General features: G+C 42.0%; 1 long non-coding RNA gene and 5 pseudogenes across 1 annotated transcript; 3 read left to right on the top strand and 3 right to left on the bottom strand.

Annotated features, from left to right (window-relative positions):
- Positions 1-4,645: 4,645 nt before the first annotated feature.
- LOC101699717 (olfactory receptor 2T1-like) lies at positions 4,646-5,597 on the bottom strand (annotated as a pseudogene).
- Positions 5,598-10,856: 5,259 nt separating this feature from the next.
- Positions 10,857-18,242, top strand: LOC147826840 (uncharacterized). The gene is made up of 2 exons (XR_015438745.1): positions 10,857-11,270; positions 16,532-18,242. It is a non-coding gene; the product is annotated as an uncharacterized LOC147826840 (long non-coding RNA).
- A 4,392-nt stretch (positions 18,243-22,634) lies between these two features.
- LOC106008335 (L-amino-acid oxidase BmooLAAO-I pseudogene) lies at positions 22,635-26,943 on the bottom strand (annotated as a pseudogene).
- A 13,224-nt stretch (positions 26,944-40,167) lies between these two features.
- Positions 40,168-41,093, bottom strand: LOC101699353 (olfactory receptor 14C36-like; annotated as a pseudogene).
- Positions 41,094-56,240: 15,147 nt separating this feature from the next.
- Positions 56,241-57,185, top strand: LOC101698994 (olfactory receptor 2M2-like; annotated as a pseudogene).
- Positions 57,186-68,403: 11,218 nt separating this feature from the next.
- Positions 68,404-69,376, top strand: LOC101698628 (olfactory receptor 2M4-like; annotated as a pseudogene).
- The last annotated feature ends 995 nt before the right edge of the window (positions 69,377-70,371 follow it).

Below are 70,371 nucleotides of genomic sequence, written 5' to 3'. Positions count from 1 at the left end.
CCTTCCTTCTCTCCCCCAAACCAATTTCTTACTAATATCTATTCTTCAGCAAAGGTAAAGACCTCAAGTACAAGGCAAGTCCAGTTTAAAAGCTCAAAATAGGAAAAAATTAACTATGCTGTAATGTACACATACATAGTAAAATTAATTTAAAAAGACAGAGGAGACCAGTTCACATTGGCTCTCACTGTGCCTTTCCATCCATTAGGCCTGGATGGGGGTGGCCATGTGCTCTGGAACTGAGCAGCACCCCGCAGAGCCCTGTATGCTGCTGGTCTCCAGAGGCCAGGGTGCAGGAACCATCAGTGCTGCCTTGCAGGTGGGTGCACAGGACCTGCACTGTGCTGCAGCTCCCCATGATTGAGGAGCAAAACAGAAGGGGATGGTGTCTAGGTTTAATGGGGCTGATAACTGGTGCTGCAGGTGAGAAAATGTAGTATCTTTTCCTCACCCAGACATCTGCATGAAAAAAAGAGGGATCAACAAAAGCATAACAAATTCAGCAATGCAGTTTTTGTGGCACTGGAGTCTTCAGAAATAAAACTCCGAAGATCCACGGAAAAATGTGTTTTCATAATGATCATGCAGGAGTCTCATTGGAAGATCCTGGGATGAATTATCCTGGTAATAACTTCAGGAGGGGAACTGGGCAAGGCTGGGTCCCTCATGGCCTGTTTGTGACATCTCTTTCTTTTGGTTGCAGGGCAGGGCCCTTCTGGGATGAGGGTCTTAGGACTCCTTTCAGAGAGAGGGTAGAGAAATCTTCCATGGGAGCTCTCAGGGAGGAAGGAGGAAGAAGGTAAGGGAGTGCCATTTCCTCTTTCTGTTTCTGCAGTATTCTCAATTTCTTTCAGCTTAAAATATTCAGGAAAATTATTCAGTACACCAAGGTCCCGTATTCTGGGGTGTCATATTCTGAGCCCTAAGAATTGGATTTAAAAACTTTCACATTCATGTACATAGTCATAATAGACTAAACTAGTCAAAGCAGTCAAAGGACACAATCAACTCTGTCAAACAAAATTGTCCTTATCAGTGAGTGTCTACAAAGCCATAGGAATCCATCTGTCATTGGATGGGGCTGTGACAGGAGACAGACTGGCAATGTGGAAAGGGGACTGGGAATGGAGGTAGATGGGGGGGAAATGGAAGTAAAAGCTATGAATATGGGATATGTACAGAAACTGAATCCCAATGGAGAATGTATACCTAATACAATAAATACAAAGAGAGACAATGGGGTCCTCAAGTTACCCTGCCCACAGAAGAGCTTCCTGTCACAAAAAAGCATTTCCAGATGTGACAAAAAAAAGTCACTGTCAGATGTGGTAGGTGGAATCAAAGAACCCCACACTGAGAAGGCAGTGTGAGTGCACACAGAGTGAGCTGCAGCCCAGCCTGGGGTGCTTATGTGTTCTTGGGGGTTTTGGGGTCTTAGGATCTGTTTTCTTATGTCTGTCACTATACCTATTAGTGGGCTGGTTCAGAATGGAAAGAGTTTGCATGTGTTTGAAGTTGGTACATAGTGTGTATATAGCACAGTATCCAAGAGTAGAAGTCTCTGGAATTTGGGAACCTGTAGTGTTAAAGGAAAAGCACAGCACCAGTTTATAAGCTTATTGTACCTTAAAGACCTGGGTATTTTTTTTTCTTTTTGAGTGATGAATATCCTGGGAGGGGAAAGTAGGCATGGTTAATCCTGGGTAAATTTGTTTCTTGTAGCTGCCATTTTCTTAAACTGCAATTGGAAGATTACCATTGTTTCTGTCTCTTTTCTTTCTATGTGTGTCTTCTATTCCACCTCACAGCTTTTAGGATTGTGATAAAAGAATAAAGAAATAATGACAGTACTGCAATACTGAAAATGAAGGCTCAGACCTGAAGATACTTTGTTTTGCATTGTTCTCCTTTCATTGCATGTACTCTTCCTTTTCTCCTTTTACACAGAATCAAACCTATGTGGCCTCTGTATTACAGCCTTTCCCACACCCTCACAGGGCTTCAGCACAAATTCTCCTCATGTTCTCTCCTGAGTCACTGATTTCTCCTCCAGCACCAGACCGTTCACACCAAACCCAAATAAACATGGCATCGTGTACAGGAGAAAGTGTAGATTAACTTCATGTCCCTTGCCTATATAACTTGGACTCTCCTGTTACTCAGAGAAAACTTCTCTTCACATGGCATCCTGCAATGGCTTTTCTAACAGTTGAAACTTCCAACTGTTGTACCACAGCACTCGAGGCCCTCTCTGGTCTGCTCCCTACAGGTTTTCAGACTCATATTCTCCATTCTTTATTTCTGGGAGATAAATGACTCTGTTCCACCTTGTGGACACACCATCTCTGTTCCACTACATGGGCACTGGGTGTATTTCCTGCCTGGACGGCTCCATCTCTGTTCTTCCTGTGCCCTCTTTTGCTCAAATGCAGTCTCCTGGGGACCTTCCTGAACAACATAGCTAGGCAGCCCTCCACCTATCTCCACCTTCCCACATCGTCATTGCATTTCCTATGTACACTACATGAGTTGTATCTTTAACCTTTTATTGAAGTATAAGTTCAAAATATTAAACATACAGAAATTTGAACCTGTTTATGTTAAGCTGAACTCTGGCTGGTTAATCAATGTGCATGGGAAGAAAGAGAAAAGTACCAGAACCCAGAAGCCTGTGCACACACCCATCCAGTGATGGATGGGTGGCAGCTATCTCAATTTGAGGATTTGAGAATACGAAGGTCACTGGTGGAGAAAATCCTTTTCTTGTGCCTGCTTTGGAGTTCATACTCCAAAATCTGAGCACTTCACCAGAAATGGGAGCCTCCTTATATAGGGATCTACTGGGTAGGTGAGCATCCACTGAAGCAGGTGGGCTGAGTTACAGAACATTCCTGAAACCCATACTGGTTGATCATGCTCAAAGGAGCAGAGGGATGGTGTTAAGGAAACATTCCTGGAAGGCACCAGCTAACAGATCATTCTTGAAAGGTCACGCACTTCAAAAAGTTGCAAAACATTTTTATACATTGGACAGGAGCACTGTAGCACAAACTGTTACATTTCTGGAACAAAATATTTTGTGGCAAAAAGTTATGGAGGCAAGGTAAGGGCAATGCAAGGTGCTGTCTTATTGTATACTATTGCTCTATCACTATGAGTATCTCATGATGTATTTATCCATTTCAACATTAGTGTGCACCAGTGGGCTTCTGGAAGCCCATAGAGTTTACCTGTTGCTGTTGTCTCTTGGTGGACATTATGGATATATCTATCAGGAGGTGACCCAACATGGATGTGCTGGGCACAAGATGTGGATATGCTCAGTTTGTCACTTCTACCACAGAGAACATTCTAGGAATATAAATTTTATTTGATTTGCTTTTTGGTTTTTGCACAGTCTTTCCTCCGCTGGAGTGTGAATTTCTTTAGGGTGGGGGCTTTTCTTGATCACTGAGTGAATAAGAAAATTATGTCTATAGGATAGAATGTTTTACTGGTAAAATTTTTAGTAATCTTGGCATCTACTGCACACAAGAACCCTGAAGTCTGTATTTGAGGTCCACTGTCCTTACCTGTGAAACAGAACTTGATGAGACTCATTTGTGCTGAGAGGGTTAGAGGACAAGGAACCTGACAGGGCAAATCCTTGATTAATTTTATAGAAAGATTGACCCACGTGGTGTTGGCCATGCCATGATGAAGTTTCTATAATGGTGTTTCCACGTAGCTCTTGAAAATTTCCTTGAAGCCACCACTTCCATTCTTTAGGAATTTCTTACATAACCAGGGCAAGGGTTGTATATGACTTGCCATCTGCTTTCTTTCCTCAAGTCCATGGTAACTGGGAATATTGAGATAAATATGAGCTGACCTGTTTCACTGTGGTGGGTCACAGTTCACCTTGAGCATAATTTAACAACTCTGAAAAGTGTTTCCATATCTTCTCAACCCACAGAGTTGTGTGTTTCTCCAGAGCTTGGGGAAGTTTCTCAGAGCACGTTCTCAAGACCTTTGCTCTGGGTGCTGTTTGTTTTTCATCCATTGGTTGTAACTTATCACACACGGAGTCTTCACTGTGTCACTGCAAAGAAACAGAAGTTAAATACTGATGTTTTACTGAAATAAGGACAATGTCTGACCTCAGCAAGGATGATCAGTATTTGAGCAAACTGTGTTCAGTGAACCTTCCAAGCTCCAGGTGATGAGAGCACAAAAACAGCTCACCAACTATGCTGAGATGCTGTCAGGGAAGATAGCCTTCCGGATCTCTTTATATGGCGAGCTGGGTTTATACACCAGCACCATTAGTCCTGTCTTCCCTCCAGCTACCCTTGATATTGTCCATGACATTTTAAGTTTTGAGTGACTTCTTATACCTACAAGAGGATAAAGTCCTGGGAAACATTTTCTCACTTGTGTTGTGGAAGCCACTGGATATTTATTTTGACTACATGTGAACAGGTTAGGAAAAGGGAAGATATCAGAAAGAAAGGAAGAGATGAAAGAAGAGGGGTTAAGAAGAAAGATTTTGTCAATGTTTGCTTTCCTGTCCACCCCAACTATTCCTTCTTGTTCTTCCTACAGTGTGACATCGCCATCCTGACTCATTGTCCCCATCCCTATGCCAATAAGACTGAGTCAACCCTCAGAAGGCTGCTCCAGACCCTTTCTGGAAAGACCTGATGCTCCCCAGCACCCTACTTAGTGCCTCAGCCATATCCCTGTTCCTCAGGCTGTAGATGAAGGGGTTCAGCATGGGTGTGAAGATGGTATAGAACACAGAGAAGACTTTATCCTGGGCTGGTGTGTGGTAAGAGAGTGGCAGCATGTAGGTGTACATGGTGGCCCAGTAGAACAGGGTCACAATAAGCATGTGGAATGAGCAGGTGGCAAAGACCTTCTTCCTGCCCTCCATGGAACTCATGTGGTGGACTGTGGTCAGGAAGCAGACATAGAAAATGATCACCACAGAGAACAGAATGAGAGGCATCAGCATAGAGCACACATACATTATACATCACTGTCTCATACAGGGCTGTGTCTGCACATGCCAGGTATAGCACAGCTGGCTTCTCACAGAAGAAGTGGTGAATCTCCCAGGGGCCACAGATGGGGAACCTCATGATGATGGGTATGAGGAGGAAGCCATCCAGAGAGTCCCCTAACCAGGAGCATGCTATGATCATCCAGCACACCCAGCACCCCATGAGAACCAGGTATGGCAGGGAGTGGCAGAAAGCCATGTAGAGGTCATAGGCCATGAGCCCCAAAAGGAAGAACTTGACCCCCACCAGGGTGAGGTAGAGGAATTGTGGAGCTGTGCACCCCACAAAAGAAATGGTTCTCCGGCCCAGCATCTTGGGCACCATGGTTGAGATGTACATCATGTCAATCAAGGAAAGGTGGCTGAGCAAGAAGTACATGGGTGTGTGGAGGTGTGAGTCTGTGTGGATCAGAAAGACCATCATCCCATTGGCCAGCAGTGTGGTGAGGAAGATGGCAGAGATGGTGGCAAACAGGAGATGTGCACTTTCCTTTCTGGTGAACAGCCCCAGGATGGTGAAGTGTGTAGAGGATATGTTGTGTCTTTCCATTGCCCCTACCATGGCATTGAAACAGCCTCAGATCTTCCACATGAAATGATGGATGATGTTCCCAGGGAAATAAAGTGACACTACAAATTCATTGTTAAGCATAAGGAGTCTAAAATGCAAAAGAAAATATTGAAACATACCCTATGCTCTAAAATTTATATGTAGCAATTTATATCATGTTAATTTTTACCAATTTTAAATAAAACATGATTAATAATTTAAAAATTTTAAAATATTTTGGAGAAGATGTCAGGAAATTCTACTGTACTACAATAATACTGGTAACAACAGTTTAGAGTATATACTATGCCATACAGCTGCTGAACATACCATGTTACAGTGTGAGTGTGTTGTGAACCTACTGCCTTAGGTGAATTTAAATTGACTTCATTATGAAATGTACCTTCATTGTGGACAGCATAACCACCATCTTTAAAACACTGTTGCTTCTGGTGACTTTTCTATGTTGTCAGTCACTAGTGTGAGTAGCCTTGGACTTGGGTCCAAAGGCCTTGGCTGCATTCTGTCAGGCCATCCAGATTGTGTGGGGTGAAATGAATTAGGAAATACAAACTATTCTTGTAAATTCAGATTGAAAGAATCATCAGTTAAAGATGAAATTACAATACAATGATTTTTGTTTATTTTTAAGAAAAAATTTAATTTTAGGATGATGAGGAATTATCATTTACATTATGATTAGCATAATTATTAGCAACCAGTATTAGCCTTTAGGAGTTATAGGAAATAGTTCAGGGTTATACATATTGAGATATTTTCCTAGTATTATTTTTGGGAATTAGAATTTTTTATAGCACTTATTAAGAGAAACTCAAATGACTGTTTCTCATATAATTTTAGGTTATGATAAAGAATAAAAATGCAAACTCTATATGAGAGTAAAGGATGATATTTCATGTTTTAAGGCTAAATATATACAAGGTACTTTACCAAACTTTGAGCTAAATTGACCAAGCTAATCTAATACCCCTCTAAATATTCTAAAGTTATGAGCACTTGAGTCAATTGCACAGAAAAAAAATAATACTATGGAACACAGTGGTGATGGCACTGTGAAGAGTTTACTCTGTGTCAGAGGTGTGCTAAGAAGTGATTTGTATCTGTTGACTTTTGGCCTCCACTCAGGATAAACTCAGGAACCAGGGAGCTAGGAAATCCTTCTTTGGCCAGAAAATGGGTGGGTCCTGTTGAGGTCAGGCTGTTAGTGGGGAAGTGTTGGGACCAGCAATGTTAGTTCACTCTGTGTTCTACCCACCCCCAGAACAACAGCTATACCTCGACTGCATCCACCACATAACATTTGCGAGCCCTGCGAATCTCTGAAAACTCTACCTGAGTATAATCATTAATTCAATTAGTGAAAATATTCATAAATGAGAACTCACACAACTTATTATAATCTGCACTGCTCTTTTTAAGAGTGTAAATAATGCTTACTGTTTTATTTCATTCTGCCTATTTCAGAATCCTTAGTGTCACATTTCATAAAGGTTCCTAATACTATGTGTAATTTCATCTCATTTACAATCTGTATCTCCTGCCTTATGACTATTATTATTTGCAATGTTGAAGATCAAATGGAAGACCTTGTGCCTGCTATGCATGTAGTCTAGTAAACCAAGCTTTAGAAGGAAAACCACTCCAAAGTTAGAGGAATGGCCTATATATCAGTCTTTCAACACTGTCTGCACTTCAGGTTTAACTTTTATCCCATCCTAAGTCCTCAAAAACAAGGAGCGTGAATGTGTGCTGTTACATTGTTAAATATGTTTCTAGGCTCTCTGTCCATACTCACACATAAGGTCTTTTACAATTTAAAAAAATTTAGGTGAAAGTAAGAGAAAATTTCATGACAATATTACAAGAGAACAGTAGTTGACATACTGTGCATCATTATCTTTAAAGTAGCTACTCAAAGTACAGGACATAGACCTAAAAGATACTCTCTCGCAAAAAGGAAACAGATAATAGCACAAAAGTTTCTTTTAAATGAACAAAGAGAAATTAGTAGTGTAAATGAAACAAATTATCATATATATTAAAATACTTTTCAGTCAGTTAAATGGCTAATTTAGGGAATTATTTGAATTTCTCCCTACTTTCTATGTACCTATCTTCTATTTTGCTTCTTATTTGTCTATATATTTTATTATCTCAGGCTGTCTGCCTTCTTCTCCAGCTAGTGAATGGATAGCTACTTCTGTTTTGCAGGTTACCGGCTTTGTCTTTTTCCTCATAAAAGGTCTAATTTGTCAGACAGGAAGCCCCCCACAATGTGAACTGCAATTCTAAATGAAATATCTGGTGCAGTGTGTTATCTGCTCTCACTATGAGGAGAAGAATAAGACGGACTGTTGCTGGGCACAGATTGTCACTGTGCTATGATGTGGTATGAAATAAATTCTAAGGAAGCATCCACACTGAATCTGTGCCTCCATACAGGACCTTTTTTCCTGGAGGGATGGAGTAGAAACAGAGTGCAGAGCCGGATGACCTGAGCTCCTCTCCGGCTCACCACAGGACCTAATTCTGTGACCCTGGAGTGTCTTCCCATTCTCTGAGCCTCATATCTGTATAGTAGGTTGAGCTAATAAAACATATAGGGCTTATGGAAGGATTAAATTAGAAATTTAGATTTATTGGTGAAAATATTTTATAGAGTACAATCCAGAATGCCAGTGATATACACATATTGCATTTTTCACCACTATTGATAAATGTGGGAGAATTACCAATCCCTCTTTTAAACAACCCAGATACTCAACTAAAATCTGAATTTGAGTGGTAAATACCACTTGATCTTCTGGTCTGTTAAGCCAGGGAATCTGAGCACATTTCAGTACTTAGAGTCTGTTTCTTTTTGTTCCAACATCCCTTGACTTGAAGGAAATGGTACTAGTCAAAATTTTCAGGAAAAAAAATAGCTCAAGTATAACTAAGCCTGCAAGAAATCTCCATGACTTCATGGGGCATTGGTATACTTGGCATGCTAATTATATCCAAAAAACAAAAGTTACTGGATAACATGGCACGACTATTGAATAAAATAATCTTTCACTAGTTTACTGTTTATTACATAACATCACACACTAACAGAAAGCCATGGATTCATTTCATGCTAACATCTGCAAGTATCCTCTCCTGGCCTTATAGGGTGTACGTTTGGTTGAGCACTCACTGTTACCAAATTCTGTCTCCCTTCTGGCAGCAATTTGAAGGAAGGATGGAATCCTGGAGCAGGTCTAAGATGATCAAGATACCCATCACTCATATTAAGTGAGAGTCAACTCTGTTTACAATTTGTTGCTGCTAGGTTACCACCGGTGAAGCTTCTGCCAAGCTAGAGAGCAGGACCCATGTTCCTGCATCACTGAGTCCTGCTGCTGGGAACTTCTATGCTGCCTTGGATCAAACCTACCCCATGCTCCTTCTCCTGTCTCTTCCAATCTCTGCAAAGCAGTTTTCTCCCCTTTTAATTCTCAGCTCTTCATACTATGAAGAAGATTACTGTTTGCCTTCTTTGAACCTTTGTTTTCAGCATGGACTTCTTTCCCTGATTTCCACACACACATATTGCACTTCCTGGGCACATCAGTATAACATGCCCAGAGGGGAACAATATCTGTTTTCTGTCTATACAAAAGTCACTAGTCTGTTCTGAGTCTGTCATTCATCCTCACTTCCTACCTGGTCTCCATCACACTCCAGGGTTCCTCTCCTCTAATCTGTCTATGAGGCTATTTAGGGAATTCCCTTTGTGATCCTGGTCCCTTCCTAAATTCCATCCCTATATATTTCTGTTGTGTCTCATTCGTTACACTTGACAAGGTCCAATTCCTTGGCATGGCTTACACTGCCTTCCATGATGCAGCCAATCCCCCCCTTCTGTTCTACCCTTCCTCGGATTGTAGGATATTCCAGCCCTGGAAACCTCAAGGCACCTCCTGCTTCATTTCTCCACTCATCCTTTCTAACACATCCTTCTGCTCAAGTTGCTCTCTTGTTTCAGTCAACTCTTCTTTCTAAATCCATTTGCTGGCTTCTTACATGTTCAATCTTCAGCCTCTTCCTCTTTATGCTTCACATTTAATCCAGTTCAGGAGAGAGCAATTTTACATTCTAAGTATCTTTTTAATCTATACACTTCTCTCTAACTGTGCAGCTACCACCATGGTCCACAATACTATCATCTGCAGTGTGGGCACTCACACCCACTCCTCACCATTTCTGTTCTTGTCTCCTTCAATATATTCTTCATTCTACAGCCACAATAATCTTTAAAAATGCAAATCTTCCCAATTCATTTCTTGCCCTGAAAGTCTTCAATTATTTTAAGTAGGTTAAAGAGTGAAATCTTTTGAAGCACTATGAGAAAGATTTGAATACTGAAAACAATAAAATATTGAAGAAAATAATTGTAGATGACACAAATAAACAAAAAGGTCTCTGTCTTCTTAAATTGGAAGAATCAGAATTGCTAAAATTCTTAACATGTCCATACTTCCCAACCATCTACAAATTCAATGCAGTTCTTTTCAAAATTTCAATATTATTTCTCATGAAAAACATTTTTAATTTTTTATGTAAACATAAAAACTTGCATGTATCCAAAGCAATCCTGAAGAAAAATAACAAGCCTCAAACCATTGTAATACCAGACTTCAATGTCTAGTATCAAGTGACAGTAGCACAAACAGCCTGTGAGTAGCATAAAATAGTTATATTCACTATTGAATTCTGGGGTTGCCTTGCAAGTTGTTGTTGACCTGTTGAGTCACTTGGATTGGATGACTGAGGAACACTGAGATTTTCATTTCTTAAAGGTAAAAGAAAAGAGACAGGAAGGGAGAACAAGTGTGAACAAGTGTGGAAAATGAGACTATGTCCTGCACACAGGGTGGGCCACAGCAAGAGAAAGAAGAGAATGGTCCTGAGGCCAATACTGCTCTTCTGGTGTCAGATCCAGTATCCTATGCAGGGCTTGGAAGCTCTTCTGCACATGGTTCCTGGCCACTGTGACAGGTCTCCTGGACTGACAGGTTGTCTTAGTTGCTTTGCTCACTGTTGAGACAGAATACCAGACACCCAAAATGAAAGGAGGAAATGTTTATTATAGCTGACAGATTATATTTTCAGTTCATAGTTCACTGGCTCCAAAGCACAGTAGCATGGCAGAGGGGCATCACAGAAGAGAAACAGTTCCTGGGTGTCAGAGGTCATCAAACTAGAAGGCAGCTGTGGGGGGCCTTGCCCCCCCGCTAGAACTCTTGAGTGCCTTTTATGGACATATCCGGGCCTGCTGCAAATCTACCCGGCAACAAGGAAGTAGCCCCAGTACCCTCCTCTTGCTCCTCCCCTCTAGCCCTACGGTATATATGTTGTAACAGCTTCTGCAATAAACGAGACTTGATCAGAAACCTGTCTTGTCTCCATCTCTCGTGTCCCCTGTCCCCTCTCATCCTCGCTCCCCCTCTAGGGTCTCCGTTGACTTACCCGCGGGCCGGGACAAGTGGCGCCCAACGTGGGGCCAGAGAACGGGGGATCCAGTGAAGGACGCTGCTCAGGGGCCCTAAGATTAAGATTGAGGAACAAAGAGCACACTCGACACGGGAGAGGCTTGCAATTGACGTGGACCTGCCGTCTTTTTGCACCTCGGTAAGTTGAGCAGCGATTATGGGACAGGGCATTAGTCAGCACGAATTGTTTGTGCAAGGTCTCAAGAAGACATTACAGGCACGAGGGGTAAAGGTTACAGTCAAACAGTTGTTAAGATTTTTTGATTATATTAAAGATCTCTGTCCCTGGTTCCCTGCTGAGGGAACCATTGACGAACAGAGATGGAAAAAGGTGGGGGAAGCTCTCCAGGATTATTATGCCACTTGCGGACCCGGGAAGGTCCCTATTGCGGCATTCTCATATTGGAATTTGATTAATGATATTATTTCTCATAAAGCGAGGGATCCACTGGTGGCGCAGGCTATACAGGCTGGGGAGGTAGCTCTCCGAGATGGTAAGGGGCTGACACCCGCCAGTGATTCTGACGCAGTCTCCCGGGCCAATATGGCGCCGGGGCCCAGGCCCGTTGAGACCACGACTTCTTTGTCAGACAAAGAAGAGGACTTGATGTCCTTTGACAGTGACGACGATCCCGCCCCCGACGGACATGACGTCCCTTCGGACCAACCCCAAACGGCCACGAACCCTGCCAAGCCCTGTAGGGCAGGGCCTCGCCGAACCCCTGCTTCCTTGCTTTCCGCCACCGCCTCTAGGACAGCCCCACCCTCGCGGAAGGTTCCGCCCCTATATCCCTCCCTTCAAGCCTATCGTGGCCCGCCTCCGCCCCCAGATCCGCCCCAAGAGGGCTCCGGGTCGGAGGAGCCCGCGGGGGGAGCATTGTGGGGCGACTCCGGATATCCCCCTCCTTATATCTCTTCAGGCCCCGACACTCCCACTCTGGCATGTCCTGTTGTTGATCCCCAAAAGGAACTCCGGGACAAAATAGAATTTCTAAAAGAACAGATAAGGTTAGAAAAGGAACACCAAGAACTTATTACCCAGCTTGAAGGCTTAAGAACAGGCAAAGCCCATAAAAATGTCCGTAGAGAAGACAAACTTAAGCCACGACCCCCCGTTAGAGGGGCGGCCCCTAGGGTGCCATCCGGGTCGGGAGTATCCCTGAAACTTAAAAATGCGGAAGCCTTTCCCGTAACTAAAACTACTGACACACAGAGACAGGCGTGAAGACACCACAGTGGTTTTGATTTTAAGGTCATTAAAAATTTTAAAACGGCTGCAGCTCAATATGGGGCCACTGCACCTTACACCATGGCTATTTTAGAATCGGTGGCAGAAAATTGGCTCACCCCAGTTGATTGGCAGACTCTGGCCCGCGCCACCCTTACAGGAGGTGATTATTTATTATGGAAATCTAAATATGTTAAAAATTGCCGAGAAACTGCTAGGCGCAATGCTCAGGCGGGGAATGGATGGGTGCTTGACATGCTCCTTGGGGAGGGGGCCTACGCCGCCAACGACCAACAAATACAATTTGATGCGGGGTTATATGCCCAGATTCAGACCGCCGCCACTAGGGCCTGGAAAAAGCTCCCCTCCAAAGGAGACGTGAGTGCCTCCCTCACTAACATTCGGCAGGGCCCAGACGAGCCATTTGCGGACTTTGTCCACCGCCTTCTCACGGCGGCAGGCCGGATTTTTGGGAGCGCGGAGACAGGGACAGATTTTGTTAAACAGCTTGCTTTTGAGAACGCCAATGCCGCCTGTCAGGCCGCTATCCGCCCCTATAAAAAGAAAACTGACCTTTCCGGCTACATTCGCCTTTGTTCTGAGATTGGGGCCGCCTACCAACAGGGCCTTGCCATGGCGGCCGCCATGCAAGGCTTCACAGTCAAACAATTTTTGCAACGCCACGTCGGCAATAAGTGTTTCCGGTGTGGGGCCACCGGCCATTTTGCTAGAGAATGCCCGACCACTAAAATGCAGGGCCCCAATGCTCCGCCCCCCGGGCCCTGCCCCCGATGTAATCGGGGGAGGCATTGGGCGAGTGAGTGCCGATCCAAAACTGATGCCCAGGGCCGACCCCTTCCCCCTCTTAAGGATTCGAATTCGGGAAACGGGAAAGGGGGCCAGCCCCAGGCCCCCAACTCCAAACAAATTTACGGGGCGCTCAATTTTGCTCCAATAAACAGCAATCCATTTCAGACCTCATCAGAGCCACAAAAGGAAGTGCCGGATTGGACCTCAGTGCCACCACCCACACAGTATTGACCCCAGAAATGGGAGTCCAGGCCCTCGCCACAGGAGTCTTTGGACCCTTACCTAGAGAGACTTTTGGCCTCGTAATAGGCAGAAGCAGTAGTACCATAAATGGGCTGTTGGTTTACCCAGGAGTGATAGATAATGACTACTCTGGGGAAATTAAAGTTATGGTTTCTTCTCCCAAAGTTATTAATACCATTCAATCAGGCCAAAGATTTGCTCAATTGCTACTCCTTCCCCTTCTCTCTACCTCTAATAAGGCTCTAAACAACGCCCGAGGCAGCCAGGGATTCGGCTCATCTGATGTTTACTGGTCAGAGATACTTTCAGCACAAAAGCCTCTCGTGACCTTGTGGTTAGATGGGAGACAATTTTCTGGGCTGGTTGACACTGGTGCCGATGTAACTATCATAAAGGGAGAGGATTGGCCTCAGGCATGGCCATTAAAAGACACCCTCACCCATCTCGGGGGTATAGGTCAGAGTGAAAATCCTAAACAAAGTGCCAAAGATCTGACCTGGAGAGACCAAGATGGTAATCAGGGCACCATTCAACCTTATATCATTTCAGGGTTACCTATTAATCTATGGGGAAGAGACTTACTATCACAAATGGGGATAATTATTTCCAGCCCCAATGAAATTGTCACTATGCAGATGTTTAAAAATGGGTACATTCCAGGAACGGGACTGGGGAAACACCCTACAAACCTTACTCACCCCATTGAGCCTGTCCCTCGGCCCCCTCGGGCAGGGCTAGGCCATTTTCCATAGGGGCCATTGACACTCCTGTGGCCCATGCTGAAAAGATTACCTGGCTCTCAGATGATCCAGTGTGGGTCGATCAGTGGCCCCTCTCTAAGGAGAAATTGTCAGCAGCTCAACAGTTGGTGCAGGAACAGCTTCATGCTGGCCATATTATTCCTAGCCACTCCCCTTGGAATACTCCCATTTTTGTCATTAAAAAACGGTCGGAAAAATGGAGACTCTTACAAGATCTTAGAGCAGTTAATAAAACCATGGTACTCATGGGAGCTTTACAACCTGGTCTCCCTTCGCCGGTAGCCATTCCCCTTGGGTATTACAAGATTATTATTGATTTAAAGGATTGCTTTTTCACCATTCCCTTACATCCTGCTGATCAAAAACGCTTCGCATTTAGCCTTCCAGCGACCAATTTCTGTACCCCAATGCAGCGCTTTCAGTGGCTGGTTCTGCCCCAAGGCATGGCCAATAGTCCCACCCTGTGCCAGTCATTTGTAGCCGCGGCACTCCAATCCACCCGAGACAATTGGCCTCAAATGTATATTATCCATTACATGGATGATATCCTTGTAGCGGGGCAATTAGGAAGTGAGGTTTTAGCTTGTTATGCTGACCTTCGACGGGCACTTGAATCTCATGGCCTCCAGATTGCCCCTGATAAGGTTCAACTAAAAGACCCTTATAACTACCTTGGATTTCAGATGAAGGGACGTCACATTTCCTCCCAAAAGCTTACCTTGCGGCTGGACGGTCTTAAGACTTTAAATGACTTCCAAAAATTGCTAGGAGACATTAATTGGCTTATGCCCTATTTAAAGCTCACTAAACATGACCTGAAGCCTCTCTATGATACCCTACAAGGTGATAACCACCCTACTTCACCTCGACAGCTCACTGCCGAGGGGCGCAAAGCCATCAGTACAGTGGAACAAGCCATTCAAAATCAAACAATTAATTTTATGGATTATAACTCTCCTTTACAGTATATCATCTGCAAAACCTCCCTCTCTCCCACTGCTGTCTTTTGGCAAACCGCTCCCCTTTTGTGGGTTCATCTCCCAGTTTCCCCTAAGCGGGTCTTTTACCCCTATTATGTTGCAGTTGCAGACCTAGTTATCTTGGGCAGAGACCATGGAAAGATGTACTTTGGAAAAGAACCTGATGTCATTATCCAACCCTACCCTAAGGACCAGGTCGATTGGCTTATACAAACCACCGATTCCTGCCCAATTGCTCTTGCTTCTTATTCAGGGTTATTGGACAACCACTATCCTCCCAGCAAACTTATTGACTTTGCCAACAGACATGACTTCATTTTCCCGAAGATCACTTCTTGCTTTCCTCTGCCAGAGGCTCTACCCGTTTTTACAGACGGTTCTTCCACTGGAATGGCTGCCTATGTGTGGGATGATAACATTGTCCAGTTCCAAACCGCCCACTCTTCGGCCCAGTTAACCGAGCTCCAGGCAGTCATAGCGGTCTTTACCGCATTTCCTGCCTGAGCTTTTAATCTCTTTACTGACAGTGCTTACATTGCCCAATCTGTTCCCTTATTAGAAACATGTGGACTGATCAAACTTGCCTCTCAGACTGGTGGTCTTTTCCTCCAATTACAAGATCTAATCAGAAAACGATCCAAATCCTTTTTCATTGGGCACCTTCGAGCCCACTCTAACCTACCCGGCCCACTTGCAGAGGGCAACCGCTTAGCAGACCTAGCCACAAGACCTCAGGCTTTTGCCTATTCAATAAATACTGATGCCCCCAGTCCGATTGACCAAGCACAGAAGGCACACCAATTCCATCATCTTAATGCTCACACGCTTCGCCTTATGTATAAGCTTACTAGAGAACAAGCTAGACAAATTGTTAAGGCCTGCCCTACGTGCACTCTGCACCTTCCTACACCTCATCTGGGAGTTAATCCTCGTGGCTTGATTCCAAATGCCCTATGGCAAATGGACATCACACATTACCCTAAATTTGGAAATCTTAAATATATACATGTCAACATTAATACATATAGTGGATTCATATTTGCCACCCTGCAATCTGGGGAAGCTACTAAACACGTCATTGCTCATCTCCTCACTGCCTTCTCAGTGCTTGGCTGCCCACAACAAATTAAAACAGATAATGGTCCTGGCTATATCAGCTCTGGCTTCTCCAAATTTTACAAACAATTTACAATAACACATATAACGGGAATCCCATATAATCCACAGGGACAAGGCATTATAGAAAGGGCTAATCTCACACTTAAAATTACTTTAGACAAAATAAAAAAGGGGGAATGGTATCCTACTAAGGGGTCTCCTAGAAATCTGATATCACATGCACTATTTATTCTTAACTTCTTAAATTTGGATGCCAAAGGTTTATCTGCAGCCAATCGTTTCTGGCAACCAGAGACGCAATGACAATTTGCCTCGGTGATGTGGAAAGACCCCCTGGACCACTCATGGCACGGGCCGGATCCTGTACTTATCTGGGGCTGAGGATCGGTGTGTATTTACTCCAAGGAAATGAAGTCAGCCAGGTGGCTCCCAGAACGCCTAGTAAAACAAGTTGATAGGTGTGCTGATGATGCCGATGACCTGACGTTGTCCAATCTTAACCAGTTAACAATGGCACCTACAATTACAATCTAATAATCATCAAGAGTATAGTATAATTCAATTTGGCTAGTTATATTTGGGTGCACCCTAATTTTACACACTGTCTTATATGTTTGTCTATTGTCTGTTGTTTGTGTTTGTACAGTTGAGCTCAATATGTTCCTTCCTCTTCAAAGGATATTCGCCTATTGTTAAATTGACTTATAGATAATATTATTAAACTAAAGACATGCTTTTCTTCCCAGGTTGTTAATTGATCAAAGTACCACTGAAATTTATTTTATGAAAGTGACGTGCATTGTTACCCACACGCAACAATCAAATTACAATTAACAGTTATAAAATAAAAAGATATATATTCTTAATTGTTTGTCAAAACGATTATAGATGGGAACTCCCTTTGATGAATATAGAAGTGGCCACCCAGAAAATGATTATTCTGGTCTTAATTCATTAAAGGGACCCCCTAGTAAATTTTATATTATATAATCTTATGGGAGACATATCACAATGAATATTATCTAAATATGTTATAAATTGATTGTATTGGTTGTCCTTGATATTTAAGCACTAAATATGTTGTTACAAAACGTTCATATTGGTTAAGTTCTGAATATGTTATTGTAGCATGTCCACATTGGTTATCTTCAAAAGCTTAATCAGGGTAGCTTAACTCTCTTATTCACAGTCTAGCCTTAAATGAACATTGCTGTTTTTATGCCAACAAATCTGGGATCGTCAGGGGAAAAATTCGCGAACTTCAGGAAGATTTAAACAGATGACGACAAAAATTCACTCAAAATCCCCTCTGGACTGGCCTCAATGGTTTCCTCCCTTATCTCCTCCCTTTGCTGGGACCCTTATTGGGTCTACTCTTGCTCATTTCTTTAGGGCCCGTACTTTATAACAAAATCATGGCCTTTCTTAGAGCCCAGATAGAGGCAATAAAAACAGCGCCCATACAGGTCTACTATAATAGATTGGCAATGGCTGACCAGGACGAATGTCGGACCATCGATTAGGTCCTTGCCGTGGCGAAGTGTTCTCGCCCCACCTGGTGAGTGGGCTGGCAAGCCAATGATGGGCAACTGAGCAAGCGTGCCATGCAATGAGAGAGCCCTCGTGTGCCGCCTAAGACAGGTGCCAGAGCCTTGATTCTCTGGTTAACCGATGACGGGTAAGGTGCACGGTGCAGACACGTGTGTTGCTCTGACCCAAGACAGGCTCAGCCCCCGCAGGCTTGGCTCTCCTGACGCCTTTCTAAAATTATAATTTTAAAGGGAGGACCTGTGGGGGGCCTTGCCCCCCCGCTAGAACTCTTGAGTGCCTTTTATGGACATATCCGGGCCTGCTGCAAATCTACCCGGCAACAAGGAAGTAGCCCCAGTACCCTCCTCTTGCTCCTCCCCTCTAGCCCTACGGTATATATGTTGTAACAGCTTCTGCAATAAACGAGACTTGATCAGAAACCTGTCTTGTCTCCATCTCTCGTGTCCCCTGTCCCCTCTCATCCTCGCTCCCCCTCTAGGGTCTCCGTTGACTTACCCGCGGGCCGGGACAGGCAGCTAGTGGTAAACAGCAAGTGACAAGCAACCACAGCAGCCTTCTTCCTGTCCCTTATATTCTATCCAGGCTATATATCCTTAGGGTGGGGATCACTCCTACCCAAGAGAGCCTTCCCATATTCCACTCCCAGAAATATCTTGAACCAATCAACTGTGCCAAACTAATTTAGTATTCACTCACTCTTGATTCCAGCATCACACACTTATTCCCAGCCACCTAGATCCAGCCACCTCTGAAAGTCCCACCTATAACTGTTTGAGGCTTTGGGTGGACATCGAGACAGAAGCCATAAAACAGATCATGCCCAGATGCCCAGCTGTTTTGCCATGCTGTAATCTTCTGCCTTACATTGGCCCATCATAATTCAAGAGAGAGAGAGCCCAGAAGTAAGCCCTCACCCAAGATCAACTGAACTCTCACAATGTTCCATAAATACAGAGTAGAGAATGGTATTGAACACCTTTCTATTCACAAGTAGAAGAATGAAGTAGGATGCTTATCTGATGCCACATACAAAAATCACCTCAGAAACTTCATCACTTAAAACCTTGTTCTGTGTAACTGTGAGAAGAGAACATAGGGGCATTGGAGAGAATGGGCATCCTCTCATTAAGCTGGATGAAAACTTCGTGGATGTGACTCCTAATCTCAGATAATAAAGCAAACAAACAAACATTCACACAAGAGTTCATTAAACTATTTTTTTCCTGAGAAAGAAAAAACTGTATAGAGTGAAGAAACAACTTGCAGACTGGGAGGAAGTATTTGCAGTCCATATACTGATATGTGACTAATGTGGAAATATTTAAGGAATTGAAAGAATTCAATATGGAGAACACAAATAATCCAGTCCAAGAGGACAGAGCACCTACATAGACAGTTCTCAGAAGAAGATGTAAATTGGCACTTAGATACATGGGAAACATTCTCATCACTACCAGTCATCAGGAAATGTAAACTAAACCTGCAAGGAGACATCACCTGACATCTGTTAAGATGGCTACTGTCAAAAAGATGAAAGATGACAGTGTGGGTGAGGTGTAGAGTAAAATCGCCCTTGGGCCGCATTCACAGGTTTGCATATTAGCACCACCATCAAGGGAAACAGTGTGGAGGTCCCTCAAAAGAGTAACTATAGAGTTACCATATAATGGAGGAATCTCCTCCCTTGTATCTAAGGACGAGAATTAGTCTGCTGAAGGAATATCAGCTTTCTCTTCATGGATGCATTTTTAACATAGCTAAAATATGGAAGCAACCTAGTTTTCTTCTTCAGATATGGGGTAAAGAATGTGTCCTGCCTCTGATGCCAGAACCACAACCCCTGAGCTGGCCACAAAGGCTGTGAGGTATAAAAATCCACACTGCCGAGGCACTAAGGGGCTATAAAGGGTGATGAGCTCCAGAAGTTACAGCAGAAGGGAACAACAGAGAGGGCCTCTCTGAGGCTCGTCCTCAATGAAAATTGGAGCCTACTGGGAAAGTGAAGAAAACCTCTTCAATAAATGTACACTGGACCACCATGGCTGATAAGTCAGTGGGATCAACACCTCCCATAGAAACCTGGGCGCACTTCAGGGGAAGGACAGATAGATCCTGCAGTAGAATCTTGCAGAGTTCAATCTTTTAAGAGGTCAGGGAGGTTAACTTGGGCCTTGCAGCCAGAAATCAGCCTGAATCTAAGTGAACTACAGCTGATTTGCTAAGACTAATAGACTTAGATCTGCTCACTGTTGCCCACGTTGTCTACCAGGACAACAGAGACATACCCTGAAGGAGGCCCTTTTTTCATATATATATATATATTTTTTTCTCTTTTTTCTTCTAATTTTTTCCTCTCCATTCTTTTTCTGCATTTCTCTCCCTCTTTGTTCCTGTCCTATTTTGGATTTTTCTCTCTCTTCCTTTCTCTCAACTGTCATTAATCTTATAGGAAGATGAATAAAGTTTCTAGCATCCCTATGGTGGTTACTTTGTTCTATTCTCATCAATGTTCCTTTGCTCTTTCTCTTCCTCTTGCCTTCAAAAGTCTCCCCAAATTTGCATGATCTTCCTGTGTCCTCTAGCCTCACTTCTAACCTTTTCCTCTCCTATCTCTTTATCCATCCCTGCCTAACCTTTTCTAAATCCTTATCTCAAAGGATAAATTTGCTATACTGAAGTGTTTATTTACTACAAACATATTTGGGTTGAACATCAATTTGATCTAGTTCACATAAAGGTGACAGATTAATTGCTACCACAAATTGTCATTTTCTAGGCTGTTTGATGCTATTGCTTTTCCTGATTGTAGCAATTGGGCTAAGATGTCATGATTGATCTAATCAGTTGTCCTTTCTGTTATACTGAAAATGAAATTGTCTAAGAGTCATTAGAGACTCAAAGCCTAAAAAGACCAACTATACCTGGAAGATGTATCTGAGCAGCAATCACTACATAAGTGCTCTAAAAACAAGTAATCAAGATACTCACAATAAGCAATATTGAAGTAACAGCCCAGAAATTAAACCAAAAAACAGCACTACCAACAAAATTAGAAATGAGAAGACACTTAATCAAGGAACAAAGCCAGACATCCAGATCACCAAAGGCAAATTCTGGGGGAAATGAGGTGGAAAAATCTGATAATCAACCACCTGGACACCCTGAACTAATAGTAGATGAAGTAACAATACAGATGAAAGAGATTCTTGAGAAATTCAAGAGAAACAATTTCCCAGATAACTTCAGAGATGGTAAGCAGAATGAAAGACATGATTAGAGACTCGAGAACAGAAACAGATATAAAATAGATGAGCTCAGGACCATGATGGAAGCGATGATTGCCCAGCATAGGAAAGAAATGGAATCCATGAAACAGATTCAAATAGATATCCAGGAGATTAATTACTCCACTGAAAGTATTCACAGCATATTGAGTGAATGTGAAAATAGAATATCAGACATAGAAGACAGGATTGTGGTTAGTGACCATGAAAAGAGAGATTTCTTAGTAATGGACCATGAGAAATCAATCCCCAGCTGGCCTCTTTCTGTGCCCCAAGGGTGACTGACCCCACTCCAGGGTGTCTCTTAGAGACAAAATTCAGGGCAGGGCACTGCCAGTGCTAGGCTTCCCAGACCCCATCCATCTGTACCTCAGCCCTCGTGAATCTCTCTGCTGCTGTCTGTTCTTCTGTCTGTCTGCCTCTTCACTTCCAAGGGCTACCAAGATGGAAAGGCCTGGAAAGTGAGGAAAGTTACAGCCCTGGGAACCCTGAGAAATTTTATTTGTTCAAACACATAACACATTCATTCCTGGATATTTCCAAACAGAATTGCTAATTGCCCAGGACCACAAAAAGAATGAGAGAGTGGCAGAGCCTAGAAGAACAGTGAAGGTTTGGAATTATACTTGAAGTCAGGTTCAAGTCTGAGTCACTTTGGGATGTGTTTGTTTTTTGAGTTTTGTTTTTTTGGTACTGGGGGTCAAACTTGGGAACTTGTGCATTGAGGCAGGCAGTGGAACCACTGGGCTAAATGCCCGGGGCCATGAGCACCATTTGTGACCAGCATTCATCTCTCTGAGAGCCAGGTTTCCTCATCTGAATAGAATGATATTAGAAGGTGAACAGTGGGGTTGTGATGGTGTGGACTGGGGAGGTAACTGAGTCCCCAGCTTCTTTGATTCACAGTGGTGGGATGTAGGGAGGGGAGATGGGGCTAGCCTCAGATTAAAGGAGAGAGAGAAGAGCAGAGGCCTGGAAGGGGCCAGGAAAGCGAGGGTCTGGCCTTTGGCCCTGGGCTGAGTGAGGTCCTTTGTTGGTTGGGGTGGTGTCAGCCTGATTGGCTTGTGACTCCAGGAGCTTGGTGGAGCAACTGTGTATGGGTGGTCTTGGGGTCCACCTCTGGCTCCTCAGCCCTTCTTGTCTGTACAGCTCCCTTGCTACTTCCCAGCTTCCAGGAGTCAGCAGTGGTGTCCACAATGCCCTCCTGCAGGAAGGTATTGCTTTGGAGCTAGCATAGTTTTAAGTCATGGGTGTGGGTGTTGTGATGGGAAAGCTAATAACAGATGCCACCCAGGATGTAGACTGAACACTTGTTGATAGTCTAAACTCAATGCATGCTTTGCTGTTTTAATGGCTGTATCAGGGGCTCTCACAGTGGAGACAGTATTGGGGCTCGGGTGGGTAATGTAGGTAGGACCTTGATCTGGCAGAGGTGAGCATGAAGTGTGAGTGAATTCTGTGAGTCCTGGTGAGCCATGCTGGCTGGACTTGCTAGTGGCCTACAGCTCCTTTTTGGAGTGGGCCCTCTCACATCCCGGGTTCCTGTCCCTCAACCAGACCCGCAGCCGAATGGATGCTTTTGGCTGCCCTGAGACTGGACTTGATGGCCATGTCAATCCAGCCTTGGGGCAGGGCCATGTGCTCCCCGTCGAAGTACACCCACCCTTCTGGCTGGCTGAGGTCCTTGGCATACTCCACTAATTGAAAGGGGGTGAAGAAGGTGAAGCCACCCATGGAGTGGGGGTCATGGCCCCAGTTTTTGACAAAAGAGTAAGGGCACAGGGCCCAGAGCTCCTCCTTGGAGCAGTCGTGGATGCCGGCCAGGGCGTCCAGCACTATGTCCACCACCCACACGTGGTCCATGGCTGAGAAGTGGGTGTCATCATCCAGGGTGTAGGAGGCCAGGATGCCCCTGGTGCCATTAGGGAATATGTGCTTGAGGTAGTAGATGAAGTGGGAGGGCCAGTCGGTGATGGACCTGCTGCTGTGGATGCCATCATGCTCCGAAAAGTGCTGAGTGCAGGCCAGGATCGCCTTGGTGGTGCTCTTGTACTGGACCAAGTGCAGCGCATCCTCCCTGCTGCCAGACAGGGGCAGCCAGAAGCAGAGGGGGAGGGTGGCCTTGGCAGGAGTGGCCATGACCACGAAGTCAGTGGTCAGGCATGCCCTGGGCCACAGGGGGTCAGGCGTCCTGTAGGTGACCGTGGACATGATTTCCAGCCATCTCCACCTCCTCTGCTGTTGAGTGCAGCTGTACTGTGTCCGGCTGGAGGGCCTGGTGCAGGGCCTGGGGCAGCTGGTCAAAGTCCCCGATAATCTCATGGAACCTGAGGCTGGAGGGAGGCAGAGGGAAACAGATGGAGAGGATGTGGGAGAAGCCTGGGCCACCAAGGCTGGCAGAGACCCAGGACTCACCTGCTGCCCTTCAGGACACAGCCAGGGCCCCAAATGCAGTGTGGACATCCCGAGACCCCTCGTTCTCTTAAGACTTCCTGTGCTCCCTCTTCCCCATGTCAGTGCTTGGCTTGAATTTCAGTGGATTCACCCTGAACCCCAAGGCTGAGAAGTTGTAGGGGGTGTGGAGGGGGCTGCGTGCCTCAGTATCCCCCTAGGGGCTCCCCAGCTAGGAATCCTGGGCCTGAAAAGGTCTGATGCATGTTGCCTCTCAGAGTCAATGGGTTCATCTGCACAGATCCTCCAGGGGCCAGTGACCAAGGTGGGGCAGGTTCTGGGTCAGCACCCCTGGCACATTTACCTGAACCAAAGCTGGCAAGAGCCCCTGTGTGGAGCCCTGGCCCAGTAGAGGTGACAGTCTGCATCACAGGAGGGCAGACTCGTTGGCTCCTCATCTCAAAGTGGGGTTCTGACAGGTGCCACTGGGATGCACTGCAGGGCGAGTTCTCAGGTCCTGGCTCTGGGGGTGCCAAACCCCATCCCCAGAGTTCAGAAAGCACTGCCCGATGCCTCCCTGTCTCCCATTCCTTTACAGATGTTCACCTGGTTTATTTCTTCCTTCTTTGAGGTGGAATGGAAGAAATGAAGATAGGCAGAAAACAGACAAGGAAATTGGGATTTTGGTAGGGTTTTTGAGACATGGATATAGCTCAGACTGGCCTTGAACTCATGGTGATCCTCCTGCCTCAGCCTCCCAAGTGCTTGGGATGAAAAGTGTGTGCCACCACAATGGGTGGAAATTGGAATTTTAAAACTGCAGTGTTTTTCTTATATTCTTTTATTGGTACAGTTTAGGAATAGAATACATTTACATTTATCATTGGGATCTTGTACCTGTACATGATGGATCTTGGTTCTTTTTTTCCCATTTGCTGTCTTCCTTTCACCCCTCCACCCCTGCCTATTTACAAAGACTTTCTTTCCATTTTTTTCCTTTTCTCATAATTTTTCCTTTCCCTTCTTTCCTTTCTCCTACCCCTCCCACTTGCCCTACCCTTTGGACATCTTCTTCCTATTTCCCATTATCAGTTATTCATTTTAATCCTTATTTACATTTTCAGTTTCTCACACTAGAGAAACTATTCGGTATTTACACATGTGTCCTATTTATTTCACTTAAGAGTATGTCCTCAATATGCATCTATTTAGCTATAAATGTCTCTAGTTTCTCATTTTTTATAGCTGAATAGTCAACTGGAAACTGGATAAAACTCACTTCTAAGAAAATCTTCAGCTTCAGGACACAAGTTACTCAAGCCCTTTCCTTCCAGGAAACTCACTTGGGAAAAAATTCCTAAGGGAATTTGCAAGGCATGGTGAACCTGTAAAGTGGGCTCTGGGCCTGTGCTCTTCCCCTGAGCCCAGCATCCTGCCCTGCCCCCTGGAGGAAACAGTGGTGTTGCTGGGCCTCAGATCTCAGTGTGAAACACAGGGAGTCCGCACTGTGACAGCCCCATGGGTGGCCAGATGGGGAGCAGGATGCACACCCCATGGCCCTGTCTGGGCATCACCACAGCCCCTGAAACCCATGTAGCTCCAGACCACAGTGCCCCCAGGAGCCACACTCTGATGCTGTGTGTAGCTTTCAGTTTGTGCCCAGTGAATCCCTTCCTTTCTCTCTGATGTCTTGAAAACCTTCTCTGTGGGAGTCCGCAGCCTTCAGCTACAGGCTGCAGGGGCGGTTGTATAGGACCCTCCTTCCTCCAGGAAGCTGTTTGTCCAGTCCTCCCCGGGAGCCATGACCTCTGCCCCTTTCAACTCCCACCCCACTCCCCACCTGGGCTCACAGAAGAAGATGAAGCTTTGCAGCATTTCCTTGAAGGCCTCATAGTAGCCCAAGTCTGCATTCAACAGGTGCCCAATCATCTGCATGACCCTGCCTCTTAGGTTCCCCACCTTGAGCAGGAACTCCTGGGATGTGGAGAGGATGCCAGGGTCAGGAAGTGGGGCAGCACCAAGAGGCCCGCCCTGCTACCCACCTGGGCTGTGGCTCCCAGGTGCCCACACTCGGACCGCGGCTGGGCATGGGTGAATGCTCAGTCCTGGTGAGGGAAAGCAGCGGAACAGGAGCCCCCAAAGGCCTTTCTCTTGGTCTCCCTCCTTAGTGTTAACTCCTGTGGGAAGTGGATGCACCTTGGGCTGCCATGGGAGCCTAAACCAGATGTGGGAGCTGCAGTATCTCAGGGTTAAAGAAACCCGACATATACACAAATGAAAGAGCGAAATGAAAGATGAAAGATAGGAAACAGGGAGGGGAGAAGAGTTGGAGGGACAGGGGATGGGAAGAGTGGAAGTGTGTCAGGCACGCACACCAACCTACTCTGTGAACATGATCATACTAAACAATGATAAGAAAAGACAGAGCTAAGGCCAGATCTTAGTGCTCATCTGCAGGATGGCTTGGCTTCTCAGCCAGCACATGGAGCCAGAGGAGTCTGAGTGGCGAGTGTTCCTTCTCTCCCTCCCTGCTGCCTGCTGACCTATCCTGTCTGTCTGCAGGGACTTCCAGGTCTTGGGGCCCCTGTCCTTCCTCCAGGGAGCCCACAGTGGCTGGGGCTAGGCTGTGCTGTGCATTGTCACCAGGGCAGGGGCATGATGAGGCTGGTTGCCAGCCGTTACGGAGTTGGAGTCAACAGCGATGCCCTCAGGGCACCAAGTCCCAGGCACAGCAGCCTCAAGAAGGGTCAGGAAGCTGGGTGCTGGGGATGCTTGTGCTCCAGCTCTCAGGGAGGCTGAGGCAGGAGGACCATGAATTTGAGCCCAGCCAAGGCAACTTAATAATCTAATGAGAACTTGTCTCCAAATACACACAGAAAAAGGGATGGGGATGTGGCCCAGTGTGAAGGCCCTGGGTCCCAGCAGTGCCTAAAGGAAAGTGCTTGTGGAGAGCAGTGCCAGACTTTAACATAAAGGGTCAGGAGGCAGAGGCAGACAGCTCTCAGTGGGGTGCATATTCCAGGGGTTTGAGGACCCAGGGCCCTGGAGATCTCGGGTCATCTTACTTCCACAGTCTCCCTGTTGCCTTTTTCCCTATCCCTTCTGGACCTGAGTGCACAGTGACCATCCAGGTGCAAATACAAGCCCCTGAGCCCAATCTCTGATACAATAGCTAGAGGGGAAACTGAGACCTCTGCCAGTCTTGGTTTGCTCAAGACCAGCACTTCTACTTCTCATGCCCTGCCCCACCCTGCTTCCTTCTCAGGACCACAAACTCACTGGCAGGTGACCTCATGGCTCCGGCTCCCTCCAGAGCCCACCACCTGCAGGCAGACATGGTGGACCCCTCCCTGCAGTGTCCTTTGTGTGTTGTGGTGCTGGGGTACAAGCCCAGCCAGTGTTGTACCTCCCGCCTCTGTGAGGACATTCCATCAGCTACGGCCATGTGCCTGTGACTGTGGTCCCAGGACAGCACCCAGCCTGGGACCCTAAGCCACCCACCAGTGCTCCAGTCTGGCAGGGCTTGCTGGTGAAAGTCAGGACTTCTGCTCAGTGAGGAGGCATAGGTGGGCACTCTGCTCTGATTCGACCCCTCCTTCCATGCTGCAAGGCTGTGTGAGGCTTTCTTCCCATGCCTCTGCCTACCTTGGACCCTCTGCCAATGTAGGATGGTTTCCCAGGTACCACACTGAACAAGCGGTGTCCAGGTCAGGGTCAGCCTTAGGGTTAGGGTTAGAGCTTTCATTTAGCTGAGGAGGCAGAGTACAGAAGATCTCTGAGTGTTGGGCATGGTCCTCCACGGATGGTCACCAGGGGCTGTGACAGGGCCACTCAGGTGACTGACCTTGGTGAAGGACACAGCATACAGGGGCAGCTACTGTTCTTCAGCTCCTCTTGACCTGGGCATGGGAGAAGGAGGGAGGTCATGCACAGAGGCTCCGGCCTGAACACCCTGCTGTGTTGTCCTCGCTTCTACCTGTGTGGGAGACAGGCTCTGGTCACCCGGTCCCCACAGTGCCCAAAGAAAAAGGTGCCTCAGATGGCAGAGATGCCACCTCTGCTCTCAGGCTCACTGATAGCTCCCCTGCTGCCCCAGAGGGCTCAGAAGGGACAAAATGCCCTGTCCTGCCTTGAGGACACTTTTCTTTTGAACCAGGAACCTTTAGGTTTAATGAGTACTTTATGTCTTATTTATAATGAACAGGAAGTATAGAGTGTGGAGAAACTATAAAAATCACAAAATGCAACATCTTTTAACTAAATAGGTATTACAAAAATACAATATTTAGATAAAAATAATGAAATTGCTGGACAAGCTACCACTGGTTGGATTAAATGCTGATCTGGAAAGTTACCAAGAAGGACAGTTTGGAGGAAAATGGGATATGGAATGAATCAGGTGATAGAAATCATGTCACTATTTTTTTTTGGTACCAGGGATTGAACTCAGGACCTTCTGGTTGCAAAGCAGGCAGTGGAACCAGTGAGCTAAATCCCTAGCTCAGCTTTATGCTTTTAGAAACTAAATGTCCACACATAGCAGTAGTATCATGCACTAGCTTTCTTTCTGTTGTCTGGTTTATTTCACTTCCTGTGGTGTCCTCTGGGTATGTCTATGTTATGGCAAATGGCAAGACCTTCTGTAAGGCCGAATAATCCATGACACATACACGTAAGTATGTTTTGAAGGATGAATATGATTGTGTGTATTACATTTTCTGTATCTATTCATCCATCATTGCACACTTATGTTGTTTCCATATCTTTGCCACTGTGATAATTCTCCAGTGGACACAGGAATGCAGCTATCTTTAAGAGGTGATGATTCATCTCCCTTGGGTGTACACTGAGAAAAAGCATTGCTGGCTCAAACAGTAGTTTTATTTTTGACTTCATTAGGAACCCCACAATGTATCAAATCCACACCCCAGCAGCAGTGTATGGGGTTCCTTTTCCTCCATGTCCCTGCCAACATTATCTCTTGTCTTTTTGATAATAGCCATTCTTAGGCTGCTATTTTGAGACTTCCCACTGCCCCAGAACCCAGGGATTCAGGAGTTGGCTGGGCTGGGCTGCTGTGGACTTTGCCCTCCCTCCTTCTCCACTGCAGTTAAGGATCCAGCAAGCTGTAATCAGGAGGCCTGGCACTGGTGCTGTGCCAAGTCTGAAAGTAACAGCAGGGTTGTGGGGCCTGGGCAGAGGTGGCCAGCAGGATTTGGGCCTTGGAACACAGAGTTGGCCATGGAATGACAAAGAATCAACCATGTTTGTGCCCTCAGGTCCTACCGCTCGCTTGCAGTGTGCAGGCTCGAGCACCAATGCAGGCCCTTTCCATGTACCCCACACTCACATGCATTCAAAGTCACCTGCAAGGAAAGAAAAAAAATGGAAATGAAATCTATGTAAATCGGGAAGGGTGGAGGGGGTGAAGGCCACACAGGTAATGGGGAAAAAAATAAGAACCAAGATTCATCATGTACAGGTACAAGCACCCAATGATAAATGTAAATGTATTGTATACCTAAAATGTACCAATATAAGAATTTAAAAGAAAAAAAAGTCACCTGGAAGACTGAGTCCCTGGTGAACAGCAAGGTGGATGAAGACCAGGCCTGGCAGAAGTGCAGAGCAAGGGACATGGGGAGAACTGAGCGCATGCCCTGCATTAGCAGTGTTGGCTCAGCAGGAGGGCATGCTGAGGTGTCTAGGGCAGAGCTGTGTGTGTGGTGGAAGTGTGTAGTGGGGGCATGCATGCAGTACCGTCATGTGTGCATGTCAGAGTCGTATGTGGTTACATGTGTGTGGTAGATTCATGCACATGTAGTCATGTGTGATGGAGGCGTGTGGTACAGTTATGCCATGGATGACAGCTCCGTGTGTCCCTGGCCCAGCCTCTGTGTAGGTGTGTGCTGAGGGTGTCCTCACTTCTGAGTCACCGGCTGTGGGTGCGGCTGCCATCAGGCCCTGTGTGACTGCAGCCCAAGGTGTCCCTGCCTCATCTTCCCATGGCTTGCTCCTTCTCTGGCTGCATGACTTCCTCCACACCTCAATGCCCCCCACCTCCCAGGGATGGGGACACCTGTCCCTCTGGGCCCAGAGCTCGTTCGAGCTCAGGACTGATGTGGGATTGTTTTCCCATCTCTAAGGTCAGGCCCCTTCATCCTGGCCTCTCCTGTCCTACCTCCACTGCCCACCACAGTGAAAGCCAGGGCTCATAGTGTCCTCCAAGCCCACCCTGGCCCTGCCCTGCTCTTGCCCCCTTCCCTCTGCTGCAATTACCTGGGCCTCTTGCCAGTCACCACAGTCCAGCAGGCTTCAGCCCCAGGACCTTTGTACTTTCTGTTCTCTCCTGGAATGATCTTCCCCGTGACCTCACTTCCAAAGCTGCCTTCGAAGCCACTCCTGGGAGCCACCCTGGGTCAGCTCTCCCCCTAGCCTGCTTTAGCTCTCCCAAAGCATGTACCTCCTTCACACAGCACATCATCAGTGGTGAGGAGAACAGGAAATGATTTTGGTTGAGGAAAGTTTAACAAAACCTAAATGTCAGTTGGGCATTGGAATAAGAGGCAGAGGTGGGGGAGCTGGAAGACAGGCTCCAGCTGAGTGGGGCTCTGGGAAGCAGGGGAGGGAACCTCGTGGGCCTGGGACAGGCAGCCGGGTACAGTCCTGAGCACTGTTCTGGACCCTGGGGAAGATTCACCATTGAAGGTCCTGGATTCAGGCAGTGTGAGAAGTGCCAGTGTCTGGCCATCAGCTGAAGAGAAAGCACAGAGCCAACACACAGCCTGAAACACTGGGATAATCACACAAGCCAGACAGCCTAGAGTGTGCATGAAGGATGCCAGGGAGTAGCGTGATGAACACACACGTCTCCTTGCACTTGGTGTTGTTTAACTGCTCACACCTGTGATCGGTCCTCCTTGATGCCATCAGCTGTGTGGTTGTTTGGTTGGATTAATGGTGTGGATTTAATAGTAAAATAGCTACTGAATAATAATATAGAAGTTAAAAGAACAACATTTTCATATGTTTGAAGTAATAACACATCTGTGTATCATGATGGTATATCGTCACCTTTTATGGGAACCAGTATGAATTTGGAAGCCTGTCTTCCCTTTCAATTTCCTTGATGAGTTTAAAGAGTAATGCTGATAGTTCTCCTTTAAATGTCTTGTAGAATTCAGCAGTGAAGCCATAAGAACCTGGGCATTTCTTTATTGGTAATTTTTTTATTACATTTTCAATTTCAGTCATTGTAATTGAAGTGCTCAGAATTTCTATATCTTCTTTATTTAACTTTAGCAATTCGTATGTATCTAGGAATTTGTCCATTTCTTCTGTGTTTTCCATTTTATTAGAGTACAGGTTCTGAAAGTAAGTATTGATGATCCTCTGGATTTCTGCTGGGTCTGTTGTGACTTCACCTTTTTTGTTCTTAATTGCATGGATTTGAGCCTTTTCTTTCCTTTTTTTGATAAGGTTGGCAAAGGGTTTATTCATTTTATTTATTCTTTTGAAAAACCAACTCTTTGATTTGTTGATTTTTTGTATCATTCTCTTAGTCTCCATTGCATTGATTTCTGCTCTGATCTTTAGAATTTCCTCTCTTGCAGGAGCTTTGGGTTTGTTATGCTCTCTTTTGTCTAGGAGCTTGAGGTTATTTAATTGAGTTTTCTCTCTTTTCCTAATATGGGCATTCAGTGCTTATGAATTTCCCACATAGAACTGGTTTCATTGTGTCACATAGATTCCTGTATGTTGTACTGGCATTATCATTTACTTGTACAAATTGTCTAATTTATTCTTTAATTCCTTCTGTGACCCACTGGTTGTTCAGGAGGGTGTTATTCAATTTCCACCTGTTTGTGTGGGTTTTGCAGTTTCTTATGTTATTGATCTCCAATTGTATTGCTCTATGGTCTGATAATATACAGGGAGTAACTTCAATTCTTTTACATTTACTTAGATATGTCCTATGAGCCTATATGTGGTCTATTTTTGAGAATAACCCCCTGTGCAGCCAAAAATAATGTATATTCTGATTTTGTGGTGTGGAACATTCTGTGCACATCTATTAAGTCCATTTCTTCAAAAGATTGGTTTCATCAAAAAATTTTGTTGTTGATTTTTTTGTCTAGATGATCTGTTTATTTGTGATAGTGGGATATTGAAGTCCCCCACTACAATTGTAATAGTGCTTTTTTGTTTTTTCCTGTCCATTAATATTTGTTTGGTATGGTTGGGGGAATTTGTATTGGGTGCATATGTATTTATGATTGTCAACTCTTCCTCTTGGATTGTTCACTTCACAAGGATGTGGTGACCATCTTTGTCTGTCTTAATTAGTTTTGGTTTGAAATCTAATTTGGCTGCAAATAAGATTGCTACCTCTGCTTTTTTGGGGGTTCCTTTGGCATGGAGAACTGTTTTCCATCCTTTTACTTTAAGTCCATGAATTTCTTTTGTAAGTTAGATGTGTTTCTTGCATACAGCATATTGTTGGATTTTGCTTCTTAATCCATTCTGCCAGTGTATTTTTTTTGATTGTTGCATTGAGGCCATTAACAGTAATGCTTATAATTGATGGATATTGACTCAACCTTTTCATGATGTTTTACTGTTGTTGGCTTTTTTATTTCTTATTTTTCTCCCTTTCCCTTTAGTTTCTTACCTTGCCTAGTGGTTTCCTCAGTTGGGCCTCATTGTCTTTTTGTAGGATATTGTTTAAAATTGTTTGGAGTGCCATTTTGGTGTTCGTAAGATTTCCCAAGTGTTCTTTGTCATGGAAGTATCTAATTTCCACATCAATTTTGAAGGATAATTTTGCAGGATACAGCAGTCTAGGTTGGAAGTTATTTTCTTTTAGGTCTTGTGATACTTCACGCTGGGCTCTCCTTGATTTGAGGGTTTGTGTTGAGATGTCTGTTGTGAATCTGATGGGCTTTCCTTTGTAGGTGATTTGTTCCCTTTCTCTGCTTGTAGGAATTTGTTCTTCTGTTGGGTTTCTGGGATCTCTACTAGTATATGTCTAGTTTTGAATTTTTTTTAATCATGGCTAATTGGAGTTCTACATGCCTCACTTATCTGTATGTCCAATTGTCTACCTCTGTCTTTGAAGTTTTCTACTATTACCTCTGTGAACAGTTTTTTTAAAGTCAATAGTACTTTCTCCTGCTTTTTTGTGGACTCCTAACTTTCTTATGTTATTCTTCTTTGCATTTTCTAGCAGCTGGATTGTTTTCTCGTGGTCCCTTACTATTTTTAAGAAATCTCTGCTTTCATGGTTATCAACTGCAATCCTGTCTTTTGTATCTGATATTCTATCTTCACAATCCCTTAGTCTGCTGTGAATACTTAGAACTTACTCTCTTGGATAGCTGTTTGAATCTCTTTCATAGATTCCATTTCTTTCTCATGTTCAGAAATCATGGTTTCCATTTCTTTATTAAGCTGGGTATTCATGGCTTCTAACATGTTACTGAGCTCATATATTGTTTTATCTTTCTGTTCTAGAGACTCTAATCATGTCTTTCACTCTCCTCACCATCTCTATAGTTATCTGGGAGATTATTTCTGCTTTGAATTTTTCTAGAGCCTCATTCATCTGTTTTGTTACTTCCTGTGCTATCACTTCAGGGCATCCAGGTGGTTGATTATCAGACTTTTCCACCTCATTTCCCCCAGAATTTGCCTTTTGTGAGGTGAATCTCTGAGTTTGTGCCTTGCTTAAATGTCTCCTCACTCTTGGTTTCCTGGTTTGATACTTTGAAGTTGATTGTTGTAAGTATCTTTGTTGCTTTTCGTTAGAACCCTTATGGAATGATTGCTTCTCAGAGATGTCATTCAGATATAGCTGGTCTTTAGGTTTTGAGTCTGTAGTGGGTCTGAGGCTCTCTCATTTTCATTACACCAGGAAGGATGACTGGTTAGACCAATCACAACACCTTAGCTCAAGTGATACAATTAGAGACATAGCATCAAATACATCTTAGAAAATGACAATTTTTGGTAGTTATTAAACTATCAGCTTTAACTGTGTGAATTAAATAAAAATTGAGGACCAACCCAACATATATTTATAGAGAATAAACTCTTCAATACAGCAACTTTACCCTTCAGGATGTTGAGTTAGAAGTAGTTGGTAATGGAGGGATAAGTAGGTAAAAGGATAGAGGAAGGTTAGCAGTGAGGCCAGAGGACACAAGTGAGAGAAGGAAAAAGAGAAGAAAAGAAAAATAAAGAAGAAATATGAACTAGAGCCAGAACAGAAGGACAAAGGGAAATGAAGAACAATGTGGGACAGCAAGGGAGCAAGTGAGAGAGAGAGAGACAGAAAGAGAAGGAAAAAGAGAAAACTAAAAATTTGAAAAGAGTAAAACAAGAAAAAAAACTAAAAATAAGTCCAGATGATACTAATAATAATTTTGACAATAACATATAAAAGATAAAAATGAAGGGCCTCCTTCAGGGTGTTTTTGCTGTCACAATAGATGATGTGGGCAGCAGTGTGCAGAAATAAGTCAATGAGTCTCAGCAAGCCAGTCACAGACCAGTGAAATTCAGACAGATTCCTGGCTGCAAGTCCCAAGTTTATCTCCCTGTACTTCTGCAGGCTTTAACTCTGCAAGTCTCTACTGTAGGTTCCAGGTGTCCTTCCCCTGAAGATTGTTTAGGTTGTGATGGGAGGTGATGATCCCTCCAATTTACCAAGTATGGTGGTCTGGTGTGCCTTTGTTGCAGAGATTCTTTTTACTTTTCCAGTGCCCTTCAGTTTTCATCAAGGAGCCTGAGAGAGGCACTCTATCTATTCACTTCTGCAGCTCAAGGCAATGGCCTTTATGACCCCTGTGCCTGTGTAGTATGGAACCAACTAGCACCACAGCCAGGAGCCCAGAGGTGGGGGTGGGGGTGGGGTTGCAGGTGCCCATATGCCAAAGCTGCTTGCTGGTGGTCATATTGAGGGTTCCACACCCTCTCTTTGATCACAGGTGGGCATGGTATGCTGGATGGAGTGGGGCTCCAGAAGGCCAGGGACCTGTCAGCTCCTGTGCCTCTGTTATTTAATTTCTTGATGATGGCTTTTATTTCTTGTGTTGGAGGAAATAAATGGTTGCTTTTAATTTATTTTTATCTAATGAACAGAGATTTTGATCATTTTTTTCATATTTACATTTGTACATCTGAGATGTGCTTATTCTTTTCACTTGACCATTTTTGATTGGGCCTTTTATTTTTGGAGGTATAATTTCTTTGATATACACATATATTAGATATTACTCCTTTGTCTGAGGAATACTTTGCAATGATTTTTCATCCCCTAGGTTTCATCTTTACTTGGTTGATTATTTTCCTTTGCTATTCACACACTCCTTAATTTGATATGATCATGTTTATAGATTTTGATCTTTTTTTTTGCTACCAGGGATCAAACTTGGGTCCTTGCACTTATGGGGCAGGCAGCACAGCACTGAGCTAAATCCTGAGCCTAATTGCTCTTGTTTTTATGTAATTTTGTTAAGAAAGTCTTGCCTACACCTATGCCCTGAAGAATTTTACCAACTTTATCTTTCAGCAGGTTAATTGTTTGTATTCTAAACCTTAATCTTTGATCCATTTTATTTTTCCTTCAGTGAATGGTGAGAGACACGGATCCAGCTTCAACCTTCTCCATAGAGATTGCAAGTTTCCCAGACCATTTTCTAAAGATGGTGTCTTTCCTCTAAGGTATGCTTTGGCCACTTTGTCAGAGGTGAGACAGCTGCATCATTCTCTGGATGTTTCTGAATCCTCTCTTCTAGTTCTTTGGCACATATGACTGTTTTATTGTTAGTACTGTGTCATTTTTATCACTCTAACCTTGGACTATAACTTGAAGTCAGGTATTGGGATGCCTCCTTTTTTACTGTGTTTGCCCAGAATTGTTTTTTTCTATTCTTAGTCTCTTCTGGTTCCATATTAATTTTGGATTTTTTTCTCTACTTCTGTAGGTAATGCCATTGGTATTTTGATTGGAAAAACTTTAAATCTATCAGTTTTGGAAGTATGGTTATTTTGACAATATTAATTCTGCCTATTTAGGAAGAAGGGATATTGTTCCCTTTTCTGATATGCTTTTCAATCTCCTTTTTTAGTAGTTTTCATAAAAGTGTTTTTTAACTTTCCTGTTTAGGTAAATTGTAAGGTATTTGATTTTTCTTGATGCTCTTGTGAATTGTTTTTTGTTTAATTTATTTCTCCTGAGTTTATTATAGGTGTGCACAAATCCTATTGATTTTTGTGTGCTGATTCTGTATCCTGCTACATTGTTGTGAGTGGTTATGAATTTTGCAAGGTTTTTGGTGCAATTTTTTGGTCATCTATGTAAAGAATCAAGACATCTGCATATCATATTAATTTGACTATTTCCTTTTCTACATTAATTCCTTTTGTTTATTTCTCATGCCTGATTTTTTTCGAATGATCTTTTGAGTACAGTAGTTTGCAGAATTGGTGATAGTGGGCATCCTTTTCTTGTTCCTGATTTAGAGAGAAAGTTTTCAGTTATTCACCTCTGGTTTGTCATAAGCAGCTTTTATTAGATTCATTAAGGTCTTTCTGTGTCTATTTTCTTTGGGGTTGGGTTTTTATCTTGCTATAGGTCTCTCTGTTTTTCTAGCTTCTCAATATTTTTTAAATTCCCATACAAGCAAATATTAATATGATTCTTAATTTTATCACTAGTTGAGTGACTTTCTCCTCTGTTTTTGTCTCAACATAATTATATATAAATGGTAGGTAAACAGGATCTCCTGCATTTGAATGATTTGAATGTAACAACTTCATTGATATAAGCTATGTATTATATAGTCTGATAGAAATTATTCCTCAAGAATCATTTAACATTTGTAACAATTCAGTAATATTTTCCAGAGATGTGTTTCTCATATTTGTTTCTATTTTCCTCTGATTCAGAGTGATAAATGTATTAATGCATTTTTAAACAATCGGAGACTTTTTACTTTGTGCAGGTGAGAGCTCTAGCTGAGCATCCCCACAGCCAGGCTTCGGGGCCAACCCCAAATGTCAATTGAAGAGATGAGCTGCAGTGAGGGGAGAGAAAGAGCTTTGGTCAGGAGACCATGACAGGAAGGACAGACACAGCTCAAGATCACCTGGAAGGAGCCAACAGACACTCTGAGGTTAATGGATAAGGGAAAGAAAGCAAGGATAGGGGATTCCATTGGCAGGGGATGTTGCTTCTCAGACCCACCTAGCTGGGTCTGGCAAGGTCTCAGCTCAGGCTAGATCTGTGAGGGGCTGAAAGGAGTTCACCAGGCCTGAGGATGCTATCATGCTGCCAGGGGAACTTGGCTCCTGATTAGGGGAGAGGCCTTCCCTCCTCATCAGGGTTCACTGCTCTCTCTGGGTTGAACTTCCTTTGAAGCACTCCTAATCCTGGAATCCAAGATGACTTCAGGGTGAGGGCAATGACTGGAACTTCACAGTGCAGTTGTGGGGTTGTGGAACAGAATGTGGCAACAGCTGGTGCTTGCTTGTCCCAGCATATTTTGGAAGCACCTCAGTGTGCTCTATCTTTGGGAAGGACATCAACTAGGGAAATGTAGATAATGATCTTGTGCTGACAGCTCATAGACGGAAACTCCCTGAATGTGGACCATGCCTATGTACAGAGCTCAACAGGCAGCTCTCTCAAACTTTAATGCAATAAAAGAGATTGATATAAACTGAGACATAGATATTGGGCTTTATCCTGAGTTTAGTAACCCATAGAACATTTTTAGGCCCAGTACTTTTGGCATTGTTAAAGTTTTAAATTTTTATTTTATCTTACCTCTTTTTAATTTATTGCCAGGTAGTTCAGTCAAAGGCCTGATCTAGGGCCTAGGTACTGGATTATTTGCCCACTTGCCACTGAAAATACTAAAGAAAACCCCCAGGAATTTGTTTACAATTTGATCTAAGAATAAAGGCAGTCATTTAGCACCTTGGAGCACACACAGCCCCCATATGTAGAAAATGGGGAGAAAAGACAGGAAACAGGCACTCACCCATGGATGAAGGCTTGGTTTTCCAGAGGAGACAGGGAAGTTTATACTTTCCTTACTTCCAGGGATGATGGGGAAGGGTCTCCACTCTTAGAATGAAGAAGCTGGATTTTTTTATCTTTAAAAATTTATATCATTAAAGATCCATTTTGCCTCCAGACTACAGTTTCTCTTGAGTGCAGTACCAGCCTGTCATTGTTGTAAACACATATAATCTATCCAACTCTCCAATGGAAGGGGAAAACTCAATCCCCTCTTTGAAATGGCCACAGTGCCATGAATATTTATAAAATATAGCTCCCTGATGGGGCATTGTATTAACCTGTTTTCTATTATTATGAAATATGTGAGTCTGGGTGCTGTATAAAGACAGTAGGTTCCTTCAAGTCACAATCAGGAGGCTGCAAGTTCAAGATCACATAGTTCCCTCAGCTCAGCCCCCATGGGGGAGGCACTGGCAGTGACCTCACAGTGAGAGGTCATTGGGAGGAAGTTCATGGTGACACAGGAAGCAGAGACAGAGCAGAGTTCACGTTCTCTCAGAACAGCGCCCTCTGGTGGGGACTAACTGGGGCTCACAGTTAGGGGCAGCACCCAAAGACCTCACCCTGGCCCACTAAGGCCCCAGATCCAGTAGCTCCAAACCATCCTGAGCTGCGGCCCATCACGTAACTGTGGGTAAACCACATGTGAGAAATGAAGACATCCATGAATCTTCCATTTCCATCTGTGGAAAATGTATCCTCCAAGAAATACAGTGTGAGCACAAAGAGGCTTTGGGTACATTAGTCATAGCTCCTCGGTACCCTATCCAACATTAATATGCCTGTTCCTTTACTTGAGTTTATTAGCTCCACTACCAATTTTGACAGCAACATCATCCTGAAAATGCATGCATATTTGGATACAATATGTTTTACATGATAAATATGTACAGTGTTGTCAATTAGAATGAGGAAATAAGCAAGAATAAAGGTATAGTTTTTCCATAGGACTTCTACTCTATTTCTTCCTAGTATTTCATCATGTACATCATAGATTTTTATTGTTACATGACATTTTCTTATTTTTCTCTCATTCACTCACTGGTGCATTAAGGGACAGCCTCATCCATATACTCTGTGAGGACATTGGCAACAGGTTTCATATTCCATATTCGCTATACAGTTTTAATATGCTGGTTAGTGTAGTGTCCTCATAATCTCACTTTCTGAAACCCCCATCTCTAAATACAAGAGACCTTTGGGGGAAATTTGAGATGGAAAAACAATTTGGACTTCTTCTCTAGTATCCAGGTCTTTTGCCTATTCCTTGCTTATAGTAAACTCATCCAAACACTTTAGAAAGGATTGCCTTTTTGGTTGGGTCTTTCTCTGCTTTGGGGATCAAGGTGATGCTTCCTTCCAGGGATGAATTTGGGAGTATTACTTCCCTTTCAATTCCATTGAAGAGTTTAAACAATAGTGGCAGCTGTGGGGAAAGAGGAACACTGCTCCACTGCTAATGGGAGTGTAGACTGGTGCAACCACTGTGGAAATCAGTATGGAGATACCTCAAAGAACTAGGACTGGAAGTTCCGTTTGACCCTGCTATTCCACTGCTGGGGATCTTCCCCAAAGAATTAAAAGAATCATACCAGAGTGGTATATGTGCACCCATGTTCATAGCAGCACAATTTGTGATAGCTAAAACTTGGAAACAGCACAAATGTCCATCAACTGGAGACTGAATAAAGAAAATGTGGTTTTTTAATAAAATGGAGTACTACTCAGCCATAAAAAATGAGAAATTAGAGACATTTATAGCCAAGTGGATGCACATTGAGGCAATACTCTTAAGTGAAATAAATAGGACACACATGTATAAATACTGAATAGTTTCTCTGGTGTGAGAAACTGAAAGTGTAAATAAGGACTAAATGTATAATAATGTGAAATAGGAAGAAAAGGGGCAAAGGGGAAGGAAGTGGGAGGGCTAGGGGAAAGGATAGACGGGAATGGGATTAATATGAGAAAATGGAAAAATAGGAACAAAATCTTTGTAAATAGGGAGGAATGGAGGGATTGAAGGGAGGGCTGGGCAAGGGTGAAAAATAAAAACCAAGAGAGATTATGTAAAGGTGCAAATTTCCAATGATGAATGTCATTATATTGTATACCTAAAATGTACCAATGATTAGAATGAATAATCGATAATGTAAAATAGGAAGAAAAGGTCCAAAGGGGTAGGGGTAATGGGAGGGGCAGGAGAAAGGAAAGAAGGGAAAGGAAAAATGCTGAGAAATGGAAAAAATGGAAATAAAGTCTTTGTAAATAGGGAAGGGTTGAGGGTGTGAAGGGAGGGCTAGGAATGGGGAAAAAATAAGAACCAAGATGCATTATGTAAAGGTACAATTCCCAATGAGAAATGTAATTGTATTGTATACATATAATGTACCAATAAAAGAATTTAATAAAGTTGAAAAAAAAGAAAGGACTGCCATTGATATATGTTGTGTTTAAATTTCTAAGTATTAAATTTACACAAATGGTATGGAATACCTTTAATTAATTATAGGCATTTATTTCCAAAACATGGCTATGACTATGTTGGATAGAAAATGTCTCCTTAATTCACCATACATCTCACAAATAAAACATTCTTGCCATGAGTTTCCTGATGACACACTTTATCTGTTCATTTCTCAGACCCTGGATAACAGGATTGAAGAGGGGGGAATTACATAGTAGAACATAGACAGGACCATGTCCTTTACACCAGAAGACATTGCAGAGGGTCTCAGGTAGACATAAAAGGATGAGCTGAGGAAGACAGACACCATGAGAATGTGGGGGGCACAGGTAGAGAAGGCCTTTTTCCTCTCTGTTACTCCTGGAAACCTAAGCACAGTGGAGAAGATGTGAATATAAGACTTCATGATATAAACGAAGCATCCACCACCAATCACCAGAGCAGAGACAAGATTTGCAATCTGGTTACTGAAGGTGTCAGAGCAAGACAGCATCAACAGAGAGGGGATTTCACAGAAGAGCTGCTGGACAGCATGTGAGTGGCAAAAAGGCAACCTGAATGTGTTGATGGTGTGCAGGGCTCCATAGATGATCCCACTGAGCACAGCAGCTAGTGTGCTGTGGACAGGCAGGTGAGGGCTCATGATCACAGGGTAATGGAGGGGCCTGCAGATGGCTGCAAAGCAGTCATGAACTATGAAGTTGAGAAACAGTACTTCTACAAATCCAAAGAATACCACAAGGAAGACCTGAGCTGCACATCTTGCCTTTGAAATGGACCTTGTGCCCAGCAGGTAGTTCATGCAGGAATTAGGGACTGTGACAGAAATGTAGCAGGAGTCTGGGATGGACAGGTTTCTCAGAAAGAAGTACATGGGTAAGTGAAGGCTTTTGTCAAGTGTGGTGACAGCAGCAATGATGAGGTTTCCCATTATGGTCACCAGGTAAACCAGAGAGAACATGGCATAGAAAACCTGTAGATCCTGCATGCCAGGAATATCCATGAGGAGAAAGTCCATCATTGTGGTGGAGTTGAACATCTGCGGGCAATATGGCTTGTTCCTGAGAAGAGAAGACAGAGGTGCTGAACCCAGGAAGATGCAGGCTGTGAAAGGTGCTTCTTTCATGTGATACTGCAGAGATGTTCCTTTCTATATTTTACATTTATGCTCTAATTTATATTGGATATATATATATATGAGATTCATTAATGATTTAATATTTCACTAATTATATACCTACTGCTGCTATCAGTTTTGTGAGTAGTAAATATAATGGAAGACCCTGAATTTCATGGAATTTATATTATTTTAGAAGAGAGTAATGCTGTACAGTTAAATATTTCATGAAATGCATAATATTTCCAATAATTTGGGTGGTCCCATGAAAGGTTACCAAGGTATGTACTACTGGAAGAAAGAAGGTAACCTGAATATTGTAATGATTTTTGGACTGCAGAAAGGTGCCATGAGAATAAACTCACAGATTTTAAATTTTTCCTCCAAAACGGGTGGGTTCTGTTTTGATTTTGTGTTGTTTTTCTTCGTATAGAGAACACCAGTATTTATCTTTTGAACAGATTTAATTAATTAGGTTATTGCCCACTATTTTCATACTTTGGTTAGAGGGAGAGACTGAATTGTGGAGCTAAAACCCTAATCCTGTAAGACTTAAAACCAATACTAGAACAGTAATTTTATCCTGAGGGAACTAAGAACATGGCAAAATATATACTTGCTAAATCATTTTCCTGATTGGTAGGCTAAAAGTTTATTATGTGGAATATTTCTTTCTTGTAAAGAAGTGGGAATTGACTAATTTGGAGATTCACACATAGGATGGATATGTACTTGAAGAATTGCAAGAAAGACATTTTTTGCTCTGTCAATCAATACACCTTAGGGCCAGGGATTTAGCTCAGTGGTGCCATACCTGCCTCACAAGCACAAGAACCTGAGTTCAATCCCCAGGAACAAAAATAATAAAAATAAATTAAAAATTAATAGACCTTAAAGATCTGATGTCCTGAGAGCATTTTCTGCAGTTCTAATTATGACATCATGCCCTATATTAAACATCTGTTTCATGGATTCAACCTTCCCATTAGCATTGGTGTGCTCATGCATCACTGTATTTAATGACTATAATCTTAATCTCCTCCGGTTTAAAGTTGAAATTTCCATGACTACAAAATTTATTATTTATCCCAAATGAAAGATTTGTGTGACTAACCACACCCAGTGTGTGCAACTGAAGTTTAGAAAGGAAACTCCTGATATACACAGTATTTAATGTTTTCATTAGTAGTTTGCTATGGCTTGCAAATATACAGACATGTAGTTTTCAATTTGGAGTGAGGTATAATTTTATTGATATAAATAAGTCTAATATACTGGATTTAAGTAACAGTTTTTTTTTTCTCTTGAGTAAAATTTCTTGATGGTAAAAGTATAGATGCTAAAAGTTTACATTTGTACAAGCAAGACAAATCAATATATTTCCTGGATTAAATAGCTTTTCCCAATCAGTAAGTAGTCCACTTCTTACAGTTTATTTAAGTTTTATGATTAGTCTTTTTCAGAATGTATTACTTGCCTGTAAAATAAGTGCCACCTGTGTCTCTTCTATTTCTGCACTGAGAGCTTCCCCAAACAGACTGCTGCTTTCTTCAGGAGGATCAGCTCATACATTGTGATGTATTACAATTGGTATGAATCTTCAGATTACTTCAAGATGAAGTCAGTGAAGATTGGAAACTTCAATTTCTTCAGATTTATTAATTTGTGAAATAATCTTAGTTGAAAAGGCAGCTTCCTAAGTGACACATTAATAAATATTTTAGACAGCACATGGTTTTGGATTTAAAAATTTGGTTTGGGCTGCGGATTTAGCTCAGTGGTTCCAGCACCTGCCTTGCAAGCACAATTTCCTGAGTTTGGTCCCTGGTAAAAAATAAATATTTGGTTTGTCCTCTGCCAAACTGCTTACTAGGGTTCCAGCTTATTCTCTGTTAGCAAACTGACTATTAAGGCATTAATGTATGTTTCAGATATTTATTATACACTAAAATTCCCAAAACTATTATGCAATTAAAATGATAGACTTTAAAAACTTTAATTCATTGATATTGTACTATGTAGGTGTTTTCACATAAAATATAAGGCTCATCTCACACCTCAAACTGATCATATTTTATAATTAATCTATTTAATCCTTTTTTGTACCCATTGTACTTTACATTTTGCTGTTAGTAAATTCATCCATCTTGATAATAAATTAATCTACTTTTTGGAATGAAGTAGTATCCATTTCTTCCAAATAGAATCATTAAATTCGTATCATTCTGTGTTCACTAATAAGACAATTTTCTTTAATAGAAAATAATTATAATATATAGGCTTTATGTAATAAAATGAAAGGTTATTTTTTGGACTTTGCAGAATTTTTTCAAAAATCTATTAATTAAAATCTCAGTTGTGTTCCTCATGAAATCACACGTTTACATATTCAGTCTTTAGGCACTCAAGAAATTATGATTGACTAACATTTCTCAACCTAGGCCCAGCTAAAAATGATTGACTGAGAAACAATACACTGTCACCTGTTATCTTGACACAATATGGCCCATTTAAGAATATTTTAGAACAGTTGCAATATTGTGTTTTATGTGCATTTCATTATATTTATGTTCTTTTATTTTTTTCTTAGATATCATTTTCCTTCTCAGGAGTTTTAGATGGAGTCTCCTATTGCACTGCTAAGAGATTTGTAGAATGGGTAAATAATTTTTGGTTAGTAAATTTTTCAGTAGACAGTGATACAAACACTGTTCTGAGACCCTTCGCCCACCTGTTCTGCCACAGTCTGAATGGTGGGGTTGATGCTGGCTCCTGACCTACTCCTTCACTGCTTTCTTGCTTCTAATTCATAGTGCCAAGCTGTCATTTTCTTTTACATTTAATGATCCATTCAGTTCTATGAAATATTTCATGAATTTTTACTGAAATATTAAACTAGATGAACTTATATCAGCACTTACAGACAGTTTTATTTTAATTTGATCCATTCTATCTTCACAAATAAGGAAGGAAGTCCAAAAGAGTGAACATAAAGCATCAAATGGAAAAAGGAAATAGTCATCATGATATGAGTAATAATAAACTACTCACTCCACACTGCAGTAGAGAGACAGGTCTTCTACCACTTTCTGCCATGTAATGTGCAAATCTAGTGGAACCAATTCTTCAAAGTAAACATCATTGCTTTCTTCATTTAAATACTTCAAAAGGAATTTTATGGTCTAAATATAGTCAACAGGGACAGATTTATAAAAGTATGTGACAAAATTCTGACATTGTTCCAAGTAAGTGCTTTTCGAAAATAAGTTCAAACATCTGCAAGTCCCCAGAGTCTCAGCAGAACTCAAGCAAAAATTGTTTCTCAGTGGTAATGAATTTAGCCTAAACTACAGATGTGGACAAAAGAAGGATTTGTAAATCTGAAAATTTTGACTTCAATGATTTTATTAAACTATCAAGTTATTGGCTTTTTATTGTAGTGAGAAATGCTGCAAAGCATCACTCTGAAGTGATGGTTAGAAAAAGTACTGTGGTTAAACTTAGCTACAAATTGAGTACTTCGTCTCTTAAAGATTTTATGGATACTCTAGCTATACAGCAATGTTGCAGAGAGATATTTATTAGCACTAGAAAGCATTTGAATAGCTATGATAAGGAATATATCTTATAGCAAATAAGATCGAGCCTCCTTTAGTAAGGCAGGGAGTGTGTCTCTGGAGTGCATGCACTGAGCTGACCACAGGGCTACCCTTGGCTGTTTCCTTCAGGTGCTGTGATAGCAGGTGGCACTGTATGAAAATAGCAGTCAGTCTTTTCACCACCTGAGTTTTCTATTCTCCAGCAGGGAGTCATGCTGCTATGCCAGTGATGTTTCTTGGTCATTACTGGTCAGTATTTGATATGCATTGTTTCAAAATGTCTAAATAAACCAGAAAATCAAATTCTACTATTATAAAGGATAAAGGCTGCTGGTGCTGAGGTGAATGTGGGAGAAGGAATGGGATTTAAATTAAGTAACCAGATACGCTGCTATAATTTTTGGAGGTTATAACTAATAAAAGGAACTCAGGAGAAATATAAAATTTTAAAATGCAGAGTTCAGTTGTGTTAAGCATATTTGCATTATTTTGTAACAGATTTCCAAGTTTCATCTTTCAAATCTGAAATGCTGTAACAGTAAATAACAACTCTTAAATAGAGAAATACTTTAACTTAAAACAGTTCTTGTATTTGTAGATCCTTTTTAACCTCTGAGTCATGCTTACTCTTGTATGCAATACCATGCTGACACTGTTTTCAACATGTATAATCTATGCAATTCAACTGTGGCAGTGGAAAATCATATTCATCCTCTGATCTGGCTATAGGGCTATAAGCAGTTAGCCTAATTCAGCTCCATAATGGTCATATGTATTTTTTAAACTATAGCAAAATACATGAGTCTGGGTGCTTTATAGAGACAGTAGGTTTCTTCAGGTCACAATCAGGAGGCTGCAAGTTCAAGATCACACAGTCCCCTCAGTTCAGCCCCTGTGGAGGAGGCATTGGCAGTGACCTCACAGTGAGAGGGCATTGGGAGGTGTCCCGGCCCGCGGGTAAGTCAACGGAGACCCTAGAGGGGGAGCGAGGATGAGAGGGGATGGGGGACACGAGAGATGGAGACAAGACAGGTTTCTGATCAAGTCTCGTTTATTGCGGAAGCTGCTACAACATATATACCGTAGGGCTAGAGGGGAGGAGCAAGAGGAGGGTACTGGGGCTACTTCCTTGTTGCCAGGTAGATTTGCAGCAGGCCCGGATATGTCCGTAAAAGGCACTCAAGAGTTCTGGGGGGGGGGCAAGGCTCCCCACAGGTCCTCCCTTTAAAATTATAATTATAAGAAAGGCGTCAGGAGAGCCAAGCCTGAGGGGGCTGAGCCTGTCTTGGGTCAGAGCAACATACGTGTCTGCACCGTGCACCTTACCCGCCATCGGTTAACCAGGGAAATAAAGCTCTGGCACCTGTCTTAGGCGGCGCACGAGGGCCTTTTCACAGCATGGCACACTTGCTCAGTTGCCCGTCATTGGCTTGCCAGCCCTCTCACCAGGTGGGGCGAGAACACTTCGCCACGGCAAGGACCTAATCGATGGTCCAACATTCGTCCTGGTCAGCCATTGCCAATCTATTATAGTAGACCTGTATGGGCACTGTTTTTATTGTCTCTACCCGGGCTCTAAGGAAGGCTATGATTTTGTTGTATATTATGGGCCCCAAGGAAATGAGCAGAAGTAAACCCAATAAGGGTCCCAGCAAAGGGAGGAGATAAGGGAGGAAACCATTGAGGCCAGTCCAGAGGGGATTTTGGGAGAATTCTTGTTGTTGTCTGTTTAGATCTTCCTGAAGTTCACGAATTTTTTTCCTGACGATCTCAGATTTATTGGCATAGAAACAACAATGTTCATTTAGGGCTATGTAAATCCCTCCTTGTTTCGCTGTGAGGAGGTCCAGGCCCCTTCTATTTTGAAGGACCACCTCAGCCAGAGAATCGATCTGATCTTGTATATCTGTAAGAGTGTTGGAGAGAGCTTGAACAGCATTAATCAACTGGTTGGATAATTTGGCATAGGAGTGTAACACCACCCCGACGCCAGCAGAGCCAGTGGCAAGGGCGCCAGACACCCCTAGCCCCACGAGCAAGGGGACCAGTGAGACGGCCCTTTTATGTCGCCCAGCGATATAGTCAAAGCTTGGCAAGGGCACTGGCTCATCTCCAGGAATAAGGGAGATGTCCGGGAGGACAGTCGCCACCATGCACAGCCCAGTCCAATTAGTGGGGAGGGAGGTGAATGCCAAGCTCCCTCCACAGACGAGCACGTGACCTGGGGCAGGGCAAATGGTGGCAGGGCCATTAAGCACTACCGAGCAGAGAGAGAAATTTTGGACTCCAACATGTATATCGAAGCTATTGTTGTGGCCCGAATTTAGATAACAAACTGAGGCATTGAACTGTACTGGCTGGACCCTGAAGGGCAGAGAAAAACTGCAATTGTAACTAGAACTGTTGGCATAGTCAGTTTGGTCGACAACTGGCAAGGCGAGGGGCAGGGGTGTGCCAAGGGTCAAGCATAGCCAACAATCTGCAGCAAAGGCTGGGTTAGATGTATTAATCAAATGATAAGTGGCCTCTAGGACACTCAGGGTTTGGGCGTCAGGGTCTGGGCCTCGAGGTTTGGGAAGGGCCAGTGGATGATAATTTAGGGAGGGGTACATCTCTTGGATGATAGTCTCCAGTTGTTTTGTATTTGCTCTTCCCTGAGCTGATCTGAAGGCCCGCCACCATCAGATACATGAATTGGGGCCTGTGGTAGCCAGGAACAGCAACAGACCATGCAACAGATTCAGGGATGTCATCTCTTTAACCTGTAAGCAAAATTTCGTCCTGCGATGTAAACAAGGCTGGGCTGTAGATAACAGAGTTAGGCTAACCTGATTAAGCTTTTGAAGATAACCAATGTGGACATACTACAATAACATATTCAGAACTTAACCAATATAAACATTTTGTAACAACATATTCAGTGCTTAAATATCAAGGACAACCAATACAATCAATTTATAACATATTTAGATAATATTCATTGTGATATGTCTCCCATAAGATTATATAATATAAAATTTACTAGGGGGTCCCTTTAATGAATTAAGACCAGTATAATCATTTTCTGGGTGGCCACTTCTATATTCATCAAAGGGAGTCCCCATCTTAAGTCATTTTGACAAACAAGAGTCTATATCTTCCTATTTTGTAACTGTCAATTGCAAATTGATTATTGCTTGTAATGCACATTACTTTCACAATATAAATTCCAATGGTACTTTGATCCATTAACAACCTGGAAAGGAAGGCATGTCTTTAATTCAGTCATATTTATCTGTAAATCAATTTAACAATAGGCGAATATCCTATGAAAGGGAAGGAACATATTGAGCTCAACTGTACGAACACAAACAACAGACAATAGACAAACATATGAGACAGTGTATAAAATTAGGGTGCACCCAAATATAACTAGCCAAATTGAATTATACTATTCTCTTTATGATTATTAGATTGTAATTGTAGGCGCCATTGTTAACTGGTTGAAATTGGACAATGTTAGGTCATCGGCATCATCAACACGCTTATCAACTTGTTTTACTAAGCATTCTGGAAGCCACCTGGCTGACTTCATTTCCTTGGAGTAAACACACACTGACCCTCGGCCCCAGACGACTACGGGGTCAGGCCCATGCCATGAGTGGTCCAGGGGGTCTCTCCACATCACAGAGGCAAATTGTTTTTGCGTCTCTGGTTGCCAGAAATGGTTGGCTGCAGATAATCCTTTGGCATCCAAATTTAAGAAGTTAAGAATAAATAGTGCATGTGATATCAGGTTTCTAGGTGACCCCTTGGTAGGGTACCATTCCCCCCCTTTTTATTTTGTCTAAAGTAATTTTGAGTGTGAGGTTAGCTCTTTTTATAATGCCTTGTCCCTGTGGATTATATGGGATTCCCATTATGTGTGTTATTTTTAATTATTTGTAAAACTTTGAGAAGCCAGAACTGGTATAGCCTGGACCAGTGTCTGTCTTAATTTGTTGTGGACATCTAAGTACTGAGAAGGCAACTAGAAGGTGGGCAATTACATGTTTAGTAGCCTCCCCGGATTGTAGGGTGGCAAATACAAATCCACTATATGTATTAATGTTGACATGTATATATTTAAAATTTCCAAATTTAGGGTAATGTGTGACATCCATATAGTGTATAACATACATTTGGGCCCAAGATTTACATACGGCCTGAATAGCTGAAGCTACAAAGGACTGGCTCAATGGGCTGCACAATACCTGTAGAGTGTTTACCTAGCCCTTTGCCTGGAATGTACCCATTTTTAAACATCTGCATAGTGACAGTTTTATTAGGGCTAGAAATAATCATCCCCATTTGTGATAATAGGTCTCTCCCCCATAGATTAATGGGTAACCCTGAGATGATATAAGGTTGAATGGTGCCCTGATTACCATCTTGGTCTCTCCAGGTCAGATCTTTGGCACTTTGTTTAGGATTTTGACTCTGACCTATACCCCCGAGATGGGTGAGGGTGTCTTTTAATGGCCACGCCTGAGGCCAATTTTTTTCCTTGATGATAGTTACATCAGCACCAGTGTCTACCAATCCAGAAAATTGTCTCCCATCCAACCACAAGGTCATGAGAGGTTTTTGGGCTGAAAGCATCTCCGACCAGTAGACATCGGATGAGCCGAATCCCTGGCTGCCTCGGGCGTTGTTAAGAGCCTTATTAGAGGTAGAGAGAAGGGGAAGGAGTAACAATTGAGCAAATCTTCGGCCTGATTGAATGGTGTTAATGACTTTGGGGGAAGAAACCATAACTCTAATCTCTCCGGAATAATCACTATCAATCACCCCCGGGTAGATCAGCAGCCCATCCATAGTGCTGCTGCTTCTGCCTATTACAAGCCCAAAGGTCTCCTTAGGCAGGGGCCCAAAGGCCCCTGTCGAAAGGGCCTGTACCCCCATATCTGGAGTCAATACTGTGTGGGCGGTGGAACTGAGGTCCAGTCCGGCACTTCCCGTTGTTGCTCTGAAGAGGTCTGAAATGGATTGTTGCTTGCTGGAGCAGAATTGAGTGCCCCGTAAATTTGTTTGGGTGTGGGGGCCCGGGGCTGGCCCCCTTTCCCGTTTCCCTGGTCCGGGTTATGGACAAGCGGGAGGGGCCGGCCTTGAGCGTCAGTCATGGACTTGTATTCATTTGTCCAATGTCTCCCTTTATTGCATCGAGGGCAAGGCCCTGGAGGTGTGGCCCTAGGGGCCGACGCCCTAGGGGCCTGACATTCTTTGGCAAAATGACCCGTTGTCTCGCACCGGAAACATTTGTTACCCGGGCGGCGTGACAAAAACTGTTTGACCGTGTAACCCTGCATGGCGGCAGCCCTGGCAAGTCCCTGTTGGTAGGCAGTCCCAATTTCTGAGCAAAGGCGAATGTAACCTGAGAGATCAGTTTTCTTTTTATAAGGGCGGATGGCGGCCTGGCAAGCAGCATTAGCATTTTCAAAAGCAAGCTGTTTAACAAAATCTGTCCCGGTTTTTGCGCTCCCAAAAATCTGACCCGCTGTTGTGAGCAGGTGGTGAACAAAATCCACGAAGAGCTCATCAGGCCCCTGTCGGATATTGGTGAGAGAAGTCAATTTTTTGTCACCGATTTTAAAATGGCCATTGTGTAAGGTGCAATGGCCCCGTATTGAGCTGTGGCCATTTTAAGTTTTTTAATAACCTTAAAATCGAAACCACTGTGGTGTCTCCATGCCTGTCCCTGTGTGTCAGTAGTTTCAGTTACGGGAAAGGCTTCCGCATTTTCAAGTTTTAGGGATACTCCCGACCCAGATGGCACCCTAGGGGCCGCCCCTCTAATGGGGGGTCGTGGCTTAAATTTGTCCTCTCTATGGACATTTTCATGGGCTTTGCCTGTTCTTAAGCCTTCAAGCTGGGTAATAAGTTTTTGATGTTCCTTTTCTAACCTTATCTGTTCTTTTAGGAAGTCTATTTTGTCCCGAAGTTCCTTTTGGGGATCAACAACAGGATATGTCAGAGTGGGAGTGTTGGGGCCTGGAGGAATGTAAGGAGGGGGGCACCCAGAGCCGCCCCACAGTGCCCCCCCCTGCAGACTCGTCAGTCCCGGAGCCATTTTGGGGTGGATCTGGGAGTGGAGGCGGGCAGCGATAGGCTTGAAGGGAGGGATATAGGGGCAGAACCTCCCACAGGGGTGGGGCTGCTATGGAAGCAGGAGCGGAAGGAGAGGAAGCGGGGGTCCGGCGAAGCTTTGCCTTATAGGGCTTGGCAGGGATCGTGGACGTCTGGGATTGGTCCGAGGGAGCGTTACGTCCGTCGTGGGCGGGATCATCGTCACTGTCAAAGGACATCAAGTCCTCCTCCTCGTCTGGCGAGGAAGTCGTGGCCTTGACGGGCCTGTGTTCCGGCGCCATATTGGCGTCCCGGGGGACTGCGTCGGAGCCGCCTGGAGGCGTTGGGTCCTCACCAGTGCGGAGGGCTATCTCTCCAACCTGGATAGCTTGACCTACCAGTGGGTCCCTCGTTTTTTTGGGAAATAATATCATTGATCAAATTCCAATATGAGAACGCCGCAATCGGGACCTTTCCGGGTCCGCAAGCGGCATAGTAATCCTGAAGAGCTTCCCCTACCCTTTTCCATCTCTTTTCGTCAATGGTTCCCTCAGCAGGGAACCAGGGACAGAGATCTTTAATATAATCAAAAAATTTCAGCAATTGTTTGACTGTAACCTTTACCCCTCATGCCTGTAATGTCTCCTTGAGACCTTGCACGAACAATTCGTGCTGACCAATGCCCTGTCCCATAATCGCTGCTCAACTTACCGAGGTGCGAAAAAGACGGCAGGTCTATGTCAATTGCAAGCCTCTCCTGTGTCGAGTGTGCTCTTTGTTCCTCAATCTTAATCTTAGGGCCCCTGAGCAGCGTCCTTCACTGGATCCCCCGTTCTCTGGCCCCACGTTGGGCGCCACTTGTCCCGGCCCGCGGGTAAGTCAACAGAGACCCTAGAGGGGGAGCGAGGATGAGAGGGGATGGGGGACACGAGAGATGGAGACAAGACAGGTTTCTGATCAAGTCTCGTTTATTGCGGAAGCTGCTACAACATATATACCGTAGGGCTAGAGGGGAGGAGCAAGAGGAGGGTACTGGGGCTACTTCCTTGTTGCCAGGTAGATTTGCAGCAGGCCCAGATATGTCCGTAAAAGGCACTCAAGAGTTCTAGCGGGGGGGGCAAGGCCCCCCACAGGGAGGAAGCTCAGGGTGACACAGAAAACAGAGACAGAGCAGAGGTCAGGGTCTATCAGAGCAGCACCATATTGTGGGGACTAACTGGGGAGCACAGTTAGGAGCAACACCCAAATACCTCACCCTGCCCCACAAAGACCCCAAGTCTCAGAGATTCCACAGCTCCACCCCATCCTGAGTTGCACTCCATCACATGACTGTGGGTAAGCCACACCCAAGACCTGATGACCTCCATGATCCTCTTCTATTTTCATCTTTGAAAATCTATCCTCCAAGAAATTTAGTGTGTCCCAGTAGAAGTTGATGTCCTATTATTTTTACAGTAACTCAGAAAAAAGTTTTTATTGCAATTCATCATAGATGAACTCACCATAGATGTCATCATAGATTTTTCCCTTTACATAATGATATTTATTCTAATTTAATGGTGATTTTCTTAAAAGTTGTATTTTTTTATATAAATAGTGTAAATTCTTCTGTCTCAATACATGTAAAATGGCTTTAAACATAAATTTTTAAACTTTTTTTCCTAATTTCTAATCTGAATTTCAGTTTAAAGTAATTTGCATTTCTGAGTTCTCCATTTTATCTTATTCAGTGAAAACGTGGCCTTTTAATAAGCTAAATATCTCACCAAAAATCTTGGCAAAACAAGTACTGCTATTATACTTTTATTTTAAACTCATATTTTCTGTTTTTGTTCTTTCTTGCAATTAATTTTCATGTTCAGCTGTTTACTCTATGAAAAGTCTATTTTAACATAATTTCTTCCAATTTATTTAAAGAACTGTTTTAAATACCTTCTCTTTTTCCGTTAATGCCTATGATGTTGATGATCTGGTTTCAAACTAACCAGTTAGACCAAATTTTAAAATTTGGAGGAATAACGTATGTTCTTTAGTTTCTATTACATCAGTCATTTCTAATTTATTAACATTATTTTTAACTTATTAACATAATTTCTAACTTTTCATATTCATCCTTATGTAGCTTGAGACTCTATAATTTTAAACTATCCATAAAAACCATAATTAGTAATTATATTTTATATAAAATCATAAATTTATCAACTACTTACTCTGTGGACATTTTAAACAAACTAAACATACACAATGTTGTCCAGCTCCCCCTGTGAGGAAGGGGGTGATTAAATAATCATGAGGATAGTAATAATACCATAATTTAATGAATTACCTTATATGGTACATTATTTGGTTCTTATATTTCATAGAAGGAAAACAGGGACTCTGTCTTTATTATCTACAACACTTCTGATATATAATGAAAATGTTAAGCTACTCTTTTTGGTGGGGGAGATTTAGAGAAAGCCTTGCCCTGCTCAAACTGATCAAAGCCACCCATTCCCTCAGCTGGATTTCAAAAACAGATGGGCAGTGGGTAGCTGAGGAGGTTAGGGCACAATGACAACCTTGGCCTTGATAGCTGCACAGGAACTGGTGGAGCCCACATACAGGTATGTCTTGGTGGGCCATGGACATGTGGGGGTCAATCTGTGGCCCCATACTCCTTCTGTTGCCCTGCTTCGCAGGAAACTATGGAATAAATTTCCCCACTCAGTGAGCTAAATGAAATCATTCATCCTTTAAATTGTGCATGTCAAGTATTGTGCCTCAGTGATGAGAAAGATACCTGGTACAAAATTTGGTAAAAGAAAATTGCGGCCTTGAACGTCTGACTCTCAAGCCCTTCACACTGGTTTGCTGGAGGAGTGTAGAAAGGTTGGCAAATACAGTCAAGAGACACTGCAGAATGCTGTAAGCAGAGTCGTAGGGATAATTCTAATTAGCAATCAGAAAAACAGAAAGCTTTTAGAAATACAGACTATAAAACAGGCCCAGGAGATTTAATTTTTGAACAAAGACTCCAGTAGCATATGAATGCAAGAACATGTGTGCTGTGCTTGGCAGAAAATGTGTCTATATATATTTTGTCTATGTCCTAATACTTTGCAGGATATTGGGACTAGGAGAGTGGACTAATCAATCTGTTGGAGGAAATTTCACAGCAGCCCTGCATTCAGGCTGTGACATAAGTTCTAGTGCTACTTTTATCCATCTTAAAGGTGAACTGAAGATAGAAAAAAAAATTTATAAAACCTTTTAATTTTGGCATAGAAAGAAAGAAAACATCTGTCAAGTTGGGACCAACAGGTATATGACTAGTCAAGAAGTTAGTGTTTGTTGAAAAGAACCAATGCTTTGTGCTGGGACAAAATGAAAGATGCCCTGGGGAGATGTTAGGGATCAGCAAGCTCCCATTCATTCAAAGCTCAAGGATGCAAAGTTGCAAAATTTTCATGTGAGAAAACATTCCCTTAAAGCCCTGTTTGAGAAGTGCTTCCTAGGACATTGGTTCCCCTGTATCTGTTTCAATGAGTTCAGCAGTACAGGAACTCAGAGGATATTTTGGCCACTGAATAACTGGGCCTCAGGGCTGTTTCAGATGAGCAGAAATGTGTGCCTGCTTGTAGTATTTTGTTTTTCTGTTGCATTTCCAGGATTGTGATCATTATATGTCTAGGTGTGGATTTTTTTTATCATGGCTAGTTGGAATCCTATATGCCTCACTCATCTGTATATCAAATTCTTTCACTCTGTTTGGAAATTTTTCTATCAATTCAGTGAACAGTTTTTTTATATCATTTGTAATTTTTTCTGATTTTTCATGGATTCCTATCAGTCTTATATTATTTTTCTTTGCATCATCTAAGAGCTGCTGGATCAGTTTCTCATGGTTCTTTACTTTTTTTAAGTGATCTTTCTTTTCATGGTCACTGACCACAATCCTGTCTTCTATATCTGATATTCTGTCTTCACATTCACTCATTCTGCTGCAAATGTTTTCAGTAGAGTTTTTAATCTTCTGAACATCTGTTTGAATCTGTTTCATGGATTCCATTTCTTTCCTGTGTTGTGTATTCATGTTTTCCATTTCTTTCCTATGCTGGGCATTCATGGTTTCCATAATGGTCCTAAGCTCAACTATTTTTTATCTGTTTCTGTTCTAGAGTCTCTAATCATGTCTTTCATTCTGCTCAACATCTCTGTGGTCATTTGGGAAATTGTTTCTGTTTTGACTTTTGCTAGAGCCTCATACTTCTGTTTTGTTACTTCCTGTGCCATCAGTGCAGGGTATCCAGGTGACTGATTATCAGACTTTTACATCTCATTTTCCCCAGAATTTGCCTTTGGTGAGCTGGCAGCCTGATTTTGTGCCTTGCTTAGGTGTCTTCTCATTTCTATTTTTGTTATTGGTTCTGTTTTTGGTTCAATTTCTGGGTTGATACTTCAATATAGTTTATAGTAAATATCTTTGTTGCTTGTATTTAGAACCTTTATGGAATGATTGTTTCTCAGAAGTGTCTTCCAGATATATCTGGTCTGTATGTATGGAATCTCTAATGACTCTTAGCTAATTTCATTTTTAGTATACCAGGAAGGACAATTGATTAGATCAGTCACATCACCTTAGCTCATGTGATACAATCAGCAAAACAACAATAGCATCAAGCAGTTTAGAAAATAACAATTTGAGTTGTTATTTATCTATCATTTTTAAACGTGAATTAAATAAAAATTGAGAATCAGCCCGAAATATGTTTATAGTGAATAAACTCTTCAATATATCAACTAATGAGAAAAGGGTCCAGGTTTTAGATTTACATAATTGCAGAATTAAATAAATTAGTAATAATTTTTCTCATTGAACCATTTACTTTGTAGAACATTGAATGTAAATTAAAGCCAAACACTCTAAGCTGTAAAGTAATAAACAAACATAAATATTTTGTCATCACTAGTGATATAAGTGCCTTTTGTCCTGTGACAGGCACAAATCTAACTTTTGACCTGTATTATTGTGCCAACCAAATGCTGACCAAAGCTACTTTTATTCATTAACAGATGTACAAAGGATGTTATCATTACTCTTTGCCTGTGGAACATATGGTTATTGCAAAAACTGTATCCACAAAAATAATATTACATATTGTCATTCTATGTTTTCAACTGAGAAAATGGATGCTCAGAGATGGTATTTGGAACAAGTTCCAAAATTTCCTGAGAAACTTTTGAGTACAATAATTTTCATTTTGAATTTGTGCCTATTAAGCTTTGAGTCCCTTAATTCTGGTTTTATTGTACTGAACACTGACCTACAAAAATTTCTAGAACCAGATATTTTGTAAGGCACTGGGTAAAAGTTTAAAAAAAGAATAAACTGATTTCACTTTTCATGGTACTAGATAAAGTGGCTTGGGAGAATCTGACCTTCAACTCTGACTTCCTGCTGGCAATCTTTGATCACAACCCCTTCCACAACTTCCTCTTCACCCTGGTTCTGGCCATCTCCAGAGTGGCCTGCATGGGGAACAAAGCCACAGTCCTCCTAATCTACCTGGCTGTCCAGCTGCACACACCCATGTACTTCCTCCTCAGGCATCTCTCCCACATGGACCACATGCTCATCTGCACCACTGTACCTAAGATGGTAGTCAACTTCCTGTTTGGTAGACAGGTCATTTAAATGGCTGGTTGTGACACACAAATATTTTTCTATTCATCGCTGATTGGAGCTGAGTGTTTCCTGCTGGCTGTCATGGCTTACAACCACTACATTGCCATTTGCCACCCTCTGAGATACACCAATCTCATGAGTCCCAAAATTTTGGGAATTATGGCTGCTTCCTCCTGGATCCTGGGCTCTAGTGATGGAATCATTGATGCTGTAGCTACATTTTCCTTCTCTTATTGTGGTTCCCTGGAAATAGCCCACTTTTTCTGTTACTTCCTTTCATTGCTAATCCTCTCATGTAATGACACATCCACATTTGAAGAGATTCATTTTATTTGTTGTATTGTGATGATTGGTTTGCCTATAGCAATTTCCATTTCTTCTTATACTCATGTTATTCTGGCTGTCATCCCCATGGGATCTGGCAAGGATCACTGCAAAGTTTTTGCCACCTGCTCCTCCCACCTGATGGTGGTGGCCATGTACTCTGGAACAGTGATGTTCATGTACATCCAGCCTGTGACTGACAATTCACTATCCCAGGACAACATAGTGTCTGTCTTCTACACCATCCTCACACCCATGGTGAATACCCTCATCTACAGTCTGCAAAACAGAGAAGTTAGCAGTGCCTTCATGAAGGTGTTGAGGTGGAGCAAGCCTTGAGAATGTGTTGTCTAGTTATCTCTTTGCTTTCACTTATACTACATTCTTTTAAATAATCCTGTTTTTACATTCAGTCCTGAACAAAATACTCATTCTGTATATGTTTTTGGTATAACAAATTTTTAGGCAAGTATATAATATTTTCATATTACTTTAGGTTTGGAATGCCATCAATGTGATGTTAGTTTTATAGCAAAAGGGAATGTGAGAGTCATGGGGTCAGGTAAGCCTCCACCCAGATGTTAGAAGAAAGCCTGGGAGGCCAAAGAGCATGACCCTGAGACGGCATCATGTGATGTTATGAGAGACAAGAGAAAAGTGAAGTGGAGTGACCAGGAAGTCAGAAGTGCCAAAAACATGAATCAGCAGTTGGGAAGCTCCAGTATCTGAGTGGAGACCACAAGGGTTGGGCTGCCCTAATCCTATGGAGTTCATCACTCACCACAACTTGCCCAGGTGCTGGGAGGTGATATAGGATGTAATATTTGCCCTGCTGTGTTTGGCTCTTGCTTTGGTCTGCTTCTTTTCTATTCTTCTATTTCTTCCATTTGGAACAGGAATGTTTACCCTGTGCCATGGTATGCTAGCAGTGTTTAACTTTCGTTTTGATTTTGACAGAGGCTCACAGTTATGATTTTGTCTTGATTCTCAGATGAGACTTTGGACTTGGTCTTTTCAACAGTGATGGAACTATTAAAATTCTGGCAACTTGAAGAAGGACTAAACACATTCTGAATAAAGAGATAGACATGAGTATTTGAGGGGCAGGGTTGGAATGTTATGGCTCAGATAAAAAATGTCACCCATGTGTTCAGAGTTTGGGCTTTTGGAAGGTGCTTGTTGACTCCAGAGCAGATGATGCTGCTAGTAAGAGAAGCAGTTTATTGGTAGCATGAGTTGAATGGATGAATCTCCCTACCTGGCTATTCCTTTTTCTCTCTGGATTCTTGCTGCCTCAATGCTATCAACTTTTCTGCATGGCACGTCTTTCCACCATGTGCAGTTTCTACCTTGGAGCCAGCCAACCAGGGGCTATGTCCATGCATCAAATTCATCTTGTCCTCCTTTAGGTTGCAGGTGTTTTGCATTTCATCCCAGTGATGAAAAAGTGACTTTCTAAATTAATTAAAATTATTGGAAAGGAAAGTTTATTGAGACACTATCTAAATATTAACCATGCCAAAGAGAAGACCGGCTTCTGTCTTTTTATGCAGTCTGGTCAATTCCCACCATGTAGCAGATTTCAATTATGCAGGGAAGTCTTTCCCAACCTCTCATGTGAACTCACTTCTACTTTCAACCCAGTATTACCAATAATTTAACATCTTCCTGCATTATTTGTTTATATTTATGTCATACATGAAACATAAATGTGTATTCAACATGGATTAGAGGGTGTATATTTTGAAGTTTCTAAAGTTACTTCCAATAATAAAAATTATTATAAAATGTTATTTATAGAAATGATTATGACCACTTGGCTTATCATGAAAAACAATCTCTCTGTACTTTAGAGTTTTGAATGGATTTAGGATATTGAAGTAGCCAGGACAGTGCAACCAAAGACACCAAGAAAGCGGACTTCTTTACCTGCCTCAGAAGTTAAGGCAAAGACAATGGCATAAGTGTTTGAAATGAGGCAGTGTGTGTTTTTTCATAGTGTTTCTTTTTCCTGTCAGTATCCACCATACATTCAGATCATAACTTTTAAATCTGTAAGGTGTTGAAACCTACACTAGTGGGGTCCCCTAGGGGTCCTGCACCCTAACCTGTATTCTTTCCATGATTCACACCATCTCCACCTGCTACACTGCTCTGCACTCAGTGCTGATCTTCTCTTCCTCCCACTGTTCTCTGCTTGGAAATCTCTGGGGATCCCCAGTCTCTGCACTGCACTGTACAAGTCCAGCTCTCTCCTCTGTCCCAAGCTTAGTCCACAACTGCACAATTTGATTCTAACTTCTAGAGAAACACGAAAGTACTTGCACCTTTAAACAACTGCCATACTTTGATCCATATATGATTCAAAACATAAAATATTAATTATACAGAATACATTCACCAAAGTGCGAGAATAATCATTATTTAAAATTTTGCAACATTCTGAGAAACTGCCTTATCCTAGGCCAAATAATTTCACAAATATTTAAACATTTTGCTGCATGGAATTTGTGTTTATTGACAAAGTACATCAAAAGTTAAAAAATAGAATATTACAGATAATGAGGGTGATAGTTCTTTGCCAAAGTGGAACAGCTCAGTGTCATAACCAAATTCCACAGTTGTGAGGCACAGCTGATTGTTACGGCTCAGTGTGGCAGTTCTGGGTCACAGCTCTCACAAAATGAAGCCTCTAGAACACAAAGGTCACTCAAAGAATTGGAGGAAAAACATTAATTACTCTGGTGGGCTCAGAGGAGTTCATACTCCAAAGTCTGAGTGTTTCATCAGAAATGGGAGCTTCCTTTTATAGGGATCTACATGGTAGGTGAGCATGCTCACTGAATTGGGGGCGGGGAGATCTACAGAACATTCTTGCAAAGGGAAAGAGCTTAACAGAACATTCCTGAAGGGTCACATGGTCACAAAACATTTTGATGTATTGGGTAGGAGTGGCCACATCAGTAGGTGTGTAGGAGGCAGGTGAGTGCATTCACCCCCTCTAGGTAGATGAAGGATGTGCTGGGTAAGATTTGTGCATGAGGAGGAGGGAATCACTGCCAATCTGCCAGGGGCTGTGTCCTGAGGAACCTGGCAGGAGCTTTGACCTTCAGTAGAGACTCAGCCAACTCAGCATGGCTGGACTTCAGCTGTGCTGTTCTTCTCATCTGCTTTTCTCTCTTGGCAGAAGAACTTCTTGGTAGACAGATCCCCTGAAAGCTTGCAGACTGAGAAAAAAATGTGAATAATGTGAAAGTGATTCTTTAATAACAAACAGCATTACCCCATGTATTAGAAAAAGCAAGTTTTTATTTAAAGACATGTGATTCTCATTTGGTTACTAGAGCTTTGTGGTCTATTTAAAAGTCAGATAATGTTCACCTCCAGCTTTGTTTTTTATTTCCAAGTAATTTTCATTTATTTGAATTCTTTTTGTTTTCCATATGAATTTTAGGATTGTTTTCTCTATTTCTGTAAAAAAATATCACTGCAGCTTGGCGGACTCTAGGAGAATTTAATAAAAACATTTTGTAAATGGGTGCAGCACCATTTTCAGTGCTCCTTGGCATTGAGAGAGATCCAATTGTTTGGGTTCAGGTGAAGGAACAGCAGTGGCATTCTAGGCTAATTGTAACACCACGTGGATTCTGGCTGGTGATCTTATTGGAAGGGAAAATGCTGCCAAGAATTCAGAGACTCCAGAGCTCAGGGCTCCATAACCAATATTGAAGCTTCAGAAAGGAGTAGGATTGGCAGCTGTCACTAGAAACCTGGTCCTGCAAGGAACCTTTTATGTGTGCATCTGCCTGTGGACACATACATCTCATTGGTCTGCTTATTTGTTTTTGGATCATCGTCATACTGTTCTAATAGAGTTTGGTAGATTACTGAAAGAATGTTTCTACTTATATAATTTATGAGCAAGAAATATTTGTCTTAACTTTCTGACAACCTATTGGGCAATGAGTTGTCTTTGTCTAGGTAAAACAGTGTCTTTTACATAGACACTGGATGGGAAGTTGAGGGACAGAAATACCTATAAGATGCTCTCTTTTACTGAAATTACTGAGATTATTGGGGAGAAATTTTCTCCTAAACCTGATTTTTTAATGCTAAATGAAAAGATGGAATCTGTGAAAAAAAATCTATATTGTTCATTGGGATGTTACTTCTCTCTCACAGGTTGTTTTTTTCACATGTATTGAGTATATTGTCTCACATTCTATGCACCCACTCATAGAATTCCCTGTATTATGCATTCACATCTGGTAAAGAAATGTACTAAAGATTTAGTATAAATTGTTATCACCAAGGTGCTATTATGATACTGTGCAATATTATGATAGTATAATGTTAATATCCCATTATAAATGTGAATTTATTGATACTAACCCAAGTAGGATATGATGAACAGAGGTAAAATAACAAATTTTCAGAAAGCTTAATTATATTAGACATATAAACAAACATATGTGCACTTAGAATAGTTTCATTTACCTTCAGAATTAAAGTTTTAATCTACATGACAACAAGCTCCATACATCTATTATGTTACTTACATTATCTTTCTCTGGTTTTCTGGGAGGAAATGGAAGTCAGTTATTGTATATATTGAGAGATATCAAAGTGACTATGTAACTCTTTCTATATATTAAGAAAATAATGTAAGAGCTGCTAAAATATATATCCTCAGTGAAGCGCTAATTGATAACTTACTTAACTTTGTTCCACAGAAAAAGAGAAAAAGAAAATTTTTCTAAACATAAAATGAATGTATATTTATTTTTTCATTGAGTTTATTGGTACAATTTATGTGCACAATATGATCACATTCATCATAAGGAATTTGTACCTGTACATGACATATCTTGATTCTTATTTTTCCCATCACCCTTCCCTCACTTCCACCCTCCAGCCCTCCCTATTTTCAGAAGGTTTGTTTCCATTATTTTCTTCTTTTCTCATTTTTTCTTTCCCTTCTTTCCATTCTCTCACTCCTTCTCAAGTTCCTCTTCCACTTTGAGCACTTTCTTCTTATTTCACAATATATATTGTATATTTTAGACCTCATTTACCTTTGTTTCTCACAATAGAGAAACAATTTGGTATTTACACATATGTTTCTTATTTATTTCACTTAAGAGGATGGTTTCAAGGTGCATCAATTTAGCTATAAATGACTCTAGTTTATCTTTCTTTATGGCTGAGTAGTACTCCAATTTATAAAATAACATCTTTATCCAATCACCAGTTGATGAGCATTTGGGTTGTTTCCAACATTTAGCTATGAAAAATTGTGCTTCTATAAACGTGGTGTACATGAATCCCTATGCTATGATGCTTTTAATTCTTTGGGAACATACCAAGAAGGGGGATATCTGGGTCAAATAGAACCTCTAGTTTTAGTTTTTCAAGGAATTTCCAAACTGATTTCCACAGTGGTTGGATGTAGGGGACAGGGGAAGGGGACGTTACCAGAACCTCTGCAGTTAGTCCTGGTCTCCTGTGAGCCACGGCAGCACATGGCGAATTACAGGAAAGGTAGAAAAATGAGACTGAGAAGAAGCTGAGCTTTGGGTCTGATCAGTGCTGCTCTGGGCAGCAAAGACAAAAGCCCCCAGCTTACCACACCTTTTATTCAGTACATCGGGAGAAACAAATGTAACAGATGACTTGTAGAGAGTTCAATAGTTCACATTGGGATAAACAAGGTGTAACGGAAGGCTTGCAGAGAGTTTAGTACATCTCCGGCAAACAAGATGTTAATCAGTCCAAGAACAATGAGGAACTGAGCAGATGTTTGTTCTCCCAGGATGTTTCTTGTCCTGGAGAATCACAGCATCACTGGATCACTGAAGTCTCAGTTGTGACCGGAGGCCAAACTGGAGTTATTCTGTAGCTGGGCTGTAGGCAAGAGAAATAGGCTAACCAAATGATTTATCCCTAGAATTATGTAGCATTGCTCCCAACAGTTGGACCAGTCTGCACTCCCACCAACACAAGTGAAGGGTTCCTTTTTCCCAACAACCCCACCAGTATTTGTTATTGGTTGATTTCTTGATAGCAGCCATTCTTTCAGGAGTAAGAAAGTGTTGTTTTCATTTACATCTCATGAATACAAGTGATGTTGAATGTTTTTTCATATATTTATTTGCTATTTCTACTGCTTTATCTGAGAAATGTCTATTCATTTCAAATTGGGTGTTTAAATTTGTGGGAGTCTGATTTTTTTAGTTTTTTATGTATTCTAGATTGTAGTCTTTTGTCTGAAGAACAGGTAGAAAATTTTTTTTCCCACATTGTGGGTTGTTTCTTAGCTTTGTTTTTTGTTTCACTCACTGTGCAGAAGCTTTTTAATAAGATGAGATCCCTGTTGTCTATTCTTTGTGCTAGTTCCCATGCTACTGAGGTTTTGTTCATAAAGTCTTTTCCTATGCCAGTGTCTTCAGGAGTTCTACTTCACCCATCTTCCAAGAGATTTAGTGTTTCTATTTTAATATTTAGATCTTTGATCTATTTCAATTTTAGTTTAGTGCATGGTGAGAGATATGGGTCTAGTTTTAATAGTCTATTTAGCATGGTGAAGCTCAGTTTTTCCAGCAGCATTTATTAAAGAGTCTATCTTTCCCATAGTGAGGGTTTTTGACTCCTTTCTCAAAGATGAAGTGGCTGAGTGTATCTGTTAAAAAATAGTCCATGCATCCGGAACTCAGAAAAAAAGCAGAGGTAGATATTATATTTGCAGACAAAGTGGATTTCAAGCCAAGACTAATTAAGAGAGATGAAGAAGGTCACTATATCTAGTAAAAGGACAAATCCAAGAGGAAGAGATGACAATCATAAATATATATGCACCAAATAGCAATGCACACAACTATGTAAAACCAATACTAATGGACATGAAAAAGCAAATAAGCACTAATACAATTGTAGTGGTAGAACTCCATACCACACTGTCATAAATAGAAAGATCAACTAAACAAAAAAATCAACAATGAAATACTGGAAATGAACCAAGCTCTTGAACAAATTGACTTAATATGTCTACAGAGTGTTCCACCCCAACAAATTAGAATACACATTCTTCTCATTTTCACATGGGACATTCTCCAAAATAGACCACATGCTAGCTCATAGAACATGCTTAAATAAATGCAAAGGCATTTTAGTTATCCCATGCATATTATCAGATCATACAGCAATGAAATTATAGATCAATAGTAAAAGAAACCACAAGAACTTTGTAAACATGTGGAAATTAAATAACATCCTCTTGAACAAAGAATGGGTCACAGATTAAATCAAAGAAGAAATCAGACAGTTTCCACAATTAAAACATAATGACAATATAACATATTGGAATTTATGGGACACAATGAAAGCAGTCCTTATGAGGGAAATTCATAGCAGTGAATGCCCTATTAAGAAAACAGAGTTAACTCAAATAAACCACCTAATGGTAAACCTAAAACTTCTAGAAAAAGAAGAGTAAGACAAACACAAAGCTCATGAAAGGGAGGAAATCATAAAGGTCAGAGCAGAAATTAATGCAATGCAGAACAGGAGAATGGTACAAAAATAAATCAATAAATTGAAGAGTTGGTTCTTTGAAAGATTAAATAAAATTCATAGACACTTAGCCAACCTTATCAAAAAAAGGAAAGGGTCAAATCCTTGCAATTTGGAATGAAAAGGGTGAAATTACAATAGCTCCTACAGAAATTTGGAGACTCATCAATACCTACTTCAAGAACCTGTATCCTAATAAGAAGGAAAACACAGAAGAAATGCACAGTTTCCTAGACACATATGAATTACCAAAGCTGAACCAAGAAGATATAAAAATTCTAAACAACCCAATAGCAGTCAATGAAATTGAAAATCTTATTAAATCTCACCAACAAAGTAAAGTCCAGGTCATGATGTCTTCACTGCCAAATTCTACAAGAAATTCAGGGAAATTATATTTTAAAAGAGCTTTGATACTAACAACTATTCCATCAATTTTAACATATGTTATGCTAATCATCTGCTTAGACCTCCTTTTTACACTATTTGATATGATGACCTTATTTATCAGATAAGACAATGTTTTTATAAGTCATTTAGTTTTATGAGAATCCAAAATATTTTAGCTGCTTGGCAAGGGCTCCAAATTGGACAGTTACTGATCTGAATGGAATAGTTAGTACCAGGAATTACAGTTAAATAAGATGTGTATGTGGGGTGTGTGTGTGTGTGTATGTGTATGTGTGTTTGTGTGTTTAGTATATGCTCCCACATAGTCTGTCAAATGTACAGGGCCAACACTGGCCAGCCCTGGTCATCAGGACAATCCCTGTCTGGGGTGTAAGTGCTTGGAGGGACAGTGGGAGGAAGAGAGGACAAGGGAAAAGAAAAGTATGATGTTTCTGGATGTCGTGGAGGCATGGAAGAAAGGAGAGCCCTGATTAAATTCAGCTCAATTCATGTTTATTTCAGCCTAAATATTTGATAAGATATCCTGTAAAAGAGGTAAAAATGTTAATACCATTGAGAAGGCAGGTAAGTGGGTATAGCTCACTTTGCAATTAAGCATTCCTTTTTAATATTTAGCTTTTCTTCTTAATTTCTGAATATTGAGTTTTACGGTCATCATAACTTCTTTAAAAATCCAAAAAAAGCAGGCAGCCATCATTTGCAACTGTCAGTGTTTAAAGCATGAATACAGACAGCAACACTAACTAGTGTGAAGGGAGCTATGTGGAGAGCTTCCAAAGAGGGCAGGGCACTCCATAATTGCAGTTAAGGGACTAGCTCCCTGTGTAGGAGAGGTTTTTATGTCCAGAACTCTGTGATGGACAGGGCTCTGAGTCGCAAGCCCTGTGGAGTGAGTGGTGGCTGCCTTAGAATCTCTTCCTCCATAAGAGTGAGGCAGCAACTTTGCATGGTAGGAAGCCCCATCCAAGAGCAAATGCTGGTTCCCAGGGAAGGAAGAACCTAGGGCCTGCATGGGAATCTACTAGTGGACTCTCACCTGTGAGTGTGGCCAGAGTGAGGGTCTCTCCTTGTCTGAAAATATGACTTTGTTGAGGAAAAATATGAGATAATTTATAAGAGAAAAGGAGTGGACAATACAGAATTATACAGAGGAAAAGGTTTCTTAGCCTGATTATTAAAATATTGTATATGTTTTACAGATTATCATAGTGTTTGTACTTTTGACAACACTAAGCTTGCCACAACCCCAACCAAAATCCTGTGTTCTCTCTGAAAAAGAGTGGTAGAGAAAAAGACACGAAATCTTCTTAATGACTGAGTTACTTTACTTTATTTAAATGTTTATTAAACCTTTATGATAAATGTATTTTCTAGTTGGTAGATAAGCACATCAAAATGACTTTATAGAAACAACTACATATAAGGAGCTTCAATCCTCTCCTTTAAATCAGACATGAAAATTTACATGTAAAAATATCCCTATGTTCCATCTAGTGCAGTGATAGCAAACCTTTTAGAGATGAGTGCCTAAACTCCAAGCCCAAGCTCACTAATGTATCACAAAGCACCAACACTGCAATTAAACCTGAATACTAAGGTTTTAGTTTTAAAAAAAACAACTCATACATTAACATCCTTTGTCTGAAAAGAAAAATAAGTAACATCATGCCATAGGTTGTCCACCACTGATGTAGTGCAAATTTTTGTTTAAAATTTGTTAGGGAAGTGATTTTTTCACCCAAAATTACCTTGTTTCCTTATTTATGTTCCATATGAGTCATCAAATACATTAACAAAATTATATGGCTGGGTGCCATAAAAATGAAGCAAAGAAGAATTCAGTGAGATGATGTAAATCACACAGAACTGAATCACAGTGAGGGCAGTGGAGTAGCCATGTGGATATCCCAGGTTCCTCTACATTACAGGATCCTGGGACATGCTGTAGTCAGGGGCCTGGGGATCCTCCCAAACAGGTTGGGTGGCTTCAGATCTCTTCCTAATTTAGATTTCTCCCTCCTTCCCCAATGTCTTTTAAAATTCCAGGATCTTTAAACATCTCAGGATCTGTGATCTTTGGATTACACTTTAGAACTCATTTTCAGCCTATGCTTATACTTCTGTACATTTAATTTTTATTCTCATTACATATTTTTTCTGAATAAAATAAGTCCATAGAAAATGATGATAAATCTTAAAGTCTGGGAATTTAGAAGTCTTTAAATTTAGAGAATTTAAATGGAATTTTACTTTGGGGTTAGTTAATTTGGAAAATGACTATATTATACTTTATAGACATTTTAAAGTCAGGGTTAGAGACTATAACTGACATTTTAGAAAGGCCTGACTGGTGATTTCTTTTTTAATCCAACATCTGCTTCTTCCACTGTTGTTACCTGGGCTTCATCTTGGCTCCAGAGATGCAGATATTTTCTCCCTGGTCTCCATGGAATATGTGTTTCCTGGTAACCTATTACACCCATCATACATTCAACATCTGAGAGGTTTCTCCACTTGGGAAATCATTCCATGTTGGTTCATATATTCAACCAATAGCTTTAATTGGATTTTTCATATTTCCTTGTTTAGAAACAAAACTGAAGCATGTGCCTATGATCAGATGCTAAATGTGCCTTCAGACTCATGACTAAAATGTTCTCCCTTGCGCACAATGGCATCCTGGATCCTGCCCCTCCTGAAGCAGCCTGTGATGGGTGTTTTTTACATTCTTGACTTTACTCATAGTGGTGGATATGCTTTTATTCCTCAAAATTGAAGTGATGCTTTTACAGACCACAGAATGAGCTCTCTCTTCTTTTCTACATGTTTACATCAGTCAATTTAAAATATATTATTGAAGCAAGAAAAAACTCAATTTCTCAAAAACACAAACACACACTAAGAAGCAAACAAGGAAAAGCTTAGTTTCCCTTCCATACAGAATTAGGAGAGAGGAAATTATCATTAAAAGAGAACTGAATTCTCTCTTTTTCCTTTCCTGAATATTTTCATAGATATTTTCATAAAATTAGACAAGATATGGCTTGGACTGGGATGGAAAAGTTAAAATACAGGATATTAATCTCTTCTCTGAATCCAAATGTGTATGTGTTTCCATTTGGTAAGGCCCCAGTGTATTTCCACTTGTCTTGGGGTTAGATGGTAGGAAGAAAACATGAGGAGAAGGTTTTTTCATGGAAGAGATTATCAAAATGGAAGAATTTCAACAATGAGTTTCCTATGATAGGGATAATTTAGCATAGACAAATATAACTGCTTTCTCCTAAATTTTCTATTTACACTACCTGTGAGTAAAACAGTAAGCTTTTATGAACACTAGTATATAAAGATTAAGGAAGTGCTACTGAAGTTATTGTTTTGAAGGATGAATGAAAATAGTGAAATAGCCTTGGACCATGACTCCCAATATATGTGTCTAAGTGGTTCACTGAGGGTTGGTGAGAGGGACTTATGCATGCATTGGGTACACTGTCCATTGGAGGGCCTTGCTGCAGTGTGCCTTTGAAAATTTTTGCTGTTATTCTCTCTAACTTTCAGATAAGGCAACATATCCAGGATGGCTTGGGGAAACCAGACTTTCAACTTTGACTTAATCATGCTGGGAATCTTCGATTACATCCATGTATCCACACCTTCCTCTTTACCCTGGTCCTGGTCATCTTCACAGTGGCCTGCATGGGGAACACAGCCATGGTCCCTCTTATCCACTTGGATGTCCAGCTGAGCATGCCCATGTACTTCCTTTTCAACCAGTACTCCCTCATGGACCTCATGCTGGTCTGCACCACTATCCCCAAGATGGAGGTCAACTTCTTATCTAGCAGGAAATCCATCTCTCTCGCAGGCTGTGGGACTCAAATCTTCCACTATGTGTCCCTGCTCAGAGCTGAGTGTTTCCTGCTGGCTGCAATGGCCTATGACCAGCTATGCTGCCATTTGCCAGCCTTTAAGGTACCCAGTGCTCATGAGCCAGAAACTCTGTGTGCTCCTGACTGCTGCTTTCGGGATCTTGGGCTCTCTGGATGGCATCATCATGCTTACAGTAGCCCTATCATTCTCCTACTGAAACTTTGTGGAAATTCACCACTTTTTCTGAGATAGCGCACCCCTCCTACCTCTCTCCTGCACAGACATGACAGCATTCGAAAGGCTGCTGTTCATCTGTTGCATGGTGATGCCAATCTTCCCTGTTGCAATCATCATGACTTCCTACTCATGTCCTTCGAGCTCTCATCCACATGGGCTCTGCGGAAAGTCACCGCAAAGCATTCACCACCCGCTCCTCCCACCTGTTAGTGGTTGGGCTGTACTATGGGGCTCCCATGTTCATGTACATGAGACCAGCCTCCAAGCACACCCTGGAGCAGGACAGGATGGTGGTGGGATTCTATACCAACCTCATGAACATGCTGAACCCACTCATCTACAGCCCGAAGAACAGGGAGATCTCCAGGGGGCTTAAGAAGCTGCTGGAGCAAGGAAAGCTCTTGAGACTTTATAGAGATCCTCGGAAAGTCTACTCTTGGTGATAAGGGGATGGGAATCACTTGCATTGACCTATCCAAGCTTGCTTTTTTCTGCTTTGTCTTTTCAAATTGAAGAGATCTCTTACACACTGTTGTGATATATGTACAATACATGGCCCTTTAGCTGGGTGCAGAAGAGGCAGTCCACTGAGACTGTGTACCTCTGTAAATGTAAGTTCTCTCTGGGCCTCAACACAAGTGGCAGCTGATTCTGGGCTGCTTTCATCTCCAGCCCAGGGTGCATCTGGAGGCTCTTTGCTTGTGTAAGACTGAGGAGAGCAATTGAATCTGGATGTGAACACACGCATCTCTCTCCATGGAGCAGTCATCTGGCAGTGTGCGTCTTCAGGTTTACTGATGTTCAAACCTCGTATGAAATATTTTTGTCTGGATTCTTCCCTACTTATTTCCCAAACATTTAGAAGTGAGGAGTTAGTGTGGGCTCTACTTCCATTTAAGTTTCTATATAAAATAGCTCTTATAACTTACTCTTTAATTTGTATATTAAATGTAGATTTTTAGTGATTTTGGATAAAGTATCTATTCCATTTGGCTGCACAGTCATCCTTGTTATCATGTTTATTTTTATCCCTCATTCATTCAGTATCAAATGCTTGAGAAATTAGGAAACTATCATTTTCTGTAATTACTAACCTTGTTTTTTTGAACAAAATTCTGAGTAAAACCATTTGTTTTAAATTAACTTTAACCCCCCCCCCAACACCAGGGGTGGAATCCAGAATCTCCCACCATGGAGCTACACACTCAGCCCTTTTCTTTTTTTACTTTGAGATAGGAGTGCCTTAAACTTGAATTTCTCCTGCCTGAGGCTCCTGAGCAGTGGGGATTACAGAAATGTTCTCCCCACACACATTAAAAATCATTTCTTCAGTATTTATGGCTCCTAAATCTGTCAAAATCAACTGTCTTAATGTTCAACAAGGGGGCTGCACTTTGATGAAACATTTATATTTCCAATCTGTTATCATGTGATTGTA

Source organism: Heterocephalus glaber, unplaced genomic scaffold (genome assembly GCF_053883595.1).
Source record: "Heterocephalus glaber isolate CG9 unplaced genomic scaffold, H.glaber_assembly_v1.0 deba00001461, whole genome shotgun sequence".
NCBI classification, from domain to species: Eukaryota; Metazoa; Chordata; class Mammalia; order Rodentia; family Bathyergidae; genus Heterocephalus; species Heterocephalus glaber.
This window is presented reverse-complemented; position numbering and strand designations above follow the sequence as displayed.